Genomic DNA, 64,993 nt, shown 5'->3' on the forward strand with positions numbered 1-64,993 from the left:
TCATATATTCTTATTGCTTCTCTTTTTTATGATCGAACTATTAGTCTGTGTTCAGAATACAGTCATAAGCACCCAAACGCATAATCCTATTTTTATATACCAAATTTTAAAATAGAGCTACCGTTTCTATCTACGACTCAATTAGCCTAGCACTGTTTGGACTTTTTTTTATTTTTATTTATGACGTTCAGAGGGGAGAGGTACTTAGAGCTAGATTCTTCATGTATTATGTAACTCTCTAGTTTGCTCATCAGTTCATTTGAATTAATATTTCTGTTATAATATTGAAGCGAGTTATCCAGGAGTCTGTTTAATAGAACTGGCATGTTTGAACAGTTTTGTAGAAATATTTAGTTTGTTGATCGTGGGACTGTATATGCTTGCGTTAAAATACAATGTTGTATATGCTGTTGTTTGTTGATGAGTGTTTTGATACATTTATCCATGTTATACAAACATATTCTACGACTGGTCTGATGTGTGTTCTGTAAAGTTTTAATATGTTTTCTGTTGAATCTTCTTTTATTATTCACATTCTTAAAGTAACTCGCTATTTTCAAAATTCTGGTTTTTATGCTATTAATGTGTTGTATGCAGTTTGAGTCAAAGTAATCCTTAAGAATTTTGCTGATATTGTTACCTGTAAGAGTCACGTCTAGATATAACTGTAATATTAATTTGCTTTATGTTCTACCAAACATGCTCGTCCTTTCACCCATGGGGGCGTTATAATGTGATGGTTAAGCTCAGTATTCGTTGGTAAAAGAGTTGGCGATGGGTGGTGACGACTAGCTGCCATCCTTCTAGTATTACACTACAAAATTAAGGACGGTTAGCGCAGATAGCCCTCGTGTAGCTTTGCGCAAAATTTAAAACAAGCCAAACCTTTTCTACGATTTCGCAAATAATATGGCTTGTATTTTGTGCGCATTTATTTTAATTCTCCACTTAGTGCAGTGAAAATTTTATATTGTTTAGCAATGGTTGTTTGTTGCTATTATTGGTTTTTCGACACTCTTCCAGATTGCAACATCACCTAAGAACTGTGAGAGAATAGTGTGGTTTGGGTCTTTGAGAGGATTGTCGCTGACACGCCCCCTATCAAAACGCTCCTAGTAATACAACTCCTAGAAATATTGTATCTTTCTTAATCTGAAAATGGCCTAAGGTCGAAACGTTGTTCTCTACTTTATTGGCAAAAGTGTTAATACCCAAAAGTTTCAAATCTAATATTTCATGTAAAATAAATAACCGTGTATAACAATGTTTACAAACAACTGAAACCATATGTTTGAGAATTAGAGTTATATATGTATATACATAAAAAAAATACGAATGTCATAAATAAATAAATTTTTTGAGATAAATCACATTAACAAAGTAATAAATACTTGGTCCAATATATAATGTGGAATAGTGATTTAGGCACGACCTCTAACATCATTCAAATACTTAAACTATTTTAGGTTACTTTATTGGTGATTGAAGACGACTTAACCCCCTTCCGTTAATGTTGTATACAAATCACGGTGATAAGAAGTCTAATTATATTTATTTGATTAGCCATCTCAAGCTGCGCTGATGAGCCTTCAACAGGCGAAACTGCAACCAACAGCAATGGTTACGGTCGATCAAAGGAAATATTATGCCTCAACGTCATTAGTTCTCCTTTCAATTTTACCTTTGGTAGAAGAATCTGTATGTGCACTGTAACGAATTTTCCGCTGTACATTTATTTTAATACCTACGTTTGTTTCTATATAGTTCTCTTTTTTCCATGTGACGTATATTGTTGACTACGTATTGTGTGCAAGTCCTGCTTGTTGTTGAAATTTGTTAAAAATTGTTGAAAGTGAAAAGCATCAATATCTAGTTAACAAAAGCGCGCGAGAACAGTGTCAAAATAACTACAGGGTGTTTGGAACGTCACTGTGCACTTATACATTTATTAACAGACATGTTTCAATATACCGTGTTTCTCCGATAATAAGACCTACCCATAAAATAAGACCTAGTGTGATTTTTGGGGATAGTTTTAATATCAGCCCTACCCTTAAAATAAGCCCTAGTTAAGAGTGGCAGGAAGAGGCAAGAAATAAAAAAAATTAATTTATTAATTCGTTTAATAGTTAGTTAATTAGTTTGTTTAAGTATTAATCAGTTAGTTTAATAGTTTAATAACCGTTCATTTTAAATGGTTAGTTTAATAGTTTTACTTTGTAACTTCATTTTTTAATATATCAAAATAAGACATCCCCCGAAAATAAGCCCTAGTGTCATATTTTGGAGTGAAAATTAATATAAGCCCTGCCTTATTTTCGGAGAAACACGGTAGAATACAGGAGGTAAATATGAATGACAATTATAAACAATGTTGAAAGTGACCCCCGTTGGCATAAATACAGGCCTGGATCCTTCTTATTTCATTCTTAAACACCGCTATCTGTTGCTGGCTTGAAATAGACTGAATAAAATATGATTACAAAACTGCACAGTGACTTTCCGAACATCCTGTACATTCTGCCGTAATTCTTATACAGAGCTGAGAGACAGTAACCAGTCAGTGTGCTATAGGCCGAGGAAGCTATAACTGTGAGTAACGTTTATTAATCGGAAACAACAGAAATGAACCAGAAGCGTTTATTGATTTTGAACATTACCAATCATTCAACTTTAGAGAATAATTTCGGACGTTATTATTCTTACTGTCACATCTTCACCCATAAAGTAAGGGGTGTGGGGCCAGCCAAGAAAGACGGCGTTAGAGCAAGCGAGGTGCAGCAACATCAACTTAGAATTAATTTGTTCGGCGTGGACTTAGCCGATAAAAGATTCAGTTCTAAGCCAGGTACAAGATTCAGTTCTAAGCCAGGTACAAGATTCAGTATTGTTTGTAAGTTTGTAAAACTGTTGTATATAAACCATCATTTCTAATAACTATTAGTAATAACTGTTATTATAAATAAAATTGTTGTTATGTTTTTGTATTAAAATGTATTTATGTAAACAAAAAAGGAAATCGTGTGCATCAATCATATTGGCAAATAGCATAAATGTAATACATACCAACATTCAATTAATTTCCAGGCTCAAATCCAAACTTCTGGTCAGTTGAGACAGTTGTACGAAACATGCAAATATATCCGAAATAAAAGTAAAATTAATTGAAAACTATGGAATTGTTTAATTCTATTTGCATTATCTCCGTTACATTCCATCTTCGCGTATTGTTGCAATTCAAAACGTTCTTAAGGGTTTGTCTAATGATAGGCTTGTTTTTGTCTTGAAAAAGAACGATTGATCGGAGCATCGCCAAGTAATAAAAAAGAAATACAACTTTTTAAAAGAATAAAATAAGATTTACATATCAATGAAATTAATAATAAAAACATTTTAATGTCATAACTTAAGGTTATTTTAAACTTCTTACTAAAACCTGAACCTCTAGTTTAACAACCACTGCACGTCCAACGTTCAAGAATATTGTTAAGCGTCACTGTATCATAGCAACGTAACGGAAATTCGGAAAGTTTGTTTTTGCTTTTGAATTTCGCACAAAGCTACTCGAGGGCTATCTGTGCTAACCGTCCCTAATTTAGCAGTGTAAGACTAGAGGGAAGGCAGCTAGTCATCACCACCCACCGCCAACTTTTGGGCTACTCTTTTACCAACGAATAATGGGATTGACCGTCACATTATAACGCCCCCACGGCTAAAAGGGCGAGCATGTTTGGCGCGACAGGGACGCGAACCCGCGACCCTCAGATTACGAGTCGCACACCTTAACACGCTTGGCCATGCCGAGCCCAAAATTCGGAAAAGAACATTAATTCGAATAGTGAACATAGATTGAACTTAAAAGTGTTAGCACAAGAAACTGTCGATATTAAATTAAGTGGAAGTAAACAAAAACAAACAAATCTGATCCAGAGCTCTTAATAAAGAAGGTAAAGCAAATTGATTTATATTTTACATAATTCTTTAGTAGGAATTAGCCGGTAAAAATATCCTTAGATTTTGTAAGCAGTTAATGACTTGAGTTCAAGTAAAAAGGCCTAAAACAATTATGTTAATAAATTAATATAATATAACTTTTCATCGTAATCTTCCCATAATCTCGACAAACTTTTTAAATTTTTTCATTAAATACAAAACGGTTGTTATTTAAAGAACGAATAATTAAAGATCTAAGTTGTTATTTAATTAAGCCATGAACAAGAGACTCCTATTGAAAGAGTTTTTGCAAACAAATGTCAACAGTTTAATCCGAAGGAATGTTTATGAATAAATAACTTGCATCAAAAGGACCCAATAAACATTCATTACGAGGGCGTAGCTCTTTTAACTCTTTAACAAATGAAAATGAACCAATAAAAATAAATTCTTTAAATGTTAATGGATTAAGAATAGGTATAAGGAATTTGGTTGTTTTATAACTGTGCATTCTGCTTGCAGAAGATATAGGGCGTACTGGTTTGTTTGTTTTGAATTTCGTACAAAGATACATGAAGATTATCTGCTTTAGCCATCCATAATTTAGTAATGTAAGACTAGAGGGAAGGCAGTTAGCCATCACTACCCACCGCCAACTCTTGGGCTACTCTTTTACCAACGAATTGTGGGATTGACCAAAACTTTATAACGCCCACATAACAGAAAGGACGAACATGTTTGATGTAACGGGGATTCGAACTCGCGATCCTTACATTACGAGTCGAACACCCGAACCAGCTGCCCATGCCTAGTCGGGCGCAATGGATGATTCTGTTTATAAATCTTAGGAAGGCCGTATATTATATCTGGTGGTGCACGCACTGTTTGTAAAGTTTTATTTTGTTGTTGTTTGTTTTTAAGTCCCTAAGGAGGCCTTAAAGTTAAAGATTAACGTCAGTATATTTTTGCTGTTGGTAACTTTACAGAGCTTAATAATTTATGTATTTTGTAAATGTACGTGACGAGCAGTATTCCGTTTTTACATCTAAAAATTAAACACTAAATGTATAAAAACTAACAATGTAACACTGTTCTTAAAATCAGTCTCGCTGCTGTTGAACTTTACCGTGAGATGACTTTTATGCCAGTGTTTCTTATCACTGGAGTTTTTCCAGCAGGTATTTTTGACATTGATTGTAAGATATTACATAATAGTTTTAAATTAAAGGACTTAGGAATAACATTTTTGTTTTGAAAACTGATAGAAGATGTATCTGTATCTACTTTCTTTATTTTGAAGTCAGATTTTTCCAGCAAAACGGAAAGATCGTTAAATCAACATGGTTCGGCACGTCCAGGTGGATAAGGCACTTTCAGACGCTTTGAACTATGGACAAGATTGATATTTATGATTACAACAAAAATATATAAATAAGAAATAAACAAATACAAAACGAGAAAATGAAAACTGAGGTACAAGTTGCACAGTTAAAATAGGTTTAAATCCATACAAGACTGTATGTTATTCAGGGACGGAAGAATAGTTTTTTTTTAATGTATAACATTTCTTTTATTATAAGTTCAGTATCTTGTTCTGTTGTTGAAAGAATTTTAGTGGGGAAAAGAAATCGTATGTCCTGTTTCTGTATTGTGTTGATAGATAGGAAATTTGGGAGGGTTTGTAATCTTTCTTACAAGTAAAATAGATATATCCGTAAATAACATCAATACCCCAATGTGGTTCTTCTCTATAACAAATAAACACAAGTTTTATATTGAGTATGATTCTCGCATACTATTTATATTAACGATAAATAACTTGACGTTTTTAGATTACAAGATAATGTACCTATTTCTGTTAATCATCTTTCAGTTTGATATTTTTTATAACTTTAAAGTAAAGCTACGCAGTAAAGTATATGCATTGAGTCCACAGTTGGGATTGAATATTGAGTTCTAGCACTATCAGTAAAAAACAAGTACGTGCCACCTAGAAGTTTTTCTTTATATTTGGGATTTTGTATTTGAAAAACGTTTCATGAATGACAGGTTTTGACAGATGGTGTATTCTTAATTTTGAAAATAGTAAAACAGTAGTCATTATCTTATCCACAAAGTGCCTCCACTATTATTTAGATGGTCGTTTACAGAGATCCAATGATCTGAGACAACATTCTTAATGAGACTACCTAGATTAACTCAAACTTTTAACATATATTAAATACAGTTAGTTTTGGTTTTCTTTTCAGGCTCTCGTACATTCACACATGAATATTGTTTCTCCGTCTAAAGCTGAGAATTCTTAAGTTTTCAAACATTCTTGAAAAGTCTCTTAGTAGATTGATACCAATATTTTAACCTGATGGGTATTGTACGCTCACTCGGGATAAACGGCAAATCAGAGACCAGTAGTCAGCCGTTCCTAATTTTAAACAACTGACTAGCTACTCGGTAGCACTTACTGTCATAATAACCTTTATCTACCTCCTATAACCGAATAACACGACTGACTGTCATTCTTAGAACCTGAGCACAGCTTAAATTCGAACATTATGATCCACAACCATGCACGCTTACTACAAACTACTGGTGGCCTGTCTCAGTAGAAGATAGTAAGCGTAAATTAATGTTAAAGTTTAATATTATTAAAGATATTATTTAAAGTAGCGTATTTTTCAAATATATAAACAATGGAACATTTTTTATCATTTATTGTGACTTTGGATAATCAGTAATTTTGAACTTAATGTTCGAAATGTCCATTTCATTCCAAAGTTTAACATGTATGGAGCTAGTATATCATTTAGCTTCGTGGAATTTCTTTCAACAACAACAGTGTTGTGATTTTATGTTTGTCGCTATCATCCGTGCAGCATGATATTAACTGAAAATTTCAACTTTTTAATCCATGCTAATATAAAAGAGAAACAACAATATCTACATTCACAACATTCACATTTTGTTCTTGTTTCCACGTGAAGTATTAAACTACAATCCAGTCACCTCAAGTCAGGGTATAATATCATGGACACTCTGCCCCTCACTGATGACGTGTGGGGTCAGCTGGTTAAGATTAATGAGGATGGTTCACGAGTAGTAGAAATCAGGACATCTTCCCGAAAACAGTTTGAACTTTTCACAGCGCGTGCCACGATCAGAAACTCCAATGGTAAGCAGTTTCTTGTTTTTATCAAAAGGAAGCTGCAAAGTGCCTGAAGAAATCACCAGTTCTAACAACTCCCACCAGAGTTTTGCCTATCACTCAATCAGCAAGTACTAAAATAGTGTTGCTCAGGGGATGCTTAACGTTGGAATTTATATAGCATTGATGTCAATAAAACATGCGCAAGTCATGAATTACGAAAAGAATTATATCCTCTGTAGACTGTAACACAACATGTTATATGAACTTGAAAACAATATATAAAAATGTATATGTGTTTTCTTATAGCAAAGCCACATCGGAGTATCTTCTGAGCCCACTGAGGGAAATGGAACCCGTGATTTTAGCGTTGAAAATCCGTAGACACACCGCTGTACTAACATGGGGTACATAAAAATATATATTACTCATTATTTTGGATTTATTTACTCTTGAAACGGAACATTTTTTCTCCCGTAATAACCTGTATCTAACTTCTGGAACTATATAACGCGATTGACTGTCAGAGACCAGTTAACCGTTCCTCAAAATAAAAAAAAAAAGGCAAAGGTTAAATAAAATATTATCTGAGTCAATACGATGTAGTTATAAAATTTAGAACTTATCTAGTGTTATTTTTAAATTGATTATTCTGTTTAGCAGATTTTTACTAGACAATAAAGTAAATATAGTTTATTTTAGGGGAAAGTAAAATATATCTACACGTTTATTATATAGTTCGCTTTTAAATTATAAATAATTTAAATGTTTTGAAACAATGACGTGTTTTCTTAGCGTTTTCAAATTTCTCTTTATTAGGTTTAACCATTCAGCTGAGGAAAAAAGGAATGCTTGAACAATAAAGTTAGTATAATAGCTGTAGTGGGTAAAGCGCAGATAACCCATTTTTAAGTATTATAAATGTTTGTAGAATTTGTATCTGAAATGTTACCCATAATACCTTCGTTTTACAGATTAAATATTTATATCACTCTTTTCACTATTAACTCAATATTAACAATTATATTTTGTTCCATCATTGGTGGTTTTTTATTACTCTCAGAAACCATTTAAGTAAAAAAGTAAATTTCCCAATCTTGTTTTTAAGACAGTTTATAATTATGTTCATGACCTATTTAACAAACTTGATTTTTGATAATAGACCTGGTTTCCACTTCAGAGGGCTATCGCAAGCCTAATTTTCATTTGTAACGCACATCACATTACTTGTGTGTGTTTTTTTTTCTTATAGCAAAGCCACACCGGGCAATCTTCTGAGCCAACCGAAAGGAATCGAACCCCTGATTTTAGCGTTGTAAATCCGTAGACTTATTGCTGTATTAGCGTGGGGCCTCACATTACTTCCATGCTTTTCTTAACCCATGTAATATGCGACGATGATGGTTGTTCAGCGTCCGTTTTAATAGTCTGATTATACAGAAATCTATACGCATCTCGTTTGAAAAGTTTCTTGGTATAATTTCAAAAGGAATATCCTTAACACCCGTTTCTTTCTCAAGTTTCTTGAAGTATGCGACGGTTGAACGAGTGGTATGATTGAAAGATGTGTCTTAGCGATCCCATACTAAGTTGATATCGTTTTGGAGCATATATTGAACTGGTATACATGGATATCTTGTTATAAGACAATGCACTTCATTTCTCATCGCTGAGGTATAACATATTCCAGATCACTTTCTGGATATCTCTGATTGCCCTAGTTGATCCGCGTTCCTTTGTTTTCCAATATCACAAAGTAGAAGGGAAATTCACAATTTCCTATCTGCATATGTCTTTATGTTTTGAGTGTGCAAATATTTTTCGTCAAACAAGGATATCAAATGCTCTTCCAACAAATAACAGTTTTTTTGGTAACACTAAATTACCTAGGAATCGCCAATAAATGTAAAAAATTGGTCTTGATAGATCCAGTTCTATGGTGATTTTATTTCAGCTGTTATTGTCAAATTCTGACTTACATAAGAACAATTTAAAGATAGATTAAATCAGTCACAACAAATTAAAAATCTTAGAACTCATCAGCAAACACACAAATGGTTTTAATAGAAGCAGAACTGAATACCCATATAAATATTTCTACCAGTATATAAATGATAAATGTTATACTATAGTACAAGATTCCATATAATCGTACTCTGTAATACGCTAAAAAAAAGAACTCCACTAAAAATTTGTAGTTTTAGAAATAAGTTATAGAAATAAAAAGAACAATATCAAATATTAACGTATATGCAATATTTTCGAAAGGGCACAATCATAAAAAAATCACTTCTTTGTAGACTCACGTAGAAGCAACCTCTAATTCAGACACATCCACTTCCAAAACGTAGTGTGTCAAAATTTAGCAGCAGGTTGTAAATTAAGAGCTGCCATTTCACACTAGACATGTGGTTATTAAAGTCCGCTGTTCAAAATTAATGTACAACAAAACTTGTCAATATTTCAAACGGTTACAAAATTCTCAAAAGCAACTAGGCTTAGAAATGTTAAAAACATTTAACACTTACTCGTAATTTATAAATTTTTCCGTGTTGAAACAAAAAGCCAATAACAGCTTATAACAACAAAAAACTAAGACTAATACGTAGGTTCACAAACTCTTTCAGTCTCTCTCACAAACGACCACTCAAACTAAACTCAAACACGCCACTCTTTTTTTTCTCGTTATATTTGCAGCAGATATTCATATAAAAATATGATCTAGCCAAACATAAACAAGTGAGTCAACTAAGAACTATTATAGAAAAACAAACGGTAAGCTCATTCCGTATTGGGATTTAAGTCTTTAAAAGACCAAGGAGTTCTTGTGTTCGAGATATCATTATTTTAGTTTTGTAGACCTGGGATGATCAGTCTCGAAAGGTTCAGCGTACGTTTTTCTTCCCTTTCTGGAAACGTTATTTTCTTTGTACTGTAACTGAATCCCAGTTACTTTGTTGTTGCATTATTCATAATATGTTAAATTTGTCCATTGTTCGTATTTTTAATTGGCATACCCTTTTCTTACCATATCCAATTTAATTTGTTTTGTTCGTTGTTTCTTGTTATCAATATTTAAATCCTTTGGGCAGACCTGAGAGGATCAGATAAAATCTTGACCTTTTTTTACCATAACTTATGGTGTTAGTAATTATTTTATGTTTTGGGTAACTGCTACTTGTTGAACGTAACATAAAAAGGGTAGTGCTTTCACAAATGTTCATTGATTCGAATTCAGAACCTGTATAAGGGCCATGCACATTAATGTTGTAACGTTCATCATTTACACAGGGATATACTTACTATGTAAATAGTCTATATATTCCAATGTTTTTCACATTGTTGGATTATCTTATGTTTATTTACATAAAGACTATTTTAATACACTACATGATATAACAACAAAATGATGAATTATAAGGGTTTAGAAATAGGTAGCATATTACGAAACTTACAATACATATTTAAGGGTGAGAGGTACTTAGGATCGTTTCCATCATGTTCGAAATCGCGATCTAGTGCTCGTAACATTTCTTTTGAGTTGTTGTTGAAGTTCGTGAATGATCCGCTTAAAAAGCTGTCATGAAATAATTGCATGCTTGCGTACGTATGAAGGAATTTAAAGTTTGTTGAGAGGGGAAACTTTATATGCACAAGTAGGTATTGCATTTTATTGTTGTGTTTAGTTTAATTTTAATTGTTTGATCACATCTTGTTGGCACTGAATAACATTTTTATTTCAATTTATTTCGATCTTTTTCTCTGAAAGAGTCCCCAACTAATTACTTTACTCATTATTATATATTTCGGACAAGTCTATGAATTATTACATTACGTATGTGTATTACTATTTTAAATAACCGAAATTTTAATTTTAATTTAGTATTTAATTAACTGTTAATATGTATCAAAGTTACAACATTTGCCAACAAGATAGATACACACAATTTTCTTTCTTAAAAGAAATATATTTTAATATACAAAAAAAACACAAGAAACAATACCATTCATAATAACGGTTATTTCTAATAGTCAGTACAAATGATGGTTTATCTAGAAGAGGTTTTGAAAACTTACATACAACAATGAGATATCTGTTCTGGAACTGAATATTTTATCGAAGAACTAGGTCCACGACAAGTTGATAATGCCACACTTCGTGTAAATTATTTAGTTTGGTTCTTGTTTGGCCTCACTCCCTAACAAGCTCATATATGTTGTTTTGTTATTATAAAGTCAACTAATCTCGAACTATATGGAAAAATCACCTTTAATAAAACCGTCTTAGCCTAATGTAAATTGAAATGAAATTTTTAACTGTAACATAATTCGATATAACTTTTTCATGAGAAGTTGCGTTATACAAGACTGATGGACTCACAAAATGTTAAAAAACATGAATAATGAAAGAGAATTGTTGAACAACACCAGGAACAAGAGGAAACGGAAAGTTATATCAACGACTTAATGAAGACGTAATTACGACAGAGATTTTACAAAATTATAAATTTTGTCAGTCTTCTCTTGTAATTGAAATGTAAATTAGTTTAAACATTGATGTAAAACTTAGCATAAACATTATTATAAAATTTAATAACACGATTTATAATTATGCTACGATCTAACACTGAACTAAATCTTGACTAAACACATATACAAAATTATTAAATCTTACAAGTATTTTTCATTATGTTGTGAGATTCGGATAATTCATTGCACAGCTTTAAGTTCACAAGCAAACAAATCAACAAAAGTTTAAAATCTTATGCATAGTTCAAAACATAAAATCGAACAATAAAATTTTAAACAGGATAATAGCCCAATTACTTTTAAAATATACAGTTTAATTGTCACAACAATACAAAATTTTATATCATAATTTAAAAGCCTCACTAACACTTTTCTTTGGCTATGTTCTTTTCCAAAAGCGTAATTCCTTCTAGATTTATTACTGAATTTTAATCGAATTAGTAATTATCGCCCACATATTACAATATCTTTTATTAAATTACGAAAGTTTATTGTAGAAATTCTTTCATTATACCTACAGGTATATTCATTATTATACATTTTCAATTTTACATTTTTTCATAAATCGGTATTGTTAGCCTCCATCCCCTCTGGGCAGTGGTAAACCTTCGGATTTACAAGGCTAAAATCAGAGGTTCTATTCTCCTCGATGAACACAGTGATATAGTGTTTAGAGTCGTTTAGATTCTGGGTGCAGCAGTATGTGGGTTACTGGAGATACTCCACATAGCTATGTCGTCGGCATACTGTGATATTAACGTGTGGTTGAGGGAGGAACGGTATATCGTTGACATAAATGTTGTACAGGACTGGACTAAGTACTGAACATTGGGGTACTCCGGCAGTTAAATTAGTAGGGATGGAACGTGATTCGTGAATTTTAACCTTAGCTCTACGATTCCTGATAAAAGTGGATACCATCAGACAATCCGGGGTGGTAAACCTATGGTGTGTGTTTCAAACCTGAGGCCATTGTGCCAGACTGAATCAGGCTTTCTGAATGTCTAGGAAAGTGGCTACTGGATTGTTTGCGGTTGAAACCACGGTAAACGGATTCAATAAGTACAACAAGATGGTCTGTTGTTTGCCTGTTTTTTTTTCTACCAGCGTTTTGGTTGTTCCTTATTGGGTTTTGAGAAGACTAATCGGTCTATAATAACCGGAGTTAGTGAGATCGTTATCTTTTTCCAGACTCTCGTGTAGTATCTTGATAAGAATGAGAGATAAGAATACCTGTCTTAGTACTTTCTCTTTAAATATCACTTATTCATCAGACTCAGTGTCAAATGTATCATTCTGCTGTCACCACTTTCTGGTTTAAACGCGACTTCTGGACAAACTGTACATGTAGTTCCTTCCTTTTCATTTCCATATATAACTCTTTACTTTTGTGGTATACCAGAGAACGTTAAAACTGGTGGGTACTCTCCATTTTACAATGTCATGCTGGTTACTTCGTTGAAGAACTGGTTTTAGAAAGATATTGGCCCAACTAAATACTATTAGTTGCTTAAGAACTTCCTGTCATATCTTCTCCAATACAGTGATCCCAGAAGGTCTGGTAAGGAAAGGAGACAGACTAATCTAGATGTATTTTACTGGCTACGATACCACACCCTACCATGAGAACGGTGGTTCAGCCATCATATCTACAATTAAGGATGTCATCATCCTTTCAACACCCAGTTTAGTGATACATACTTTCAACATCGGCGAAAACTGTAACTGGTTCTCGAGCGTTCCCCACGTGTGTTCCTCTAGCTAGAGATATCACACTCCATACAGATGAATTTGGAAACTTTCCGAAGTTGCTCATCTAAATAAATTACTCACTGTTTCCTCAACCAAATCAACGTGAGTTTAGGTAAGATATCGTAATATTTTCTTACACTAACACCTCGACTCACACTTCCCACCCTTCCTCTCCATTTCTGGTACTTCTTTTCTTGGATTCAGCTGCGACAGAAAAATTAGTCACGCTTCTGTTGGTGGAGAACTGGAGTATTGGCTCAGATGAAACATGAGGTAAGGGGGAGTTCGAGATTAGGACGAGCAAAAACATTTTTTTATATGGAGAGCATCACTGAGCTATCATATGAGAAGAGGTATCTATCGGAAAAAAACATTTAACGTGTATGAAAGTGTTAAGTTTTCATAAATTCCCAACGAACCTTCAACAGCCTTTTGTTTCACACCCATAGACACTGTATTCAAATTTTGTGTCTGTAATCTTGTGTATATATAAATAACTAAAGATAAACTTATATATTGGTCTTTCTGTTTGTAAGTTCCAATGTAAAATTATTTGGCCTTCCTAATACAAAATACTTATCATCATAACTTATCTGTATGTTTTATCTGTAATGCCACATCACAGATATAATGACACATTTAAACAATGTCACGGAAATATATGATTCCATGTAGTTCTACTTTTATGAGGCAGACTTGTTTAAAAAATTTAACAAACAAGCTTTTAAATCTTCATAATACTTGCATCAAAGCTACATTTCAACATTATTTGATATTTAGTATGTAGTTTGATGTCGCCAAGACTTTGTCACATTTGGGAAAGTGTGTGATGGTCATGAAAAATAATCATGTGCGTGGATTATGAAGATGTGTTCAGATGAAGTACTTTTCAAGAAGGAGACAGTCGTTAAACTTAGTTGAATTTAGAAACAAAGCAACATACATCAACATCAAAACCATTATTAAACTTATTTCTATATCAGATATTATTCTGACTTCAAGTGAATAATTATCACTTAATGTTTTACATGATAGATATTACTTTCAGTTATATCGTTGCTACATGTTACTTCACCATTTCAACAACTTTCACTAACACTACATTACTGGTATACCTTCATTAACGCCTGGCATGGCCTAACGCGTTAAGGCGTGCGCTTCGAAATCTGAGGGTCGCGGGTTCGCGCCCGAGTCGTGCCAAACATGCTCGCCCCCCATCCCTACCAATCTTACAGTAGCTATTTCGAATCCCTGTCACACCAAACATGTTTACCCTTTCAGCCATTGGGGCATTGTAAAGCGATGGTCAATCTCACTGTTTGTTTGTAAAAGAATAGCCAGAGTCCTTGTGTAGGTTTGCCGAAATTCAGAAACAAGACAACAAACCTACTTAGTAATATTTCATGTGTGCAGACGATTTACGTTATTTTAAAACTTAGAGAGAATCGACTTATTTCTTAGGTTGTTGATAACGTTTATCAAATTTATTATTATTAGGTCTAGATTATTTGTATATTTGTTGTTTTGGTTGTGTGTTTTTTTTTAAATTTTGCCAAAAATAAACCAGGGTCATCTACGCTAGCCGTCCCTAATTTACTAGCTTAAGACTGATGGGGAGGACAAAGCTGTCATTATCCACGGCCAGATCTTGGGATACACTTTTACCAACGAATACTGAGGTTAACGCACATTATAACGTCCCCACGGCCGAAAGGACGAGCATGTTTGGCGTCACGAACCTGTGATCCTCAGATCACAAGTCGAGTACTTTAACCCGGCTTTGCCGGGGCATTAGACCAGGAATCTACATCTAATTGTTTATCTACACAATGCTTGTATTCTAACATTACGCTACATGTTCCTTTAGAAGGGGTTGGTTGGGTCTGTATCAAAAAATGTTTTTTTTGTTTTTGTTGCTTTTGTAGTTCTAGTATTAATATTCGTGTTGTCCTCCTGTGAAATAGTGGTACATTTTCAAATCTACTTATCTGAAACCAGGGCTCGATTCCCCTCGGTAGACACAGCAGACAGCCTGATATTTATGATCATTTCACTCTCAGAAAGAAAGTATTTTTACCATGTTACGAATGTGTATGTAACTACTTCAATCACATCTGTTCAACAGCCCTTCGTATGGGTTGTAGTTCAACTAGAGGGCCAGAGCTTGACTGTACATTGCACGTGTGTAACAGGAGAGTGTTATTCACGTGCAGTGGCCCCAGTATTCTACATGGAGACACCGACAAAGATAACCAAAGGTCAGCCTTGTATTTTGTTCAACCAACAGCATCACAATAAACTAGTATTATTACACGATTCAGTTCTAAGTATTTAACTGAAAATAGTGTCATCGTTATTTCACTAATTTGTTATTACGTCCAATGTGGCGGAATAAACAAAGCCGATCAGGTACATGAGGTCTCGTGCATTATAAACGCCTCAAATCAGTCGCAATGACATCTATAACAGTCTCAGTGGTATTAACATTCATAACAGTCTTGCACTAGCCATTAACAGTCACAAAAAGAGTCAAACCAGTCACACTAAAGAACATGACAGTTTTAGTCACACTGACACCCAACATATCAGTTACATTGGCATCTATAATATCTCAGTTGTCATTCTGACACCAAAATTGTCTCATACCAGTTATACTGACGTAATATAATCCACACTAGCAGCACTGATGCTCATAATAGTCATAACAGTCACATTTACTCTAATTTAAACAATAACCAATAGATGGGGATGCTGTTACCGTTTTATCGATTTCGAAGTGGTCATGTTAAAAATAATATTAAACTTCTGCTTATTGATTCCGAAATAATATTTTACCAATGAATCATTTGTTATTTCTTGCTGTAAACTTACCACACAAAGCAAAGTATAACTAGAAATTTTCCAATTTTCTACCATGAATACATAATGAGTTATTAACAGGTTGTTTGTTTACTGAATTTCTTGCAAAGATGTCTCCTTTAATCGTCCCTAATTTTTGAAATGATAGACTAAAGGGAAGGCGACCGGTCAACATTCATCAACCGCCAATTCGTTGATTGCTCTTATCCCACGTTAAAAGGGATTGGTAAACATGTTTGACGACGGGTGTAAATCCAGTGATCTGCCAATTACGAGCAAAGCGCTCTAATAGATCATGTCAGACGTCAATAACAAATAAACATTTCCAGTAAAAAAGGTGAGATTTCGATTACAAGAAAAACTTCTGGCTGAACGTTTCATGTCTTAAACTTTGTTTGATAAATAAAGGGAGACAAACAGAGACTTGGATAAATACTTTAAATTTTACAATATATTATAATCAAATCATAAGATTAAATTGATTAGTCCTAACAAAGAAAATCAAACATATGTTATTCAATTTTACGGATTTTTTTTTGTGTTTTACTGGGTGTGGAAGCTGTAACAAATAACTACAGTAAAATATATCTCTATAAAATAAATTAAATCACTCAAAGTGGGACACGCCCGATTGTTCAGGGGTAAGTGTAAGGTCTTACAACGTTAAAAATTGGATTTCAATATTCACGGTGGGCAGACCACATGCGCACCTTGCAGTAACTTTATGTTTAACAACAAACAATCACAGGTGAGACAGATACATAACAAAAGTAAACTTTCTTCCAAAAGCATGAAAATTGTTTTTTTTTTTCAGTTTTCTGAAGTATTGGTGCATCCCAAGTGGCACAGCAGTATGTCTGTGGACTAGCAACGCTAGAAACTGGCTTTCTACACTGGTGGTGAGCAGAACACGAATAGCCCATAGTGTATGCTTACCTACAACTAGAAGCTGTGTTGATTTTAAAACTTTAGTGAATTAAATTGCCAGATACTAGCTTACAACTGAAAGCATTGAGGAGTGGAGGAGTATAAACCTTCTTTACAAAATTTGAGACACAGTAATGGTAGATACCACACAATTATTGTGTGGTTGACACATACAACTCATCTCTACTTCGATTCATAACTTTTTATTGATGTTGACATCCATTGTATTAAACGTTAAGGACAGTTATTGAGACCGTATAACTATGGTAACAAAACATGTTAGGTTTAAACTAACTCTTTTCTCTAATTAGAAACAGAGACTGGAAATTAAATATTCTGCCTGTTATATCAGTGTAATAAACTCAGAAAAAAAAAGGCTTATCCTTCATTAGAGAAACGAGTACAAAGCAATGTATTTCCATTAACTTATCACTGTGTTCAAACTAGATCTGGACCTTCTGAAAATAAATATGATAAAATAAACATCTCAACAGGTATATGAAAACAATCTGGTATATAAAACATTTTAATGCGTAAACTTAAATAAATAATGATTTGTGTGTGTGTGTGTGTGTAAAATTAAAGTATATCCTGAAGAACACAATTGCTAGAAAAACTTTTCCAAACATTAATTCTGCATTTCAAGCACCCTGGTTTCAATCATTTATTACATTTTATGTTGAACTAATAAAATTCTCATATGGACCAAAACAGATGATAAACTCAAGACGTACTGCTTAGATGATATTCAATTTAAACAGGGTCCAACCTAACTACTAAAATAGTTTATCTTGTCAGAAGATGGACTTTGAAACATGATACAACATGAAACAGATGAATCACATTAAATGTTATAAATTTGTTGATGACTGAGTAAATGTCAGTAGACCACTTTAAGGTATGAATATGCATAAAAAAATGTTACAAAAGATTGAGATTCTTGATAAAATTTTCTTATAAACACAATGGATGATAAAATCAGTCAAACTAATTCTCAAAACCGAATCAAACATTTCCATAGCAGCTGGTATAAATAATTTAAAGGATAAGCATGTTAGAGAGGGTTATGCATGCTTCCTCACACTGAGTTGTGAGAGTGCCATGGACAGTTGGTAATGTTCTAAATATCTCTGACAAAAATATTTAAATCTGTTTATTTATTTTCTAAGTAATTTAACTATTAATTATGTCTCAAGTATAACTTTTAGAAATGGCATCATAATAAAATTCTTAAAAACATTTCTAAGCCAAATCTGATTATTATTACCCGACTATTTTTAGTTACTGTTTTTTCTATTTCTTTTATGTGAAAACTTTATATTAATGTAAATCTCATGTTTACATGATTTATTGAACATGATTGCAGCTACTTTGCTTTAACCAACATCTCACATAGAGATATTGTCCATTATGCTGTTATAGGTTATGAATGTACACATATCTGTGGAAGGTAACAGCTGATGGCTGGAATAGAATGAAATGCCTGATACCAGTTAGACAATACAAAATTGGTTTAGACACCTGCAATCAATATAATTTGTGAACATGTTTGTTGTACTGTTTGGCAGTTAATTCAGGGAATATATGTTTCATCACTTTTGGATTTTGGAGAAATTTTATTCTTTAGATAACATAATGATATTTATACAATTTTAAGGAATAGCTTCAGTTCATTTAGAAAATGGTTTAGAAATAAATGAAAAAAGTATGAAATCAAGAGTACTTAAAACACAAACCTGCCAAGTCTTCAACACAGTAAACCACCATACAGTTTTCTTTATCACTTTTATACTATCTCATAAAGTGTTAATTATAACATCTTAGCTATCAAGTGGTGCTAGAGAATGGAAAGCACAAGGCACAAACTTGCTATACCCACATTTATGAAACCGAATACTGCTGCTTGTTTAAAGTAATTATAGATATTATCTTAGTTTAACAACATTTTAGAAACCATGACAATACAATATATTGGAAACTTTTTACATTAATAAAGATTTAACAATGAACACAAACAAACAAACAAAAATAATAAGAACAAAAACAATAAACAAAACTTAGTCATGCAAAGATCAAGGAACTAGAATACATAGAATGTACATGAAATAGTGCAATTATATATGAATGATAGTTAGTTATAAAAGATTATATGAACATGACAGTATTTATACAATATTTTAGAAATGTTGTTATCCACAATCACCAGTAGATGAGAAGTGTCTTTGTAACGTTACAAGTGATGAAACAATCAAAAATACAAAACATTAACACAACAAACAACCATACCTTCTTATGAAGTAATAAGTTAACTATATAATATTAACAAATAAAATTAAGTATAGGTTTATGAAATTATCATTTTAATCATATTATACACTGAATGTTTTGTAAACAAGGCTATCTTATCATTTCTATTCAAATATAGTTACTGAATTTATTTTTATTTGTCCAAGTGTCAACCATTCTTCTGTAATGCTCTTCATATTTCCAGTTATTTTTTTCTTGATCCACTTGTAATTTTATTATTTATTTCCGTAGGCAGTCAGTTATGTCCAATAAAAATAAAATACTTACACCAATACGTTAATATATTGTACTAATAATCTCTTCATAAATAACATTACTAGTTTGGAGTATTGTTTTGATTTCATAAGTTAAAGAGAAATAACAGAAATTTGTTTGTGTGTATGTGCAGATGTATTACACACATAATTCATTATTGTGTTAATTATGGAAACTTAATTAGGCTGGAAGGGTGAGCATGTTTGGCACGACGGGGATGCGAACCCCGAATACGAGTCGCACGCCTTAACACGCTTGGCTCTGCTGGGCCAATGATTATTGATAATTTGGGTTAAAAAGATTGATGAGTTTAACATGGAACTTGTCAGTATGAGTCTGGCAGGCGTGGTAGCTGAAATAGTGAAGGCAAATTCGACACCCGATTGAAGAAGAAGCAAGAAGCAGGTAGGCAATTAAAATATCAACAGCATATCAAACTCAAACGGGCCAATCCTGAATGAGATACTTTGTTCTAGAACATTTATACAGAGACCCTGGGTACACAACGATAATTACTTCTAATAATAATAATAATAATAATAAATGCAATAGAGTGTTCTGAAATCAGTTTTATTTTATGTACTCTGTTTACTGTTCTTTGTTGTAAATAAGCAATTGATTTTAACTTTTTATATGTTTTTGTGTTTTGTATAGCAAAGCCACATCGGACCATTTGCTGAGCACACCGAGGAGAATCGAAATCGTGATTGAAGCGTTGTAAATCCGTAGACTTACTGCAATTAAAATCAGCACTCTAAAACAACAACATATTTAGTGGGTTTTTTATTTCTCGCTCTCCGTCCCTAATTTAGCAGTGTAAGACCAAAGGGAAGGAAGCTAATCATCATCACCCATCGCCAACTCTTGGGCTACTTTTTTGCCAACAACTAGTGAGATTGACCGTAACATTATAACGCCCCCACAACTGAAAGGGCGAGCATGTTTAGTGCGACAGGGATTCGAAACTGCGACCCTCAGATTACGGGTCGAACGCCTTAACCCACCTGGCCATGCCGAGCCAATATATTTAGTATAAATCCAAAACCTAACAATACAATTTAAATTCAAACACATGCCTCTACTACCATTTCTTACTTTCGTCTTTTGGAATGATAGTGGAGGGTGTTCTTGAATTGCATTTACATCGTTCTGTTCTTCGTTCATATATATCTGTATAACTTATGTGGTATTGATTTGTGAATATGAAGTATTCTCGGTGAATCAGTACTAGTAGTGACATCTACATTTAGTACTATCATATTTATTTGTTATTGTGATTTGTGATTGTGTGATTTTCTTATAGCAAAGCCACAAAGGGCTATCTGCTCAGCCCACCGAGGGGAATCCCCGTTACATCAAACATGCTCGCCCTGTCAGCCGTGGTGGCGTTATAATGTGACGGTCAATCCTACTATTCGTTGGTAAAAGAGTAGCCCAAGAGTTGGAGGTGGGTGGTGATGACTAGCTGCCTTCCCTCTAGTCTTACACTGCTAAATTAGGGACGGCTAGCACAGATAGCCCTGTTTCGCACAAAGCTAAATTCAAAAACAAACAAACAAAACTTTCCAAACTATACTGCAAAGAACAAAGATATAGCAAAAATACTGTGTAATTTTGTGTTTAAGAAAAATATGAAGCTACTAACAATAATTAACATCCTATGATCGTCCGTATATTATGATATTTTGGTTTGAATTTCGCGCAAAGCTAGTTGTGTGCGTGTTAGTTCGTCAGTTTTGAGTTTTTGATGTAGATACGAGAGAAAATTTGAAACGTTAGTGATTATAGTTTTATCTGTGAATGGAAAGTACCTTGACCTACACTTTCACATATGCTGAAATGTTGGGGAAAGTCTTCCGACCACCTCTCTTGTAGCTCTTCCTCCTACCAAAAAATTTAAGGTTGAAAACAGTCCCTTAGTTTACAAAATTGTAATAACAAGTTTGTAGAAGAAGAAACGAACATCGCTGAAGTGAAAATGAAAGCGTTTAACTTCTATTACGAGTTTTACAACCTCACTGATCGGTAGGCTTAACTCACAAATAAAACTAAACAGTCACTTGTTAAATTTACCCATGTATCCACGGCGCAAAAACAAAATTGGATAATCAGCCTGCTAATTCAGAATCTGATCAACAATACAACACGGTATCAATCAAACAAACTGTCTGACTAAATCTGTTGTTTTATATTATCATTACAATACACTTTCCAAACTTTCTATGAAAATATGAGACGCCAAATTGCTCATCACGTCTCGTCTTTCTACATACACAGGATACTTTTAGGTGGTACACGTAGATCAATGTAGTGCTTAGCTCCTTTTAGCAAATAATGCGAAAGTCAAACGTCTGAATTAAAATATTAAAATAGAGTTTACGAAAGTACTTTTAATTCTGACAGCATAGCATACTCTTAAGGTATCTCTAATTAAATTTAGTGATCACTAACAGTAAAGCATGGCTTAGTTCAATCATTTTGACATATTAAGATCATAGTTGAAGAGTTTATATTGAGCTATTTAACTCAGTAAAGTCACCTACTTAATTAGATTATCAGGTAATAATAAATGTTGTTAAATAAGTATATTTTAGAATTCGTTGTACGTTCAGCCTGAAAAATCTAATTTTAAACGTATATGTTATTTTATGAATTTGTATTTTTTAGTATATTTTTATGTTGAACGACAATTTAAGTTGAGCGTTAGGTTTGACTTTGACGCACACAAATTTTCTCCAAGAATTTTGCGCCATCTGCAGGAAAATGATTAAATCTTGATGAAACTGTAGAATGGACGGCAACTACTTGTTGTGGAGACACAAGTGTAGAGGACGACGTTTCGAAAGTCTTCCGCCTTTCGTCTTCACGTCGCCGGCAGTTGCCGACCATTCTACAAAGTTTTAACATGAATACTCTACCTAAACAATCTGTCAAAAAATTATTAAATCTTGCTTCTTTACGCATACTCAAACTGCAATAGGCACATTACTTGGGCTTTACTTCTGCACTTAGGATAAAAAATAGTAGATGTAATAGTAACAACACATGTTGTTTTAATGGTTCGTTTCCGACAAAGAACACGTATTATCAGCGCAAGCGCCACATGTTTTTCACTCTTTTTTCCAGAGCAATTATTCTGCTCTAATCATGTTTTACCTACTAATATGCATTTATGTCAGAACAAAACTGAAAACAGTCAAATATTTCAAACAGGACAAAATGCTCACCGTCTCTAAAATAAACAGTCTTTTAGTGGTAACGTCTAAGTTCTGTCGTTATTGTCAAAACGTTTCTTGCTTTTCCTATCCTTCCAATAAATAATACCAGAAATCGACACTAGATATTTTGAATGCACAAAATGTACCGTTCTATAGTTTGTTTTCTTGTTTCAAATAGTGTTTTATAACATTAAAAAGTGAATGTAATTCTAGGCAGAAAATTAAGTATATTAATAAACACTCCTAATACTTCTACGGTGTCATCAGTTAAGTATAACAAAAAACACTTTACCCTCTCGTTTTAAGAAAAAAAAATGTATTGTTACTGTATTAAGAATAATTCTGAAATGTGATAATGGGAAGTGTATATTAGTAAGACTACAAATGTTTGTGTTCTTATTTGGAATTATCAAAGTTTGGTATAATAAACCGTAACACACAGTGATGTGTGTAAACTATACTCCAGTTTTCGAACTTAATTTCATGGCAGCTACTTCTTGGAAGTTTCCGACTCTGCCTTAGCAACAGTGTTGTTCAGAAACCCAAAGTAAGACGTCACAAATCGCAAGACTATAATGCTGTTTTGTAGTTTGATGTCAATTTTCGAATTTTTAAGCTGTGTTCCCCCCCCCCGAAACAAAAACAGAATTTTTTTTAATTTTCATTTTTTACCACGATTCAAGTGTGCCAAGCTATTTTATTTTTAGGTCTGTCTAGACTACAGATGACTAGTTTGTGTTTGTTTTCTTACAACAAAGCCACATTGGGGTATCTGCTGAGTCCACCGAGAGACAGATGACTAAATCTTCTGGAAATGTGAACACAAAATTATATAAATAAACGTGTACGTACGTTCATTGTTGTCGGGTGACCGTTAGATTCAAGTTAATTGTTTTATTTATCTTAATTTTACTTTATATTTAGTGTGTGTATTAATAATATTATTGATAACCCTAGATAAGTTATATTTCTGATGTTTGATAACTGTTTTCTTTAGTGCTTAGTAATTAAGGACATCCTTTTTACTTTAAGAATATCTGGATAAGCCGGTTCTGCTATGTTGTTTGACTAATAAAAAAATACATTTTAAATAGTGGCTATAAGTGAAGATCTTCACTGTCCTGACATTACGAAATATATTAGGTATGAAATCAAGAGGCTGAACCTTTTCGTTGTCTGAAATTATACACTTCTAAAAATAAATGTGTAGCCCAATACACCATTCGACTCGCTACATGTCACCGATTTATATCGATTTTAAGGTAATCCACCGTTTCATGTGATAAAAATGACAATTAAAATCATTCTACATATAACATGCAGTCCAACACTACAAGAAGCTTAGTCCTGCTTTACTTTCTCGATTTGCTCTTCTAGAGGGTTACAGATGAGGGACAGAATTTTCTAAAACTGATATAACATAGTGACAAGTGGTAAACTGAAAGACAGGATGGAATTCATATTTATTTTAAGTATAGTATAAAGTTTGTCTGCTGAACAGTTTAGAACAGATTATTGGCATTAGTGCTTCTCTTCAAAACTTACATAAATATAAATTCATTGTGGTGAGGAAAAAGCATCTCAGAAAACAAAGGTCACCACGTTGTGTCGCCCTGTCCCCAGTGGTCCTGCGTTATTTCTCCGGACTTACAACATTAGAAACCGGGTTTCGATACCCATGTTGGGCAGAGCACAGTTAAGACGTCTTGTAGTTTATTTTTTCGTCGTTGTTATTATCTAACTTGCTAATACTAGGAATATATTATTCCAGTACCCTAAATTCGTGTCCATGAAATAATATTAAGAGAAAGACAAAGTTAAAGAATATTTCTCAGCTTAAAAGACTTTGATTTCTGATATAACAGGTTATGTCGTTTTTAAGTAGCAAGAAATTTTGTGAAGTTAAAGCGGTAATTGCACAATATATTTTTCTTTTATAACATCAGAAATAAATGTGGTAAATTTTATAAAGACAATACTTACTGCAACACTTATTCGATATAAAGATTACAATTTCTAAATAAATATACATTGATTATACAGAAGTAAATTACTGAATAACAAGACAAACATCTCGATAAAATGGTCATGTAAATCTGTATAGTTTCAAAATGACTTAAAACTTAGTTTAAAGTTAAATATAAAACTATTTATGAATGATCTGCATCGATACTATATTATATTCAATTCAGAAAATCTTCAAACTGTGCAAAAACACTTAGATTAACCTTTAAATTTACATTTGATTTGATATTGAAATTTCACCAAGTACATTCAAAGTCAAGTATAATGTTTTGTGTATTATTATTATTATCAAGAAGCAGCTGTCGTTTTAATCACTCAGAATAAGTTTCATTTGAATTTTTCAAATTTGAAAACTTCTGCCACTTTTTCTCTCCCATAATCTTTATCGTTAACTTGAAACTTCAGTTTATTTTACTTAGTGTACAGTAATAACTTTGGTTATTTAAAGTATATTCTATTATCATGTTTTGACCGCAACTAAGGGGAGCAGGTATACGATAAAATTATGAAAATTGTTTTCAGAAATTATGTATTTATATCAAATATAAGTATTTTACAAACGACAAAATTCTCAAAACTCAAAAAGAAAGTTAAATTTAAGTTAAGAATTAGATAAGTAATTTTAGAATGTTGACTAAATAGATATAATTGTCTCTCTCATCACTATACTTCTATCTCCTTTTTTCCAGAACTAAAAATTGTATTAATAGAACCAACGTGTTTAAAGAAAAGTAGTAGTCAAACAACGAATATCAAAACAAACAGTTGATGAAATCACTAAGAATGATTATGTGATAACAAACAGTAACCCAAATTGATGAAATCACTAAGAATGATTATGTGATAAATATCTCAAAGCCCCAGAATTTAAAACCTTGGGGAAAATGTATGTACAAACTGGAAAACATATGAAAAATAACATATACACATTTTTTCCCCAAGTGCATGCATCATCCAAGTGACTATTCTAACTTTAACTCCTGGGAAGCATTTATCATACAATACAAATGAATAATGCAAGAAAAGAAACCGCGCAGAGTAAAGCTCATAAATAAACGGAACATAAACAACTTTAACAAATCCTTAAACATTGATTAACTTTCAAAGATAAACCCTTTAGCTGTGAATGAAAATGACAAGCAATACCCTTTAATAAAGATCAAACATAATGCAACAAAATTAAAATATAGGAAAAAAAAAGCCTTTACGCAAAAATAAGAAATTTTTACCAATGAATTGAAAATGGAACAACATGAAAGCAAATCGTTTATGTTAGGTAACATCTAAACAATCAACAAATGATGTAAATAAGTCACCTGCAAAATTATATGAAATGAAAAGACAAAACAAAACCCTTCATAGACAAAAATAAAAAAGGTATATACTTCTGTGTATATATATGCACGATATGTTACTGTGAAGTATGAACATACATCAAATGAATTAACTCAAGAAAATGAAATAGATACATTCAGTTCACAACATACACATATATATAATAAAATTCCTTGTTTAAAGAGAATGAAGTAGATAACATGTCTCTTCACCTGTTTCAACAACGGAAATTTTCTGGTTAAGTTTTCCAACCAATTGACAGGTATGATAAGTTGTATAAAACAGAAACTTTTTTCCTAAGTTTTGACCATGGAAATGCCTCATACTTTTGTCACATGTCTTGTTGATACCTAGATGAGTAGGGAGAATTGTTAACGTTGCTGCCATTTTTCATTACTTTCAACTAAATAAATATGTTTACACTTTTAAAGATTTTCATCTCATCTTATAAGAACAATATGTGAATTCCACACCTTGAAGTTTTTAAGCTACGATGAGAAGATACACCTTATATTCAGTTTGCATTTTACAGTACTGGATAAAGTGTGATTTCACACCTTAAAACGCGATATTACTAAATATGCTGCTTTAGGAACAAGTGATTCACAGCTTTATTATTCTAAATTTACAGTTCTATCACTAAGAATTTAGGTATTTATGCTACTGATTTACTTGTATTCACTTGTTGTTCCTTGAATAAGCCAAGCGTTAAAAATGTTAACATGATATTTCTTTGAATGAGTATATTCAGTTTAAGGTACGACAAACTTATCCACGATACAGGACACAGCTTTATTTAACAAGTACGGAAAATATCGCTTCGCCGAATAAAAACAACTTGGATATCTTGTCGTAAGCCTAGTGTAAGTTTATAAGTTATGAATTAACGAAATACTTTCTGCATAATAACTTCTGGTAGAAAGAGATAGATCTGAAATGTTATTTTTTTCTATATACATTTTTATGCTGAAACCTATAATGAACAAATTAAAAGAACTGTTGATTGAAAGTTTATTTATTTTAGAGCAAAGCAACATCGGACTGTCTGGTGTGTCGACCGCGGAAAACTGAACCTCAGACGTTAGTGTTTAAGTCCACAAACTTTTCGCTGTCCCATCAGTGGACTTGATTAAAAGAAAAAACCAACAAATCCGCAGTCAAGCATATTTTTTTTTGTATTATTTCTTAAAGCTTTTCTTTCTTTCTCTATTATTTCCGTTTTATTTACCAATATCTAATTAAAGGTTTTTGTTTACATTTTCTTCTATTTTAATTTTACAAAGATTTAATTATGGTTGGCGATAAAAGTAGTTTTTCGCAAAGAAATCTAACTTTGTTTTCAAACTTCTTGATACGCCCCTTAAGATATCATTTTAGCTACTTCACTAGTAATAACACTATGTAACCAAATTTTTACTTTTTCTTGAGCAGAAAGTGTTATTTCCCGATTGCTTATGCCTAAAGTAAATGGAAAAGACCTATTTTTCTCTTCAAACTTTGCTTTTGTGACCTGGGTACTGTAATTTTCAAATTTACCCATTTTCCAGAACATTCCAGTTAGATTCAGTGCTGAGTAGCTGAAAGAGAAATTTCTCGGACTTACAAGAATTTTCAAGAACCTTTTAGAATTTTCTAGAACTTTCCATGCTAATATATATACAGGGGCTCACCACTTCAGTTTCGTTCTTGGTGCCTAAGTGAACACACAGATCTATCTGATTTTCTCAAAGATGGCATCAAGAAGCTGCAAGCATTCTCAAGGCACATTCTACTATGTATGTGGCCAACTTATCAAGACAAGAGCGAAAAAGTACTCCGTGACAGTATCGAGAAATGTTTCGGGATGCCTGTCGGGGAACAAGAAAGACCATGAGCATCTCATTTTACCTGCGAGCACTGCAAAAAACTCTAGAAGGTAAGATGGACAATTTTTGCTTGCTTGAATAGTAAAATTTTATATTATACAACTTTCAGACCTTTGAAAATTTATCTTTCGATGCACCTCAAAGAGTAATACAACAGCGTCAAGACCTTGCTAGAAGACTTGAAGTATGATGAGTATGGCTTGGAGGTTACCGGAGACTTCAAAATGGTGGCATTCCTGATGGGTCTTCAAGGAGGCTTTACCAAGTTTCCCTGTTATCTTTGCCTTTGGAACAGCAGGGACACTGGAGCGCACTACAACAGGAAGCACCTGCCACAACGGACCGAGTTCTCTGTGGGGAGGCACAATGTCAAGTGTGAGCCACTGGTGGACCTCCAGAAGATGTTGTTCCCACCATTGCACATAAAATCGAGTCTTATGAAAAAATTTGTCACAGCTCTTGATAAGGAGTCTGCCTTCAAGTACCTTTGAGACTTCTTCCCTAAGCTCTATGAGCACAGAATTCTCCAAAAAGCTCAATAGGAGGGAAAAAAAGTTTGGGCAGCTTTGTCGCAGTGGTTCGGGGCTTCTTGGGCAATTACAAGGCCGGAAATTATTTGAAACTGGTTGAGGCTCTGGTGAAGAACTACGGCAAAATGGGTTGCATGATGTCCCTGAAAGTCCATATCCTTGACGCTCATCTCGATAAATTCAAAGAGAACATGGGAGTATACTCAGAGGAGCAAGGCGAGCGCTTCCACCAAGATATACTGGACTTTGAACGCCGCCACGAAAGAACGTTTAACGAAAACATGATAGGAGACTATATTTTGGGGATGATACGTGAAAGTCATTTATATTAAAGTAGCAAATCTCAAAAAAACTATTCACTTCTAAACGTTTTTGCTCATTTTTGTATAACTTTAGTATAAATACATGTAAATCTCGATTAATATGTGTTGCTTTATTCAGACCTTATGTAAACGAGAATGTGCAAATTTGCCCGTTTTTACATAGGAAATAGGTTAATTTCTAAATTTCATTATCCAGGTCACCAAAGCAAAGTTTGAAGGGACTAATGGCCATTTTCTGTACTTTTACAACATAAGCAATTAAGAAATAACACATACTATCCAGGAACAAAATTTGTGTTACATACTGATTACAATCAGTTCTCATTTTAGTGTTTTGTGGCTTGTAATATAAAATATTTATTTGAATTAAAAGTTTGTTGAAAATCCACTCTTGGAATTTTTATTTTTTATTTTTAGGTTTACAAATTACAAACATTAACGACATAGAAATAATACTTAATTTTGTCCAAAAGTGCTTACAGGGTAATTTCCACTCAGAACAGATTCGTAATTAAATATTATTTCGTTTATAGTTTCCAAGGTAATGCATGGGACTGTGTTTTCACACTCACCTCGAGCTGATTTTTAATTTACGTCGAGTATTAGTGATGCATCATACTCTTACTTAAACTCATATTCTACCACAAATATCAGTTTTTCTATATTTTGCAATTGTGACCATTAATTCATATGTATCGTTTGTTTATACTTTGTAGTTTAATACCCACATAACACAGATGTAGGCTTGAAGACTAGCAGCTTCATACATTTTAGAAACAATCACTAAATAAGTCTAAATATTTGCTGTACATGATACGATGTCACTGATATATCACGTCAAATATAAGAAACTTGTCCCAAGGGATTTCCGGTAATACCAGAAAATAAACGCTTATTTATAAATCTTCAATTCACGTAGTGATTTAATTAGAAGTACTGTTTTATCTGTCCAAACAATTCTACATGAAAGAGCCCTAATGGAATTATGCCACGAGCTTGATTTACGTTTTGAACACGAAAATCGTTTTCTTGAAAAGAATACTAGAAAAAAATATATTTGAGTGATACAATGTATTCTAAAAGGTGTTCTCTTAAACTCAGTTGTAGTTTTTCCTGAAATTCGTAACATTCTGCACAATCAATAAAAATGTTTTCAACACGATATAATAAAAATCATCCAATAATGACACTGAAATTATAGAAAAATTATGTGAAAACTCTTAGGCTATCTTCTGCTTTGAGTATTCATGTTCCCCATCAACACGCTCATACTAATACATGTATTGCCTTCTGGTACCAGTTTATGAAACCACGACTCACGTGACCTCCTAGCCTTCATATCAAAGGCTACATGACCACATTACTTAGTTTGTAACCAGTTTCGATAGGAACAAAATATCTTATTAGCACGAAACATCATTGCACAAAATTTCATCTCTCTATGTTTATATGTACATATATTTGAACATTACATAAAGTTACACAAAGGAGGTTTATATATCTACTTAACTTTGAAAAAATATGGACAGGAAATGTAAAACTAAATTGCAACGTAGCAAATCTGTAGCAAGCGATGACAGAAATAAACTGATTTTTTCATCTTAAATAAATCAAACGTGACACAGTTTTTTACAGGTAATAAAAAAGAATTACTAATTATACTTCAATCTTCGAGATGACCTCATAACTTTTATTAGAGTTGTTTGTTAGTTCGTAATTAAACAAAAAAACTACAGAATGGGATATCTGTGCTCAGCCTACCAACTTGATTTTTAAGCGTTATAAATCAGAAAACACACTAATGAGTTGCTTGGTGGCTTATTGGAGTTGGAGAAACAGTGAAAGGAAATCAAGAAAAAATACAAAAAACTGTAGAACGAGATATAAAGTTAAAAGATTATAAAAAAGAAAGAAAAAAGATAGTAAATTATATTAATGAGCAAGAAAATTCAAATACCAGGAAGAAAAGAATCTTTAAAAAATGTAATAGGTATTACAAGTGTACGTGTAATCATTCTTCGCCAGTTTCCGGGAGGCGAACACGACAAAAATATTAATTCATTGTCTTATTGTTTGCAATAATTGTAAAAATATTAACCACCGAAGATAAGTTAACTACAAATATATATATATAATACGCTATGCTATAGATACAAAGTTTCACGCAATGGATTTCTGGTATCTGTAACGGAACAGTAAATTCATAAACGAAAACGTTCCAAATATTTGTTCCGGTGTATAATGTGGGACGGCGATTTAGGCAAAGACACTAACGTTATTCAAACACCTAAATTATTTTAAGTTACTTTATTGGTGATTGAAAGGAATTAACCCCCTCCGCCATTAATATCGTACATTTATTTTAGAGCCTACGCTTGTTTCTATATAGTTTTATTTTTTGGATGTAACGTATATTGTTAAATATGTACTGCTCAAGTTATACCTGTTCTTGAAACTAGCGAATTCTCTAAAGTTGAAAGCAACAATATTTGTTTGAAGAAAGCACGCGTGAGCAATGTCAAAATTTCTACAAACGCGTGTGATTCTTATAAAAAGCCGAGAGACGAAAAACAGAATATTGTCGGAGATATACAGTCAGTATTGTATAGGCCTAAGAAGCTATAACGTTTTTCTTGATGACGAGAAACCCACTTGAAATAAAAATCTATCTCAAAACGGCTGGTATTGGTATTAACAATTTTATTGATAAGCAGAGAACAACTTCTATTAATCGGAAAACTACAGAATTGGACTAGGAACGTTAACTGATTTCGAGCGTACCAACCGTTCAACTTTAGACGTTATTATTTCTACAGGGACATTAAATATCTTCGCCGAAAGAAATGAATTAGTAAGTGTATGAGACCAGTTAAGAAATACGGCGTTAGCTCAAGCGAGGTGAAACAGTATCAACCCTGAATAAATTTTATCGACGATCCAAGTCCGCGCCGAAAAAGTTTATTCAGGGTTGATACTGTTTCACCTCGCTTGAGCTAACGCCGTATTTCTTAACTGGTCTCATACACTTACTAATTCATTTCTTTCGGCGAAGATATTTAATGTCCCTGTAGAAATAATAACGTCTAAAGTTGAACGGTTGGTACGCTCGAAATCAGTTAACGTTCCTAGTCCAATTCTGTAGTTTTCCGATTAAACTGGATATACGACTCAGTATTGTCTGTAAGTTTCTAATACTGTCGTTTATAAATCATCATTTGTAATAACTGTTAGTAATAACCATAATTATAAATTGTATAATTTTGGTGTTTGTATATTAAAATATGTTTACATAAAGAAAAGACAAATGGAAATTGTGTGTATAAATCTTGTTGGCAAATAACAAAGTTAATACATATTAACTACTAATTACAAATCGAACTTCCTGTTATTTGAGACAGTAATATGAAACGTACATAATAATAAATCGGAGAGGTTGGTTGGTTAGTTGATCTGGCGTTTTAAGGCGCAAAGCAACTAGGCTATCTGCGACAAACAACCTGTAAAAAAACTGAAAATAAAATTGTTAAAATTCGTAAAACGGAATCATGTTAAACAAAACAGTCTAATTTTTGAATTAAAAACTTAAATAGTATTATATCCAATTTTTAAATCTAGTTTACAGCAGTAAGAGAGAAAATAAAGAATATAAGTTTTAAAAGACTGTAGCATCCTCCCCAGTGGCTCAGCTGTATATCTGCGGACTTACAACGCTAAAAACCGGGTTTCGGTACCCGTGGTGGGCAGAGTACAGATAGTCCATTGTGTAGCTTTGTGCTTAATTCCAAACAATAACTCTGTAGCATAAGTTTAATTATTATAACTCGCTAGGATGACTAACGGATAGGTCCTGGTTTCGAGTTATTTGGCGTCACAGCCATTTTCTAATTTTGTATCGAACTAGTTTTACTTTAATTCGTAAAAAGACATCATGTTAAAACAAAACAGTCTAATTTTTGAACACTTAAATAGAGTTAAAAGGCCAATGACCTTAAAAAACTAAAAACATTTGTAAGATGGATATTGTCATCATTGCCAATAACACTTTTCAGTATCAGGGATAAACCTTGGGACAAAATGTCTTAAAATAGTGCCATCGTTGACAAATCGGAGAGTCGTACGAAATAAAATTGTAGTACCTAAGTGTGCAAACTCTTTTTTATTATTATTTACAAACCTCTTGAAGAGGCCTCATAATCACATATATTACATACAAAACAAATAAAAAAATCAAATACACAGTTATATACAATTGAATGCACCTAATACTATCTGTAATTGCTCATATTAAAGGACGAACAAGTTTAGAATAAAATTGAAAGAAAGAATTGACATTATTACGAATAACATACCTGGAATAATCAAAACTTATTTTCTTTTTTAACTGACCATTATAAAATGACAACAAATTTAAATGGATATTTTTGGCTAAAAAATTTTCCTAACAGTCATAATACAATATTTGACTAATGTAATCAAAAACTTACACTGTAGGCTGTCTTTTCTTAATCCTTCTAGGAAGCCCTGTACAAGAATTCGTCGTTTCTGATTCATTGGTACTGATATTTGAATGATAAAAGAAATAGTGTCGAATATTAATGTCCATAAGGGTTGAACCATTGGATTCAGGCAATATAAATGTCTCACTGTTTCAGTTTCTTCACCACAAGGTGTACATAAGACAGAACCATGTTTTTGGCATTGTGTAATTCTTGTTGCTCTGTCTATGTTACCTTATGTGTTCATATATATATTATTGTTTCGTTTCAAAATGTTCCTTAGGGTTTGTCGTTAACTAATAAGGCTTGTTTCTGTCTTGAAAAAGAAAGGTTACTCGAGCGTTGCCATGACTTAAAAAAATAATAAAAAATGTAATTTTATATAAGAGGATTTACATATCAATGAAAAAATAATTTAAAAAATTAAGGTCATTTTAAAATTCTCACAAAATCTAAACTATTGGTTAATAAATACCGCTTGTTCAACAACCATCGCACGTGCAATAACTGATAGTCCATCAATAATTGTTAAGCGTTATTGTATCATAGCAACGTAACGGAAATTCGAAAAAAACAACACAATAATTTGAATAGTGAGAAAAGTTTACACCTCAAAAGTGTAAACACAAGAAATTATCGATATTAAATTAAGTGGAAGTAAACACGAAACAAACAAATCAATCCTATCAATGCTTCTTAATAAGGAAGGTAAAAACAAAACGATTTGTTTTTTACAAAATTCTCTAGAAGGAATTAGCCGGTAAAAATATAACTTTGATTTTAAAAGTAAGCAATTGCTGACTTGGGTTCAAGTTAAAAGGACTAAAACAACTAAATTAATGTAATATAACCTTCTCATCGTAATCTTCCCATAATGTCGACAAGCGTTTACAGTTTTTTCCATTAAATACAAAATAATTATTATTTAAAGAATACACAAGTATATATATATAAGACCATGCAACGTTTCGACTTTATACTTAGGTTGTCATGATCCTTTCAGTTTTATCTTTCGTGAAATTGGAAGAAAAATCTGTAACATATCTGAACGTTGTTCTTTTGACATCATGATATTATTATTATTACGTTTGCTCAAAGTCATAATTACTTTGAGTCGAAAGGTACAAGCAGTTCAGGTAGGGGCGTAGCCAAGGAGGGGTGTTAACACCCCCCATGGACCCAAACGTTTTAGACAAGTTCAGTTGCCACCTGTGAAGTTTCATAAAGATCCGTGATTGCATGGCAGATAATTTCACACACGACAAAAAATCAAATGCAAATTTCTGATTTAACACTTTTTTAATACAGCAAGTTTTGTCAGAACTAGAGAAATACAATCGAATATCTATAAAAGGCTCAAACGCCTGTTCGTTCTTGCCAGCACATCTACAACACAGTTTGGTTCAACTTTAATATCACGGTGAATATATAATGAGGCCAGGCCATTCAATCGATCTTCAGTGGTGGAATTTCTCAAATACGTTTTGAGTCTTCTGAGAATTGAAAACGAACGTTCCACTGAGCTCGTTGACACAGGCAGCGTGACGAATACTTTCAACAGTCTAGAAATGACTGGGAACATTTCTGCATTGCACATTGCATATGCATCTATGACATTTTTTGGTCTGTTGTTTGCAAGAGATTTGTACCAAACCCTACGTTCACCTACTGTAGCTAATGAAGTGCTGTCAATGTCAGCCCTGTATATATTGACCAATTCTTTACTTTGATTACATTGTTGTGATGTAGGTTCTGACCGTTCTGTGGTAGATCCTGATAGTTTTGTGACTGAACAAACGGTCAAATATTTGTGAAAGAAAGTGATCAACAAATGGTACAAATACAACAATACGAAAGTACTCCTCAGGGCTAGTGGATTGTGGGTTAGCACGGTACATCTGTCTTTTATCCTGCCTTGGCATTATGATGTCAATTTGAAGCTCACTACACAGAGTTTGAGCCTCACAGAAACTGTTGTTAAATTCATTCACAGTATTATTTCTAAGTGAACGGATTAACTCTTCCACTATTTCTGCGTGATGCATTGCAGCACCTAAATCAATGTTCTGTTGCTGCAGTAAGTTACACAGAGGTAAACTAAAGGAAAACAATTTAGCAATGGTAAGTAGAGTGATGATGAATTCTGGATGTGTTATGGAACACAACAATTGATTGGCTTGCGTGGCAGAATCTCTGTCTTGCCAACCTGATATGGTCTCAAGGGCATTTGCAACTGCATGAATTAATTCTAGAAAGACAATGACTGAGTCATGTCTCTCAACTCACCGGGTGGGGCAGAGACCTATCAAACGTTTTTTTTTTTTCTATTCAGGTGCTTTATTCTCCACCGAAAGAGCCAAAACGTGTTTTTGTTTGGGTGTATTGAGAAAGTTTTCAATGCTAGAAATTCCTCACATGCAATTTCGCACAGGAACCTCTTTACAAGCATCAGAAATTGCCAAGTTTAGGGAATGAACACTGCAGTGTACATTGGGTGCAAGTGGGAATTTATCAGTTATGTGTCTTTGGACACTATTAAATTTACCACTCATAGAGGCATTACCGTCGTACCCTTGTCCTCGCAGGTAAGCCATGTCAATACCATATTTTGTCAGATTGGTTATGATAACATCACACAAGTTTCTGCCTGTCACATCATAAACAGGTATAAATTGCAAAAACTCTTCTCTCATTGCAACAGAGTTGTCATTGGCATGCAAATATCTAACACACAGCGAAAACTGTTCAATGCCTGAAATATCTGTTGTTTCATCAGCTAATATTGAGAAACATTTTGCAGCATTAACCCTGTTGACCGAAGCATGAATAACATGAGTATTATAGGCATTGATGATTTCATTTTAAATTTGAGGACTCAGATATATAGCATTCCTCTTTGTACTCTTAAGGCTTGCTGAAAGCTTGACATCACCATTTGCCATGTAGCGCAAAACTGCCTGGAAAGTCCCATCATTATTGATGGACTACTAATCAGTTTCACCAACAAACATTGATCCAGCATCATATTTTCCCCTCAAAGCTGAACCCTGTCTACCACACAGCAATACAGTATCAATAATAGGCATTAAATATTGCCGGTTCTGTTCAATTTCCTGCTTGTAATTAGCATCAAGCTGCAAGTGCACAGATGAACTTGTGTTTACAACCTGTAAAAAATGTTAGCTTTTTCTTTGCTGTCTTGGTGGTACTGTTTCAATTCATGTGCCTTGAAGTCTTCAACAGCCTTCTTCCAGTTTGTGTATGGAAATTTCACTAGTTGTCCCAATTTCTGGCTTCCAACACCAGCACCATCAGAAGCAAAAAGAAAGCAGTACTTGCAGAAAACACCCTTTGCATGTTGACTGTAGAGTAGCCATCTCCACTGTGAAAGCCAACGATGCTGAAAACGCAGCTTTCTTGGACCACACTGGGGAAAAACATAATCACTCCCTGGCTTCCAGGCATTCTCAAGGAGGCATTTTTGGTTTCAGCGTTTATCTAAAAGAAACAGAAAGACATAGTTCAAATTAAGTTATTTTGCAAATAAGAAAGTTTGTTATGAGAGTACAATAACCTCGAAGAGAAAGGCTTAGAGATGTACTTCACAGAGCAGGCCTAGCATTCTGTGGCTGTAGGCCTACAATCACTAGCAGCAATGAATATTCAGTCTCAAACTCATCAGAGTGTTTGCATGGTTTGTAATACAAAATTAATTTAATGAAGAGTCGACTTACCTGTTTACCAATGCTGACATCATCAGAAATATAATTTCCAATGTCCCAGACTGGACCTCAGGTGGTAGAGGCAGCACTGGTAAAAGGCCACGATGATGACTCTGACAATTCAGTTGACAATTCTGATTCAACCTAATTGGCTGCAGCAGATTGATCAGGTTCAGCTTCATGAATGGGTTTAAAGAACCTATGCAGTGTCTTTTGCTTTTTCTGGCTTGACATAGTGAATGACTGTTTATCGCAACTTCTGCTTGTCAACGTCACATTCACAGCACCATTGGCGTTATCTATATTGAATGATTCACTGTAGATGACGCCAATGGTACTAGGTTAGTGCTATGGTGCTGCCAGCCTGCCACGGTGCCACCCACTATTTATTTGTGAAGTTAATTCTTGAAATACAGGGAATCTGAACATACACTGTCCATGATATTTGAATACATATTATAGACACTATACATATATTTTGCACTCTCCTGTGTGATTCTATATTTTATATATTGATGACAGGACTGTAAGCCTACTTTGCTGGGCATGATAGCTTTAAGTTATATATTATATATATAGGCCTATATATTTATTTATGATTAAAAAAACATATGACAAACACTTCAGTGTGCCATTCTGAAATTTGCCAAAAAGGTTGTCTCAGAATGCATAATTCAGACTTTTATGTTTTTATTTAAAAATTTCCTAGGGGTGGCATGCCCCCGGACCCGCCTAGCATGGTTTCGCGCCTGCGGTGCTTGCATGAAGCACTCAAACTAAGTTTCCCCCCCAATGGCCATTTCTGGCTACGCCCCTGAGTGTAGGCAATAATTTAAATATAGTTATTGACATATGCGTATCACACCTGTTTTTGTAAAGTTTTTCGTGTACACTAATATGCACCACAATATTCCTTTAACAATAATATTAGCATGATATCCACAGAAGAAGTTAAATTTCAAAACTATTCCAAATACGAATCATGAAATTATCAAGTTACCAGAGAAATCAACATTTATTAATTTAATTATTGTGATGGTACCTCATAATTTTTATATATATATAAAAGCAAATCTCACAAATGTTTTCCTAACTTACATAGGATTATAGTACAACAAAAAACAGTGGGCATGAGAGTTTCCGCTTCTTAATATTATGGACAAAAGACATTAGATGTATAGAAACTGTTTATGTATATCTAAAGAGACGAAGAGGAGTCACTGAGCGTTAATTTCCTCCTCCCATGGCCAAGCACGTAAGGCGTGCGACTCGTAATCCGAGGGTCGCGGGTTCGCGCGCGCTAAACATGCTCGCCCTCCCAGCCGTGGGGGTGTATAATGTAACGGTCAATCCCACTATTCGTTGGTAAAATAGTAGCCCAAGAGTTGGCGGTGGGTGGTGATGACTAGCTGCCTTCCCTCTCGTCTTACACTGCTAAATTAGGGACGGCTAGCACAGATAGCCCTCGAGTAGCTTTGTGCGAAATTCCAAAACAAACAAAAAAATTTCCTCCTCCCCCTATCGTTAAAGTTGTAGATAATCTTTGGATTGTGATGAGGAAAATTAACCACTTAAATTATTTAAATATTTCTACAAGATTTTACTGTATCTATTCAATGTACTTGTGTGGTTTATTGAATTCTATAAAAACTATTAAATATAATAGTTATGTTGTAAATAATTACTTTCTGTAAGATAGTTAACTTGAACAAACCTTCTACCTTAATTGTATACCAACGTATATATGTGATATTAACATAGATTCTTAACTAGGAAATTTTCAAAACATTTCACTGTAATTATTTTAAGAAACAATTAAATATGCTTGTCTTTGTTGTAGATTTTAAATACTGATTTTATTTATTCCTAAATCGTTTTAAAACGTACTGATTATTGTATATTTTTAAAACTACAAATTTTGTTGTTGTTTTGATTTGAAAAACGAAGTACACAGTTTGCCTCTGAACTGTGCTATTGGAGACATACAGGGTTTTAAGAAAGGAAAGGCCTTGATGGCGAAATGAAACTTCGTTTGTTCGAAAGTGAAATAACTTATCTAACCATACATTATCTTGTTCCATAAAATAATATCTATTCTCTTATCATAATTCAGCCTCGTAATTCAAATAACATACAAAATGATAAATCATTCTTTTCAAAATTAAAAAAGTTCTATAGTTAATACAGAAATTGTTCACAAACATCTTTTCTTCTAATATCGTATCATCAGTTGAGCTTGTACTTCTCAGTTTATACCTAAAATCATATCCTTACTGAAATAAATCCCTCTATGACTTAAACAGTTAGAAAGAATTGAAAACTTACATGACGCGTTTTCATCAGTAAACTATGGCATTGGGAAGGTAAGTAGTGGCAATGGTATACATCACGGCAACCGAGATTGTGAAACAGCAATTGGCTAAAATCAATAAAAACGCGTTTTTACTCAAGTTAGAAGAGCAAATTGTTTCAATTTTATTTCAAACTATTGTGCTTTTCCAGCTTTGTGGCTAAGGGTGCCATATAACACTCATATAAATAAATATATTCACAATCATTAGTAGTTGCGTTAGAACTGCAACTTAAAACTAAAATAAAAATTCGTGACTTTAATTTATATGTACAAAATGGAATAAATTATAAAGATGTTGATAGATATTAAACTGAAGTTTGTAATGTTTGTAAATACAAATGAAAGTTTGTTGAGTTTTTTACATAAATTTATTTTATTTGGTATTTTTATTCATTCATTTCACTCTTTATTTTAAAGGTATTGAAACACTTAATTCAATTAATTATATAGTTTTTTAACTATAGCACTAAGATTTAATCTTTTAGTCTGATGATTGTTTACTGAGAAAGTTTAAGTATTTTCGTGAAAGTTAAAGTGAACTTCTATACATTTACTTTGTATTTATTAACGTTAATAACATTACTGTAGTGAAGCCCCTGTTGTATTTTACAGGCAATGTCTTTATTATATAAAATGGTTACCACCTCGTGTTATAATAATGACTTAGCTGTTGAACTCAAAACCATCACAGAAACACAACAAGAAAATACATGTAAGAAGAAACAGTTTGAAGGTCAACTACAAGAGGTGGGAATGAAGTTAGCAGATCTGGAGAGAAAGAAGGCTGATGCTACAGAAGTACACAAAAGTTAGGAGTTAGTACTATGTCACTACAGAAAGCCCTTCTGGTATTTAGAAATGTTGTCATGTGGTGAACCAAGTAAATAAATAACTTTATTAGTTTCTTATGTAGTTAATTTTTGTCTTATATGAATAAATGTTATAAATTTTTAACTGCCACAGAAATTAATTTTTGCTAAATAAGGAGATGGAAACTTTCTTGAAATTTCAATAAGTAATGTTTCACAGGTGGTTAAACACAAAATACACATGCACTGTTATTCTGTAAAAGATAACATGCAATAAATTAATCAAGCAACAAATAATGTTGAACATTAATAATTTTTATAATGCTCCTCTATAGATTTACCATGAGCAAAACTGAATTATTATTTTTAATCAGTTTTAGGGTAAATCATTGTGTAGTTTTCACATCACTGAGAGTTTTTGTAGATTTACAAGTACTAGGGGAAACCGATGGGATCACAAGGTATGTTTTTATCAAGGATAGGAAAGTTATAGTTGTAGACAACTCTCTAGTTAGAAAAAGTAGCATGTGGAGTGAATAGGAGCAAAAAAAACCAAACACTTATGCTATCCAGGAGCAGGAGGTACAGGATATCGCTGATACAGCCAGATAGTTAAGGATTCTAGTAGCAGCACAGTTTTAGTGCTAATGTTGAGGATAGTGATGTAAGGAAAGATGGATCTAAAGAGCTTATACTAAAGAGTATAATTTAAAAAAAGCTGTCAGCTTGATATTGTCAAGAATAAATTCTGTGGATAAGGTACTAAATAGACCACTATGCTTGAATGCCAGGCTTTGATCAATATGTAGGGATGAAAAAATAGGTTGGCTAAATTTGTAGGGTAGTTTTAATAGGAAGGTTAATCTTTTTGGAATGTATGGTTTACACATAAAAAAAGCAGGAATTAGCATGTTATCAAAGGCTCTTAACTCAGCTCTTGTGGTAAATTTAAACTAGGGTTAAACAGAGGTGTGGGCTATGATATTAGTAACACTAGAAATATAATTGATAGGAAAACACGTACAACAGGCATAATATATTTAACTAATTGTTGCTATTGCAACAATATTAGAAATAAATCAGTTCATAGCAGTCCCAGCCAGCAAAAAGCGTTGATTTGACGTTGAAACAACGTTGGCAAATAACGTTGCAAAGACGTTGATCATCAACGTTGAATAAACATTGATGTGCACATTGAGTCCACGTTGAAAAAACGTTGAGCAACGTGGAAGCAACGTTGTTCCCAATATTTGAGGTACAGTAGACATGACGTTGAAAAAACGTTGACCAACGTGGAAGCAACGTTGCTCAGAACATTTTGGGTACAATAGGCATGACGTTGAAAAAACGTTGATCAACGTGGAAGAAAGGTTGATTGCAATGGTGTAGTTAGGTAGGTATGACGTTGAGAATACGTTGGCTAAACGTTGATATTTGGTCATTTACGACGTTGAGAATACGTTGGCTAAACGTTGATATTTGGTCATTTACAAGACCTTATACAACTTTGCTTGCTTGTTTGTGAATATTTTATTGGATAATGAACACCAATGGGTATTGGACGCAAGCTGAGAAGCTTATTAATGTCTGCTCCCATACTAATACAAGAATCAACAAACATTACTAAGCTAAAACATGCACTGGTTGCAACAGATTAAATAAGTTATAGATAGTGGTTAAGAGTATCAAGAATCAGTCAGATACATAGTATTACAACTTTGCTAATTCCAGTAACATCAGGGTTCTAAAAGTTTGATGTGTGAAAGGAGATTTGTAACTTTTTTTGTGGAAAGACTTGGCCAAACAAGCTCACTGAGCAAATTTCACTGAGTTGGGGAGGAAAGGTCAGCTCACTTAGTCTTTATCTTGAAGGGTAACAATGACACAACGTTTAAGCAGTAGTGAAATTTATTACTGATAAACAGGCAGCATATTTGAACCAGCTCTGTGCAGTCTTCTTGATGACATCATCTGATGCCATCTCAGCCACAGGATTATCCCTGACAGCTCCTGCAAAGAAAAGTCCCATTATTTACACTTATTTATCTAAATATTGACTTTGAAACTATTATTTTAATTAAAGTAGGTCGAATAAAGCAGATTCTCACCCATTATTTTTGGATTACTGTTTTGTCAGTTGAAGCATACGGATAAAATGCACTGCAGGCCAGTGCAACGCCCCTCAGCCCTCGTGCCCCAGTAAAGGAAAGCCTCAAAATCTCAAAGCACCTCAAGGTTACTCATCATAAAGCTAATCCAAGATCTTGATAAAGTACACAACTGTTACAAATTCTACACCTCCAACTCTTATCCTCCACAACTGATCCATGTCCCAAGCCTACCACTGAAAACAATTAAGAATGGTAACTGATGAACTGATATAAAGATCAGTCCCATTTCTAACCTTCCATAACTTATCCATGTCACCAATGAAAATAATTCTAATTGCTTTGTGACCTTGAAAAGTAGATCAGGGTGGATCATCATCAACCTTGCTTAGATCTTGAAGAGACATACAAATGAAAAATATCCCCTCCCCTGCATAAAGCTGTAACAATATATCCCATATCACATATGCCACAAGCTTACCTTTAAACATTTCAGTTAAATTAATCTATGACCTTGAAAAGTAGGTCAGTATCACTCATCATTAAAGTTGGCCAAGATCTTGATGAGATAGTTGATTGTTTTTAATTTCCAATCCTAAGATCTGGATGAGAAGCATTATTAATGTTAATTTGACTGTCCTAGCTCGAAATTTTTGCAACTTATCCTTGTCACAAGCCAAAATTCAACAAGTTCAGGAACATCACCCTGTACAAGGCTTGAAAATAATTAATCACAATTGATTAGCTGTACATGTATTTACCACATGGTTTGATCAGCATGCACACTGAAAAAAAATAAGATTACAGCAGGTGCATTTTGCATCACAAACTTCGATGCAATACTGCTTTTTCCAGCCTTGCTGTAACCTCGAAAAGTAAGTGAAGGACATGCAGGATCACACTCATTTGAGAATTTGGCCAGATACATAATTGATATAAATTTGACTTTCCTATCTCTAAACCTTTGCAACTTATTCATGTCACAACCCCAGCTTTGAAAAATCCAGAAAAAAAAAACATTCTGTGACATTGGAATTTAGTCAAGGTCACTCAGCATAACACTCACCCAATGCCCAATGTTATCTGATATCATTAAAAATTTTCAACCTACTGTCTATGCAAGGAGACAATAGCTGAAGATTTCAAATTTCCATCTAAGTGTCTGACAGAGGAACTTAATTTGCTCTGAATATCTAGCAAATGAAGGAAGACTGACAAATATGTCAGTTAATGACACTTACTGTTAATGACTTGTAACAAATTTGTTGTAGATATGGCCTTCTTTGGTATGGTAACTAAGGTCCCATCATCTTGTCTTTTTTTCCTTTCATGTCCCATCCAGTTGAACTGGCTGGCAAGGCTGTTGGTCATTAGACCTGTTAGTACAATTCTTGTGACAGCATCCACACTGTCACCACCCCTCATACTTAGCTTCCTCACCTACAAAATTTCATGATATTTCCAGAATGAAAATTGCATCTATCATGTGTTAACTGATGCACATAATTTATATTGAAAATACATTTCCATAAACTGATTATTGCGTATGCTTTAATATTCATCATTCTTTTTCATTGAATTCAAAGGTAAGATCTCTGGAACACATTTATGGATAAAGTACCTGTAAAAACAGAATGAATGTTCATGCATAGAAACCATGACAGTTTAAACTCAGAAACATTCAGCATCCGTTGAGGAGGTCATCATACAATTCATTTGCCTTTGACATACATACACTACTGTAAATCCCTTTATTCTCCCTAAAATCTAGTTAATTCAGATTTACTTACGACAGCATCTGCATTATGCTGAATCATAACTTTGTCATTCAGGGTGTTGAACCCATCCATTGTACTAAGCGGCAGAGCTGGGAGACCCTGTGGCCACACAGACAGATTTATGGATGAGTTGGTGCTGGCAGGCCGACCTCTCAGCAAAGTCTGCAGAAGGCCTGTATTCATGTCCACTTTTTGTTGTAGCTCTGCTAGCACCTGAAGAATTTTTCTTTCTGTCTGTGTGATTCCTGCAGCACCTTTTATTTAAAATGGAAAATTCCATTTATTAATAATGTGTTTATATTGGCTGCAACTGTAAAACAATAAAAGTATGACTTCTATCATGAAAAATTTACAAATTACTTGCTTGATTCTGGTGATTGCTATATTGCTACAAACTAAATGAAGCTTAGTTTAAATTTCTGACATGAAAAATAAACACTTATTTAGAAGTTAGGCCAGACCAAGAAAAAAATGGTCCAAGTCACCAACCCAGTGCCCGAGTCTGTAAATCTAGGTTTTCTGGGGGCCTAGCCCAACCCAAAGCGATGGAAACTCAGCATTGTACAGGCATTCACATTTTTAATGTACACTGCCTATCATTTCTGGCATACATCATAATCATTTAACAAATCCACACAAACATTCATATTTACCATTGGTGGGAGTTGAAGCTACCTGAGGAGTGCTGGTCACCTTTCTTCTAGAACCTGCAGATACACATATACAGTATACAGAAGAGCAGGTTAATTAATCTGGGCCAAAATTTTAGATAGGTTATGGTATGCAACAGATTGTCCAGAGGGGAAACATACTGCTAAATGATTCATCTTGCTGCCTTTTCTACTTTACTACATTCCTTGGAATGAGTTTAATAAAATGTATCTCAAAGTACCAGAGAGATGTAACACCAAAAGTATGTGTTTAGATGCAGCATATCAATATATCTGTAATATAACAGCACTAACACTAACAATAATAATACAAAATAATGTATGTGTATACATACCAGAATATGGTGTACTGTGAATGGCAGGGTGTATTTCTCTTTGTGGTGAGGAGCTCCTACTTGTATCACTGTCATGCATCTCTACAAGTTAAATTATTGCCACTCTTTAATATCTTACATATAAGGTTAATCAGGTACATCTTATTTCCAGTTACATCTGCAGATTTCAGAACCTTTCAGATATACTTTGAAATGTTGGCAGCAAAACAAAACAAAAAAACCCACAGAAGGTAGGTGAATTTAAGAATATATATTTTCCCTGCTCTTCATTGTGGTCAAATAAAAAGCACATAAATACCAGTATTAAAACAGGTTAATTACAGTGGCAGATTGGGGTGGTGGTGGGTTGTGGTGCATTCTTGTGCCACCTTGCCCCCATGAAAATTGATGGCCTAAAGACTGGGTGCCTGTATGCTTAAAGTACTATTTTTATGTTTTCCAGTTTCTAACTTCACCTAACAAAGTAGTGCTTATGAGTGGAAAAATACTGGTTTGTGGTTCGGAGAAGGCTGGCACCCTCCTTAAGCAAACCCTGTATCCACCCCTGTTACACAGAACTACGTTTGTAAATTTTGAAACTGCCTTTGTTGAAATTAAAATACCTTTCTCAAAAATATTTAATAAGATGTTATATAAAATATGGCAAATTTTGCTCTTGCACTAGCAAAGCATACTTTCTCTTTCTGGTGCAAATTCTTGGTCCATTTTCAGAATTTTTAGCTTCTGGATCATCTGTTTCAAGAGAAGAGGTGTCCTCTGCAGAACTTAATTTCCCTCTCACCTTAACATAGTCATCTGTAAAGACAAAAGAGTCTCAAGTAACAGGTATATCACTTTTCTGTCACTCAAATATTCAAATCTGAAAAATTCAGGAGACAGGTAGACTTCCACTGAGCAGGGCCTGAGAAACCTTTGTACATGCATGCCTGTGTCAGTGTGCTAACAGACGTCGGAGGAACAGATGTCATTCTTCCAGTTTGCCAACATCTCACAGGTTCACTAAACATTACATGTACTTGCTCAACATGCAGTTCACATCTACTACTTAAAATGCATATGTAATTATGATAAGGACAGGTTTTAAAAAATTGTTTTGATTTTTTTTATGTTGACATATATGGAATGTACCTCATGATATTTTTGCTAGACAGATACTTTATAACAGAACACGTCCTCTACTAAGATCTATATGGACACAAAGTGGAAACATAAATAAATTTCCATGCACCATGTATTATTGTAGTTTTCAACTTACCATCTGAATAGATGACTCTAACATCATACTCATCCCAATGATCCTCTGGAGGCATTCTGTCCAGAACAGCTTTATTCAGGCTTTGACCTTTTTTGTTCGGCCACTTAATGGTGCATTCATCCAATAGCCAGTCTGATGGTGCCACCCCAACTTCATTGTCCTTTGTGAACACTACTATCACATATTCTCTAATTTCCACCTCCATTTGGTTGGATCTGTCAACATTAGCCATGTAACTATGCTGCCTTTAAGAAACCTGATTTTCTAATTTTTACAATTTTCCATTTAAAATACTAAACATACTACAGTAATATTCATAAAATATATCAATGTCAAAATTTGCTTGCAGATGTGACATTTGTGTAAATGTATATGCTATATCTACATAAAATTATCTGTTCACTCAGTCTTTGCTAAAGAAGAAATTACCTTATCCTTTTTCACTTTATAATTGTAAAATGGACTCAGACAAATACCAAAAAATCTCCTGAACATCCAAATTAGTCAAACTGCATATTCTCAAGGCCCCTGTTATAAGCTGCTGTCAGGGTTTGCTTTTAATGCCAGTAAACAGGTTCACTGCCTGTTACAGAGTGATACAGTTCAATTTACCAGCACTGAAATTTGTTCCTCACAGTGTTAAATATACAGACACAGACCTATTTTAACCTAGCTACTGAAGTTTTCAACTTGCCTCCTTATGTAAAAGCTAATGAAAACCCTGTGCTGTATAGATGTAATGTGACATGAATGTTACAGCTCCATCATAACAGTTCCCCCTTTCTACAGGTTAGTCAGTTGAACATTATGGTATTTCTCATACATAAGTATGAAGCTGATAAAGCACCTTGGCCCCTGTTCCCTTGCAGAATTATTATAATTGACATACCCCCCCCCCAACACACATATACACCCATACACAAATAAAAAATTCCCCCTTCACCAAATACCAAATAAAAAAATATTTTCTCTTTAGTAGGAAAGGGCCTGAAGTGTACAGAATAACCCCTGATATGACACATCACTGCATTTGATTTACTCATTTGTATGATTGAGTGGAACTGCTATATAGCCTGACTTGCTAGGCCAGAGAGCACATTTTCCATTTAATCTGGAAATTGAAACCACAACTAATTCAGGTTTCAGGTTGGAAACATGATGAATTCCTAAGTCTGAAGACCTCAGAGGGTGTTTGAAAAAGTCATTTACCTCTGCAAACTGTTTAACAACTAGGAAAATATCCTCAGATTGGCCATGTTTGGCAAGCAAATTCTGCACAATACATATTTCCCCATTAAGTAGCACACAATTGTTTGCCTGATCCAAAGTGATACAAAATCTTGGTAAAAAGAGTTGGCCATACTGGTTGTAAACTTCAAATAATTCTGGAACAGGACCATTGCTGTGCTCCATCTTCAAAAGAGGATAATTTTGGTCACATGCAGATCCCCTAAATAAGCCTATTAAAAATGGTTGTTTCAAGCCCTTATGGTCCAGCATTCCTAAAATAGGCCAAAACTGCAGTTTAGAACTTTTAAATAATGGCAGCCCATCAATATTAATTTGGAGCAACAACTTTTTTACACCTGGAATAGATTCAGGATACAGCATTTGGTTAATTCCTTTAGATATTCCAAAATGGTGATACAACCCTCCTGCAATAGGCTTAACTGTAATGCTAGTGCTTGTTTTAAGCAAAGTTCTAGGATCTTTTGGCAAACTTGGATTTTTTTTGCAAAGAATGTGGAGAAGGTCTCCAAGTGCTCTGTGTGTAATTTTGTGTTTTACAGCCCAAGACCCTATTTCATCAGCCAAGTCAGGTTCTCCATCAGAACCTTTATCATCATTGTGATCATCATCAGAAAACTTATTCACTGGCTCTTGAGCCATAATATCACCTAAACAAGGCTGATCACTGGGGCCTATCATGAATCCGTATAAATCTCTGTCATCTGTTTCAGCTTGAGACATGGTATTACATGAAATGTCACCTTCACTTTCCACTTCCCCAGTTGTGCTCCCTGCATTTTTTGAAGGTGAAGAATCACCATCTTCACTGCACCCCTTCCAAAAAGTAATGTTCCCGCTATTGTTAACATAAGCATGGGCTTCCTCATACACTGAATATTCATTTTCTTTCACATGCATTTCCTTTTCAGTGCCATTTTCACAAATTTCTAGAATATATTCCTCAGCTTTTTGCTTAGCTCTCCATTTTAGGCTCCACTGTGATGTTCCCATACCTCTCTCAGAAGCTGGTCTTTTTCCAGACATGGTTTCTGTATTTCATGACAGTCCTATGACTAATAAGGAATTTAAAATGGACTGAAATATTTCAATTGATCTTCACTAAATGGTTCTAATTCAAAGGTTAAATACTTTTTCTTTGTGCAGCAGGAAGAAATTGCAAATTTCAAGATGTGCAAGGATGCAGCCAAATTTTAAGGAACTCCAGAAATAGTAGGTACGGGAACCCTGACCCTGAATTTGTAGTGATCACATAGTCACAGGGCAAAATGGCCAAAATTATGGTAATATTAAGCATTTAAGTCCATTAAACTAATGTCCTGTTGCCCTTCACAGCTGTGACAGCAAGTCTATTATACTATTAATTTGAAACTTTAGAAAACTACTTGTAACAATAACTATCTTAGCTAACAATTAGATATAGCGAAAAAATTACTTTGGGTGTCTATTAATAAGATGCTCTGTATGTTTCAATAACAATAAATGCCTACAACAGTGCAAATTGAAGAGGGAGGAAAACAATGCCCACAGGAGTAAGCAACTGGAACCAAGCAGAGAGCCAGTACAAATTAGATAGACTCTATAGCCTTGGGTAGATTGGCAAATTTTTTCCCAGAATCAGAAACTTCTTATGCTACATTATTTAACAATGCCTAATACTACTATGATGTAGCCTTTTGAGAGCTACGGTACCAGTATTAAAAAAGTACTGAAATTTCTTCTGAAGTTTGTGAAAAAATCAACTGAAATCGGAAGATCGGCATATCTTACATTAAATAGGCCCCTAGGTAGGTTTGAAGTCTCGGAAATGGCTTCAAGATCGATGTTTGTGATTAATCAAACCAATCTTCCACAACCTTAATCACAATCTTTTTGAATTTCAACAATCACCAATTTGAACATGCGCAGTTTGACTAATACCGTTTCTATCCAATTAGATGGATACACAAAACCTGCAAGCAATGCTTCAAATATCCAAAGGCAAAACTTAATTTCACTGGACCTAACTTACCTGGTGCTAGTAACCTTTGGAATTAAAAATCAGGTTTCTTTGATGGCAACGGTAGCAGTACTGAACGTGCTTAACGAGCAATGTCTCCTTCAGCAAGTGACCACGCAGCTAACACAAAGGCTATCAACGGTTTGCGCGCGATACTAGTAGGTCAGCGATATCAGATAACCACCCGCATCGCTTTGGTGCACACCGCGCTCAGCCTGTAGACACGAGCTGGACTGCACAAGGCCAAACTAAGTCTAAACAGATCGTGATGCGAAATACCAAATGTGTCACGTTTGAATTCCAAGTTTTCATATAGGCCTACAGTTTATGAACCTGCCTGCACGTAAAATTTTGTTGTCACCTGGGTGGTTGGGCGGGGCTCTCCCTACACCGTATATACTTTCATAACTCTCTAGCTACGCCCCTGACGTCTGTCACTCAACGATATTTGAACGTTTAGCAAAACTACATGTTCTCAACATTGAATAAATGTCGTGTTTTTCACGTGGATAATTTGTCTTTGATGCAACGATGAATCAACGTCTGTCGCTCCACGTAACTGCAATGGTTGGCCATACCACAAGTCCTCAACGTTGATTATATGTCGTATATTCAACGCCATTGGCTACGTCAATATTCAGACGTTGTTCCGACGTTTAATCAACGTCACACTCTCAACGCAGTTAGCATGGTTGGCCATACAACCAATTCTCAACGTTGGTTAGACGTTGAGTATCCAACCTCAACCATTCTTCAACCTTTCCAACCTCATTTCAACGTTTATTCAACGTCACCTTGCGTGCTGGGGTTGTGGAAACTGAGTATTTTGATATTATGGGTATCGCTGAAATGTGGTTGGATATTAACAACTTTGACTGTGGAATTTTTTCAAAATACCAGGCTACAGATTATTTACTAGAGATAGAGTATGAAAAACAAAGAGGGGTGTAGCTTTATATGTGAGGAGTGAATTGCATTCTGTTGAGTTGGATCATATTAAAGAAAACAGTGATAAGTTTGAGTCAATTTAGGTTAGTGTTAGTGGATATAGATGGAAAAGTCTTGTAATTGAGATTTGTTATAGATCATGATATTAGAATGTAGAAGTTAATCAGAAACTGTATAATGAGATCAGAATGGTACCTGAAAAGGATGTTATTATGGGAGACTTTAATTTTAGGGGTATTGATTGGAGAATTTTCAGTTTGACAGTGAGGGGGATAGGTTTTTGAAAACTTATAAATTCTTTTATTTTCCAGCTGGTGTCAAAACCTACAAATGAGGAAGCTAGATTTAATATTATCATCTTATGTTAATATGATAAACAGAAGTTGTGACTGGTGGGCATTTAAGTGCAAGCAGCCATTGCACTATTAGGTTTGGAATTTTACTGCTTGTAGAATTTAAAAACGATTTAATCCTGCTTCTAAATTCAGGAAAGCCAATGTTTATGGAATGAGACATGATCTGGCATCCATAGATTGGACTAAAAGTTGGGATCTTGAACAGATGTGGAAAGCATTTAGGGAAACATTCATTTTCATGCAGAACATACATATTCCCTACAGAAAAAATAAGGCAGTAAAGTATGGTTTAGTATAGGCTAAAGAAACTATATTATGGATAAACATAAAAATTCAAGAAATTCAAACTTACTGTAACTAATAAGGACTTGGAAGACTGTAGGATATCAAGAGAACAGGTTTAAAAGGAAAATAGAAGGGCAAAAACTCTATATGAAAGAACATTGGCTGAGAGATTAAAATCAAACAATAAGGAATTTCTAGTTATGTGATTGGTAAGCAAAATGTTAGAATGGGAATTGAGCATCTTAAAAGTGATAGTGGGAAGCTGATTGTAGAAGATTACAAGATCATAAACTTGTTAAATTATAGATTGTTTTCACTTTTTATAAAGGAAAATTAAAGTGTTATTGTCAACTAGAGTACGTAATGTATAAGAAAAGTATTGAAATAACAGTTTTAATTTTTCTTTCTGAAATTGTAATAAATGTTGGGAAACCTCAAAACTGTTAAATTCCTGGGCCAGACAACATTTATTCTGGAGTTTTAAAGGAACATAAAGAATTTATTTTTGAATAACAAGCTAATAGTTTTTATAGATCATTAAGTAGTGAAAGAAGACTGGAAGTTGACTAATGTTAGTTTAATATTTAAAGGAGGTGATGCACATTGTCGAAGCAATTATAGGCCAGTTAGTCTTACATCGGTGGTTGGAAGGATTTTGGAGATTGTGATTAAAGGTGCATTGCAGGATCACTTAAAGTAGTTTGACATAATGTCAGAGCCAGTGTGGTGTCACTGAAAGAATATCTTGTTTAACAAACATTCTGACATTCTTTGAGAATGTTACTGCAAGAGTTTATGAAGGAAATACTGTGGATATAGTTTACCTTGATTTTCAGAAAGCATTTGATAAAATGTGCCTAACAAAAGACTTGCTATAAAAATTAACTGTATGGGTGTGGGGGAAATGTTATTAAACTGGTTAGAAAATTGGTTGGAGAGTAGTAAGAAATAGAATTATGTCTGACAAGATTATCGTTGTAAATGGTGTTCTTCAGGGCTTTGTGTTGGGTCCTTTGTATTGCCAGTCAGTTTACCATTTTATGTTTAACTAACACTTTAGTTTTGTGAACAATGTAATCATGGGTTTTCAAATGAGTAGATTTTATTTCATGGTTACAATTAAATATGCTTATTATCATAAACATATGTCAAAAATAACATTATTAAGTTAATTGAACAATACATTTTAGGCTTGTTAATTCAGCACACTTATTACTTATTTTCTGCCTGCACTGATTACGTAGTTTTGTCCACAGGAGAAATTTTAAAAAAATTGATAGTATGGGTAACTACAGTGAAACTAGAACATAAAGTTATCATAAACCACTGAGACTACATCAGAGAAATGTATCACAGCCATACTGTTTTCTCAGGTTCACATATTTGGTTATGTTTGTTCAGTATCTAAATGATAATTTATACATGCATCTTAAAAGATAATGTAAAACAAGGTTAATCATATGAATCACAATGCTGTAATTTATTAGCAGAATGCACAAAATAAACTAATAAATAACATCATCCAAGTGTTATGAATGTGCACTGTAATACTTCCTTGAAGTTTCCTTTAACAAAAGGCTGATTCTTGGATCTAGTTGTGTCAATTTTTTGTCTATATGATAAACACACAATTCATATAGAAGCACTAGATTCTTACAGACCTACATACTAGTAGTATCATTTTGATGAATCTAGGGTGGTAATTCATTGTTCAGATGACATGCACACATTTCACTAAAAAGAAACAATGGATGCTTACAGTTCTACATATTACGTTGGCCATCTGATTGTTGAATTTGTATTAATTCTTTGTTCAAATGATATGCACACACTTCATTAAAGAGAAGTAACAAGTACTTTTAGTTTGACTTATTTGTGTGATTTTAAAAGAAATGGGAACAGATTGTAACAGTTTTAACAAAATAGTAAACAACAATTAAAACTATTATTATAGAACTTTGAGTCTGGAAAACATGTAGGTTCAAGAAGTCTTGATACAAAATAAATCCTATAACCTGAGCACTTGTTTTTTAAACTGATTCTCAGTTTGCTTCTAAAGAAGAAAGGTCAATGTTTCAAAAATTGCTCATCATTTCACATACTTTGTGTTAAATATTCAATTTACCTTTCAGTATATTGACAATCATTACTTAAGTATGCTGCAGTTATAAACTTTTATCATAAATTCTGTTACACATCTTGAACTTGAAAGTTTTTGTGACCTATTTCCACAGCCACACTTATTGTTTCACAACAGCTTTTTTAAGTCTGTAGAAAAACAACTGTTTCTATGAATATGACTTGTGTATTTGACACTGGATCAGTCTGTACAATTACAGCCTTCAAAATATGTGTGCTTTGCTGCAAGTAATTATAAAAGGGAAAAGTACTTAACATATTTTAGAAACAAAACTATATTTAATACAGTACTTGTAATTGTAAGCAACAATGTTTAATTGAACTTTACATTTGATACATACTATCAAAGATATTTGTATGAAATATGTTTGAAAATCTTGTTGTATTTGATTTTTTAAAATAAGTTTTCAAAACTGCAGTAAACATGCCTCAGGTTGATATTGCCAAAAACTTTATACTCATTAGATATTCAAGCTGACTTCAGGTTATATGTGTTGTTTACCTCAGGTGTTAATTTCTGCATTTGATATAAATGACATTTATATGTGTTGTTTACCTTAGGTGTTAATTTCTGCATCTGGTGTAATGACATTTATAATCTTTAAAAGGTACACTGGATATTTACATCTAAACAACGTGGATATTTAATTTTTAGCTAGGATTCTCTATAGTTTTGATAGAAGAGTACACTTTGGAGGGGTGGTGGTGGGCTTGAGGTGGGCTAAAAAATCCATTCATAAATGATTCATAGCAGCTTTAAGGAATTAAGAAAACCTGTCTTGTTTGAAACATCAGATTTTGGAAAAAAATAAATCATACTAAAAAAAAATTCCAACTTCTATAAATAAACGGAACAGTTGGTGAAAATCTTCTCATTTAAAATGGTCTGTTGCTTGTATAGCCAAGTATTTTATCTAATAGATAACACATGATATTTGCACCCTTTTACACATGTTGGTGAGAAGTGACGAAGTTAATGAGAGATTCTGTGAACATATTGTTAATGGAAATTTTGATATTTTTGCAGTGACAAAAACAATATTTTTCATAAAACTAGTTGCCCTAAAGATTGCTCTATGTGAATAACTAAAGCACAAACATGTAGCATGTTCAAGAAAGACATTACAAATAAATTTTAATGGCAAATCATGAATGACCATTTCCATTTCCTCTCTTTACTTGACCACTCACCAAATCAGATTACAAGTATCCAGAGAAGTAGCTGCTACATCTCACAACAATAAAGTTTCATATATAGAAGGAAGTATAAAGTACAATACAACTATTTCATGAAACTATGGATATGACTCTTTGAATGTTAACCCATTCATAGATATCCCTCTTTGTGTGACACTTAGGCAAGAGTCTGCATGATATATTTCAACTAAGGATATGCTGCTACTAGTCAGTAACATCTCAGTGATTAGCTTTCATTGTGCTCCAAATGCCATGTGTGATATGTAGAAATATATATATGTGGTGAATTAATACAATAGTATTATGATGTTTAACAACTAAGTTACTGCTATAATGAAATTATATAATCTTCTTTATTGTTGACATGATTTTGCTTGTATTTAGCAAAACCAAGCTTTGTGTATTTGCAGCATTGTTGCCCTTGCAAAAGATGCTATTAAAAAGCTTTGATGTCCAAAGCATAGCATCCTTCATGCACATTTTCCATAAACCATACAGTATATGAAGACGGGGCTTTCACACTGTTAGAACAGTGCAACAGCATATATAATTTTTAAGCATTGCTTCTGGTGGTTTGAATGTTATTTATTATTTTGTACTAATATTTGGATTTGTTTCATTCTACACCTTCTTAACCATATTACTGTGTGTAGGGGTCAGGGGATGTTACTACATTTGTAGATTTACATAACTTTTATTGAACCACTATTTTATGAATACATGTGGTATCAGATTGTAAACTGTAATTCAAATGTAATATTATACAATAGTTAATTAATTAATTAATTTAAAAATAAATAATAAAACCAATTCCTAAATATCAATTTTTGTGCATCACATATTATACTGAATGCTTCTTTGGTTTAAATTATACAATTGTGATGTCCAATTTTATAGTATTTAACAAATAGAAATTTAAATTACAAAATTTCGACGAGCTAGAATATATAATAAAAAATAAGAAGCAGAATCAAAAAAGTTGGTTCTGCCCATTTCTTCTGTCTTTGGAAATGATTGTTTACATGTGCTTACTTTGCTCTATGAAGTGTTTATAACCAATTGAAAGCTCAGAATTTCTCTTACATGGTGTTTTAGTTTTTGGAAAGTGTCTTCATGAGTAAATCCATTTTTTGTTGTTGTAGACTCAAAGGGAAATGTAAGATGAATAATGTTTGAAAAATATTTTTGGACACAAATACAGTTTAATTTATAAGAATGCTTAATTACACTGGAAATCTGTGGTCCTTATATATAACCTGTAATATATTTTCTGTAATTGTAAAAAATACACAGGTACTGGAACATTTCATTTAAAGAAAATGTAAATTAATGAACTAAAAAGTCCTGTTAAAACTAAGAATCAAATATATTAATTATCATTACTATAAAAACTTTATGCATGATTAATCAATCACTTTTTTTCCCATTGGTGAAAAATGAATTTTTATTGATAGCTACATCATACGAAACTATATTAGCAGAAAAATATTTAAATTTCTACATTCAAGGAATTTATTAAAATATTTAAAATACTTGAAAAATAAATGTTTTCTTTTGTAATTAAACACAAAGTTACACATTGGGTTATCTGTGCTCTGTCTATCATGGGTATTGAAACCTAGTTTACAGTGTTATAAGTCTACGGACAAACTACTGTGCCAATGGAGGACTGATAATTGTTATTTAATACACGATTAAAATCTTTATAGAAACACTGATAAACTATTTTATAATGTGCAACTATATAAATATAAATAGCCATTGGTCATGTAACTGTCAATTTCCATAATTAAAAAAGACAATGTCATGTACATTCCATATTATTTTCCAACCTTTCTTCTTTACTTAAGACATAAATATTTTAACGTGTTTTATAGTTGAGCTAAGAATGGAAATAGGGCTGAAAGATTGGAAACTAAAGCACTTAGGGACAGGGATGGACTTGGATTTAGGTTGAATAACCACTTCCAAGCACTTGGCAGTGATTAGGGGGGAAGCACAAAGAATGATAGTGTAAATAATAGAGAAGTGACTCTGTAGTTAGGCATGTAGACACAATGGTATGTGGAGAAGTAGGAATAAAATAATAGGTGAGTTGGGATACAGGATAAAACTGATATAACCAGAGAGATAGTTGAGGATACTAGTATCAATGCACATTTTGTGATACATGTTGAAGCTAATTATGTAGGGAAAGATGGATATGAAGAGCTTACTGATAAGTATAAAATATTAATAAAAACATACATTACGGAAAGTGGCCATAGCTTGATTTTGTCAGGGATACTGCCAAGAATATATTGTGGGGTAGAGATACCAAGTTGGTCACTCAGATTGAATGCCAAGCGTAAATCAGTATGTAGGGATGAGCAAATAGTTTGGTTGAATTTGTAGGATAATTTTAATGGGAAGGTTATTCTTTTTGAAATGGATGTTTTATATTTAAACAATGTAGGGTTAACATGTTAAGCAATGACAGTTAACCTGGTTATATTCATAGATTTAAATTAGGACCAAACAGAGGTGAGGGCTATGAAGTTAGTAAAATTGGAAATTGATAGGAAAACATGTACAACAAGTATAAAATATGAATTTGTTTTGAAATATATGACAGATTGTTACTGTCATAATGCTAGAAGTATTAGAAGTAAAATTGATGAGTTCAGAGCAGTTCTGGAAACTGTGGATTTTGATATAAGGTGTATCACTGAGAATTGGTTGGATATTAACAGTTGTGGTGAGAAGAATCTTTTTGATGTACCAAGCTACATATTATTAAATACAGGTAGAGAACTGAAATAAAAAGGGGAAGGAGTAGCTTTATATGTGAGGAATGAATTGTATCCTGTTATGTTTGAGCATATTAGAGAAAATAGCAATAAGGTTAAGTCAGTTTTGGCAAGTATTAGGAGATAATTTTGCATCTGATAATAAGGAGATAACTTTATGAAAATTGTTCCAGATACTTTTATACTCCAACTGGTTATGGAACCTACAAGAACAAATGTAATATTAGATTTAACATTAATATCTAATGTCAATATGATAGAGTTGTAGTTGGCTAGCATTTAAGTGCAAGTGACCTGTGTACCATTAGGTTTGGGAGTTTACTTATGTAGTACTGAAGAAACATGGTACCTTTAACTGATGTGGGAAACATGTAGGGAAAAATTGATACGTATACAGTAAATACATATTCCACATAGAAAAAAAGGAAAATGGAGCAGAATAAGCCAGTATGGTTTAGTAAAGGTTTAAGAGATCATGGTAGAGATAAATATAATAAATTCAGAAAATTTAGAACTTACTGAAAATCATAAGGACTTTGAGAACTAAAGAGAGCTGGTTAAAAAATAAGTCAAAAGTGGAGGAAGAAAATGTAACTGAGTTCAAGAATAGATAGTTGGAAGCTGGAAGGGACATCCTTGATGGGCTAAGAAACTCCTATCTGCCCTTTTAAAATTTTATGAATTTATAGTTGCTCTTATATTTCTAGCCTTTGTGTTATTTGGTTGAGCCAAATTAAAGTATTTTTCCCACTGTACATAAATCACATTCAATTATGTATGCTATAAACCACGTATTAGAGTATACAGATGGTTTGGTACATTATACCCAAACATTTGTATGTACAGAGTGTACATATAAAGTACAAATCACATTTAAAGTTATAAGTACCCTTTTCTTCCATTAGATTAATTTTACCTTTAGTTTTATTCAATATTTGACTAATTTCATTCAATCAGAAAAAGTTTTATTTTGTTTTTTACAAAACATTTTACACTGTAAAACTGAGGAATATGTTGAAGCAACATTTCTTTTTATCTATTTTCTTAATCATTGATTTTGTTTACTTTTTTATCTTTATTTATGATTTTGTTAAATTTTTTCATGGCTATTTGAACCACTATTTAATGTTACATATTGTGACAAAACAATATCACAAATGATGACTAAAAAGTAAACCAAAACTGTAACAACACTGTTTATTCTATTATAATGTACTGATTTTGGAAAAGGTTACATTAGTTCAACATAAAATTGGCTGTTTAACATACAAGTAGAAAATGTTGCAAAACAAAAAATAAACTACAATTATATAGAAAGCTGCCAGTGCATTATAAACCAGACATTAATGTATGCAGAGGACTGGGTATATTATAAACCACACAGTATACAGAAGATTGGTTACTTTATAAACTACACATTTGTGTCGCTAAAAGAGGGTTGGCTACGTTATAAATCATGCACTAGAATGTACAGAGAAAAGCAATAAGTATTTCTGCTTTTTCATTCGAAGACATACCAATTAATTTATCCTTGGAATTAGACTGCCGAAACAGCGATGGAGAATTATCGTCTTTGTACACTAGACTGAATAAGGAAAGCAAACAAGTATAAGTTTGTTTTTTTACGTGACTGCTTTATGATGGAACATTTTGCAATGGAAACTATACTATCAGAGTGAACGGTCACCAGCTTGCACATAATGGAGCATGGTGGCATGGACTAGAATGACGTAGTCGCTGTGAGACTCCAAAATGGTAACGTATACTATTGTAAGATGACTTTTTTTTTATCCTAGCCATCAGAAGTCACCTATCATAGCCAGGGACTGAAATGTAAATTAACAACTACTATTTAGCTGCTGATAATAGTAAAATCCTTGAGCTGGCCACTTCCATTCCAGCTCCACTTCGGACACTAATGCATTTTCCGAGCTACACATCACATAGAGCAAAGATTTAGTTTTTCTACCATCTCAGTTTATATTGGTACGCTTTTATGGAAAAATTCTCACCATATTAAATAGTTACCACAATGTTTTATTGAGACGGTAGTTAAATTTACAACACAGTAATGTAGACATTGAAAAATTAACTTTGATTAGTAACAACTCACTCACGTTTGCATTCTGTTTGCTGCACTTTAATGTGCATTTGACGTTGTTAAAATATCCCTTAGAATGTTTGTTTCTCTTTGAATTTCGCGTAAAGCTACACGGAAACTATTTGCACTAGCCGACCCCAATTTTGCAGTGTAAGACTAGAGGGAAAGTAGCTAGTCATTACCACCCACTGTTAACTCTTGGGCTACTCTTTTACAGTTGGATTAACTGTCACATTATAACGCCCTCACGACTGAAAGTGTTCGGTGTGACGGGGATTACGAGTCGAGCGCCTTAACCACCTGGCCATAACGAGTACAATAACTGAATATACATAGAGACACGTAGTGCGCATTAAAAGTAGTAATGGTATTAATTAAATCAGTTTTCAATCTTTCTTAACATATTAGCAACAAGTGATCCAGATACACTTCTCTTATATTGTTTACAGCCTTATGAGATTATTATTGAGCTTGAATACAAACTTTGTCACCTGTTGTAGATTTGTTATACAAAATAATTTGCTTTCTTAGTTACATTTAACTATCCTCGCCTTGCTACATTATTAGGAATAAACATTTTCCAAAAATAGATGCAGAAAGTGAAAACCTGTTTCTGATGTAGGACATTGTGGGCTTAAAAAACCTGCCGAGGTCACAATTGGAGTGTTGTCATTGTGAAACTCAGGACAGATAATTATCATTATCGAATCATCATTACTAAACGTAATTGGCAAGAATACAGAGAAAGCTGAAGCTGGAAGAATTATCCGTGAAACTAAACCTCTACTGCCATCATCATGGTAGACAAGAACCCAGAATCAATGCTGCTTTAAAGCAGGTCATAACACTTTGTACCAAAATGAGCGCTTGCGCGCGCATCTACAAAAATGAGCACCTGCTCAATTTTCAACATGTTTCTTCTCATTCTTCTTTTAATTTTCTGTCTGGTTCTTCTTGGCTTTCTATTCATTGTTTAATCATTTCTAGTAAAGGTTGGATGTCGCTTCGCGATGTGGTTGTCATCTTGAAATTAGTCAAAGGTATACTTATCTTAATCAAAATAATCTCACTTCTGATATTAGTTATAATGGTGCATTTTTGATGAAGTCCCTTAGGAATTTTCAAGAATTAGAAAGTTGAAAATTTGTGCTACAACTACAAGACACAGTGATGATCGGTGAAGTACTTATATAAGCTACTTTTACAACAACAGTTTTTATAGCCTGAACACTTCTTCGACAGTGGATATGAGAAATATTGTGTTCTCAAAATAATATTGTTTGTTTTTTGAATTTCGCGCAAAGCTAGTCGAGGGCTATCTGCACTAGCTCTCCCTAAGTTAGCAGTGTAAGACTGGCAGGAAGTCAGCTAGTCATCACCACCCACCGCCAACTTTTACCAACGAATAGTGGGATTGACCGTCACATTATAACGCTCCCATGGCTGGGAGGGCGTGCATGTTTGGTGCGACCGGGATTCGAAACCGCGACCCTCAAATTACGAGTCAAACGCCTTAACACACTGGGCCATGCCGGACCCGATAATCCTTCTATAAACTCTTCTTATTTTTGAAAAAAAAAAGAAAATTTGTTCAAAATGTAATAGGTCCAGTATTAATGGCTTGCGACAAGTGCAAATCACAATACCGACAATTTACGGGTCAACTGAAGTTTTATTATTTTGCTTCAAGATCAAGACTTTTTTGTTTTTGTTAAAACCTAATTGAAAAATCCCCGCTTTATTAATTTATTTACTGACACTTTTATTGAAATAATATTATTGTACTATAGCCATTTAATAACAAATTCGTATTAAAAATCATATAGACTCATCACTTGCCAAAAACCTATTTGAGTGTTCCCTGGTGGGGTACCAGGAAGCCTTCTGTTTTACAACGTTATTCTATTCACCTTGGTGGATACAGCAGATAAGCCGATGTGTCTTTGGTATAACAAAACACAATTAAATGTCTCTCTGAGTAGTAACACGTATTGCTTTGTTATATATTTTCTTTACTGATAACGAAATGTATGTTTTCGTCAGGAAAATAACTTCACACACAAGCACACATTATTAGCGTCTTTACCATGTATGTTTTCCTATAGTAAAGCCACATCAGGTTAAGTACTCTGTTTACCGACGGGAGCCGAACTCTGATTTTAGCATTGTACGTCCAAAGCATTACAGTTGTCCTACCGAAGAATTTTATCAGTTGTCTTTTGTAGGTAACTATTAACAAAAATATTTTCCGAGTTTTATTTCCTTTCATATTTAATTTCTCTCAAATTCATTTCTAATACAACAAAAAACAGTTAATAGTGAAAAAAAGAAAGAACACTGATGTGTAACAACATGCTTCGGAAACGGCTAAAATGGAAATGTAATTATATCAAAAGTATAACGTTCTCGAGCGCAGATAGCCCTCGAGTATCTTGGCACGAAATTCGAAACAAACCAATAACGTTCTCGTTCCAAAGTAATAAGTTTTTGTATTTTGAATTGAAAAGACATTTGAAAGAGTGGGGAAATTTAATTGACGAGTTTTACAAATATTACGAAATATCTTCGTTTGTGCCAATAAAGTAAACTATGTTGTTTGTTCAAAGTGCAATCTCTGATCGTTTTTAAGTATTTTGTCAACCTCTGTTTCAAATTAGCTCTACTTTAAAATAACATCTTGTCTCAGTGATAACTTTCGAACGTTCTTGTTGGTAGAAAAGTAAGGGTTAATGTGTTGAACAACTATGTACATTTTATTCCGGAGGCAAGTGTCTCGCAATGAGGGGTAGTTTGCCCTATACAATTTATAATGTATATGAGTGAAGTACTTCTACTTTTTTATGTGTTACACATAAAAAATTCCTCTTTCTTTCCCAGTTTGCAAATAATGTGCTTATATGGAAGAGTTCATACTTGCTGATTATACCAGGAACTAACTGTGAAATGGGTCTAAACAAAATAGGAAATTAATAAAGAAAAAATATGCATTTTGTGTTGTTAGACTCAATCACTTATTTGAGTAGAGCTTCGAAAGATGAAAATAAGAAAATAAAAAATAGCATTTAATAGGGAAAATGTGAATACTATGAAATTAGCCTAAATACTAGCTGGTCAAAAGTTTAAGACCATACTGAAACGAAACATTAATCAGTAAACACGTATCGAAATTTAGCCATTTGTGTTCATTTGTCGAGCTGTTAAAGCATGGTCTCTCTCAAAATGCCATCGCTGGTGATATTGGGCATAGTAAAACTGCTATTATAAATTTCTGAAAAAACCCTGAAGGATACGGAACGAGAATTTCAAGTGGTCGGCCCAAGAAAATTTCGCTGGCGTTGAGCAGGAGGATTCGACGGGTTGTCTGGCAAGACACCAGCCGATCGCCGAACCAGATTAAGGCCCTTATGGTCGCAAAATACAGCTCAAGAACAATAAAACGGCATCTACGGGAGAAAGGCTTTAAAAACCGTAAACGTCTTTAAAGGCCACGCCTCCTTCCACATTACAAAACAGCTCGGTTAAACTTTGCTGAGAAGCATCACACATGGGACGTAGAAAAGTGGGCGAAGGTGTTGTTCTTTGATGAGAAAAAAATTAACCTAGATGGTCCAGATCGCTTCCAACGTTACTGGTACGATAAGGATATCCCACCGGAGACATTTTCTACGTGGCACAGTGGAAGAGGTTCCATCATGCTTTCTCCTTCCATGGAACAATGGAGCTTCACGTTGTACAGCAGCTGGCTACATTGGCATGTGGGAGACAGCATCCTTATTGACTGAAGGCCCTCGCTTGTGTGGAAATGACTGGATCTTTCAGCAGGACAACGCTGCAATCCACAATGCCCGCATCCATCGTGTTCGCCCGAACTGAACCCCATTAAAAATGTTTGGGGGTGGATGGCAAGGGAAGTCTATAGAAATGGACGTCAGTTCTAAACAGTGCATGATCTTCGTAGAGCCATCTTCACCACTTGGAAAAACATTCCAGTCAGCCTTCTGCAAACGCTTATATCCACCATGCCAAAGCGAATGTTTGAAGTTATTCGCAATGACGGCCGGGCAACTCACTACTGAGACCTCTTGTCGGGCATTTCCTACCCTGTTTAAGATTTCGTTTTGGTATGGTCTTAAACTTTTGACCAGCTAGTATTTAGGAATTTAGGCTAATTTCATAGTGTCACATTTTCCTTGTTAAATGCTAAAAACGTTTTAAATTTTTATTTTCCCTTTTCTTATGTTCATCTTTCGAACCTCTAATCAAATAAGTGGTTGAGTCTAGCAACGCAAAATGCATATTTTTTCTTTATGTTCATTGGCCTTAAGATTTTGGCCAGCAATGTGTGTATATATATATATATATATATATATATATATATCTTATTATGGTTAATAAGCGTCATGGTTATTATGGTTGCATCATACAACGCTTATCATGAGCTAGTTAATAGTTGTTTTTTTATCCACTATTTGTTCTGTCATGTATTTCTTTTAAACTATAATAATTATTAATGCACGTTCTTTTTGGTTGTCGTCGTTTTTTCATGATACTTATTATTTGTACATTCTTTTGCCATATATTGCAAATTATATATTGATTATGGTTTTGTGTAGTCTGGTCTGCAGTTTTAGTAAAACAGAAGTTATTTGAAAATATTCATATATAACTGTTGGTCTTTCTGTGTTTTATTTCTTACTGATTCAGAATATTTGCACCATGTTTCCATCAGCTTTTAAAAAAATAAATTTTAATTTTACTTTGTGTATATTCTAATGGAGGTTCGTGATCGAAGACACACCAGATAGGTATATAATCACTGTCAAAACCGAAGCTTGCATTAAAATGTGAGCGTTTAGTACTAATTTCAGATTAACATATACATAAATGTGCAATATCACCAGCACCGTGCAGAGAACATATCTGTGTCAATTTTAAATAATTAACACCACACAGTTACAATGTTCTACAAATTCGTATGGTTTTCTTATCTTAGTCGTTGTGCTATTATATCCAAAGTTCTTACTTTTAGCATTTAGATCTCCTATTATAATCAGTCTTTGGTCATGTTAATTTAATTTATTTAATAGGTTCACATCTCTAGTCTTAGAGGACGAGCAGTGAATTCTTGCTTCTGTGATACCTTCATTATTTGTTGGGTTTATATCTATTGCAGTACATTCACGTGTTGTTTCAGTCACTATTTGTGGCCGTAAATATTAATTTATATGATAATACTATTCTTATGTTAAGGTCTTTTTCGTTTAATCGGTCTTTTATGATCAATATTAATATATTGAGCTGTGTGTTTTAAGTTATGAATTATTGGATGGAACGATCGATGCGAAACGTTTACTTGTTATTGTAACGAATAATGTGATACAATCTTGCTGGTTGTATGGGTTT

General features: G+C 33.6%; 3 protein-coding genes and 1 long non-coding RNA gene across 4 annotated transcripts; 1 reads left to right on the plus strand and 3 right to left on the minus strand.

Moving 5' to 3' along the window:
• The first annotated feature begins 39,470 nt into the window (after positions 1-39,470).
• On the plus strand, positions 39,471-40,526 carry LOC143243331 (uncharacterized). The gene is made up of 2 exons (XR_013024258.1): positions 39,471-39,582; positions 40,185-40,526. It is a non-coding gene; the product is annotated as an uncharacterized LOC143243331 (long non-coding RNA).
• A 1,032-nt stretch (positions 40,527-41,558) lies between these two features.
• On the minus strand, positions 41,559-45,428 carry LOC143242736 (uncharacterized). Its single transcript, XM_076486212.1, has 4 exons — positions 45,274-45,428; positions 44,280-44,521; positions 43,731-43,929; positions 41,559-42,391 (listed from the first exon to the last, which is right to left on the minus strand). The coding sequence occupies exons 1-4, from the start codon at positions 45,350-45,352 to the stop codon at positions 42,273-42,275; spliced, it is 639 nt and encodes a 212-aa protein (XP_076342327.1). The 5' UTR covers positions 45,353-45,428; the 3' UTR covers positions 41,559-42,272.
• Positions 45,429-45,901: 473 nt separating this feature from the next.
• On the minus strand, positions 45,902-46,899 carry LOC143242212 (uncharacterized). Its single transcript, XM_076485582.1, has 2 exons — positions 46,529-46,899; positions 45,902-46,068 (listed from the first exon to the last, which is right to left on the minus strand). The coding sequence occupies exons 1-2, from the start codon at positions 46,758-46,760 to the stop codon at positions 45,902-45,904; spliced, it is 399 nt and encodes a 132-aa protein (XP_076341697.1). The 5' UTR covers positions 46,761-46,899.
• A 27-nt stretch (positions 46,900-46,926) lies between these two features.
• LOC143242660 (uncharacterized) lies at positions 46,927-48,980 on the minus strand. Its single transcript, XM_076486129.1, has one exon. The coding sequence runs from the start codon at positions 48,800-48,802 to the stop codon at positions 47,564-47,566; it is 1,239 nt and encodes a 412-aa protein (XP_076342244.1). The 5' UTR covers positions 48,803-48,980; the 3' UTR covers positions 46,927-47,563.
• Between the last annotated feature and the right edge of the window lie 16,013 nt (positions 48,981-64,993).

The sequence above is a fragment of the Tachypleus tridentatus genome, unplaced genomic scaffold (assembly GCF_004210375.1).
Source record: "Tachypleus tridentatus isolate NWPU-2018 unplaced genomic scaffold, ASM421037v1 Hic_cluster_2, whole genome shotgun sequence".
In the NCBI taxonomy this organism is placed as follows: domain Eukaryota; kingdom Metazoa; phylum Arthropoda; class Merostomata; order Xiphosura; family Limulidae; genus Tachypleus; species Tachypleus tridentatus.

Coding starts and splice junctions, on each gene's coding strand:
- LOC143242660 (XM_076486129.1), bottom strand. CDS start 48,802: ATGTCTGGAAAAAGACCAGCTTCTGAGAGAGGTATGGGAACATCACAG.
- LOC143242212 (XM_076485582.1), bottom strand. CDS start 46,760: ATGGCTAATGTTGACAGATCCAACCAAATGGAGGTGGAAATTAGAGAA. Junction 46,069..46,528: donor TAGAGTCATCTATTCAGATG/GTAAGTTGAAAA, acceptor TTGTCTTTACAG/ATGACTATGTTAAGGTGAGA.
- LOC143242736 (XM_076486212.1), bottom strand. CDS start 45,352: ATGCATGACAGTGATACAAGTAGGAGCTCCTCACCACAAAGAGAAATA. Junction 44,522..45,273: donor TCACAGTACACCATATTCTG/GTATGTATACAC, acceptor TTTAAATAAAAG/GTGCTGCAGGAATCACACAG. Junction 42,392..43,730: donor TTTGTTACAAGTCATTAACA/GTAAGTGTCATT, acceptor TTTTCTTTGCAG/GAGCTGTCAGGGATAATCCT.